Consider the following 72,089-nt stretch of genomic DNA (forward strand, 5'->3'; position numbering starts at 1 on the left):
GTTTGTTATTCAGCTCATCTCTGAGTGTGTGTGTGTGTGTGTGTGTGTGTTGGTCTCCAGGCAGCAGGAAGAATGGCCTCAGTGTTTTCTCTCTGTGTCTAATTCACTCTGATTAAACTCTGGCTCTCATGCGAGCCCCCCCCCCCCCCCCCCCCCCCTCTGTTAGCTCACCAGACCTCATTGATAAAACCCTCAGATTATTAGAGCACTTTGATGTACAGGGATTAACCCTGACACTGATAATCCAAACAGCTCTTCACACTGGAGTCTGAGCGAGCTTCATCACCTCCATCCTTCAGATGGTGTACGGCAGGATGACACCTGGCCGGTGTTAGGAGGCTCACGGCAGGATGACACCTGGCCGGTGTTAGGAGGCTCACGGCAGGATGACACCTGGCCGGTGTTAGGAGGCTCACGGCAGGATTAAGGAGATGACTGCCCCGACACCAGATTAGATCCCAGCTATTGTTTGCTTCTGTTCTTTGACAACAAAGACGAAATCTCCACATGTAAGCTAACATCAAGCTAACGTTAGCTTGTTAGCTTAAAGTTCAGTTCAGTTCTTATTCTGACCAGGAAGTGTTCCAGTGGGATGTTTTTGTCAGGCAGCTATTGTGGAGCAGAGTCTTTGTCCTGCCGACCCCCGAGGAGAGCCACCAGACTCCAGAGAGAAAACTGTTGTTATTCAGCCTCCAGCTCAGAGAGACTGTGGAGCACAGAAACAGCAGCTCATCCACCAGACTGGGATGTGGTGAAAAGCCAGAGAGTGGAGCTTTAGTTAAAGGAGCAATCCCCTGTTTCTACCCATGATCCTCTCTGTCCACATCCTGGTGTGTGAGTGACTGGTAGGTAGTAAAAGTGTTGGAACTGGTCCAGTAGATCACCTCAGCCAGCAGACACCAAACGGGCTGCAATGGCTGCAACGTGATCCTTTGGGACAACTGCACCTGATCACAGTAGGTCCACTAAAAGAGCTTGTTTGATCCACTGACAGGCTCAGAGTGTTATTCTAAGTGTGTGACAGCATCATGGAAAGGATCCCTACAGAGAGAGACCTGGAAGATCCTTTTGGTTTAACCACAAACAGCACACACACCAGACTACATTCACTAAAACAGGGATTTTAGAGAACAGGACACAGGAGCTGCTGCTCTGCTGCTGTGACTCTGATATTTTAAAGGGTTAAATCAGATCTGAACGAGCATATTAAAACACCAAAGTCACACAATAACACAAAGTTACTGGCCACTGGAGGCAGCAGCAGAGCAGCAGCTCCTGCTTACTGTGAGCTAAAATCCCTGTTTTAGTGAATGTAGTCTGGTGTGTGTGCTGCTCTCTGTAGGGATCCATAATGCTGTCAGTTATCTTCTAAACTCTTTGAGGCCTTTTTTCCAGTGCGTGGTGCGTTCATGTTGTTTTGTAAATCCTACAGTGTGATGAATTGAAGTCTGTCTGCCCAGACCTCATTGAGAAAACATGAAAATGTTCCCTAGCTGAGCTCTGAACCAGGACAGAGACGTGCTGTGAAATGCCGTCAGTGTCGCCCTCATTCATAGTCTAATGGACTCCGGGCGTCCCCGTCTCCCCCCTAGTCAGAGCTGTCAAAGGTCCGTCCTCTCTCCCTGCCCCCCCTCCACAGGGAAACAAAAAGCTGGAGGTTTGCATGATAATGTTGGCAGCTGCCCGAGGGCGACGCCTCCTGCCCCCCCCGGCCCGGCGCTCTTTCACAGGGTCAGATCCTCCATTCATCCCCCGGCCGCCTCAGAGCGACAGTGTTCAGAGAATAAAGACGTTTCCACCAAACCTCAGAGGGAAAAGTTGGGTTTTTACTGCGCTGCTCTGAGGAGACGTGTTAAAACACCTGCAGCCCCTCACAGGTGTTCCAGTCATGTGGCTGATTAGACCAATCAGGTGGAGGCTCTGTTGGACGTGTGATGTCACACAAGGTGGTGGTTTTAAATAGATGTTCGATCTTTTACAGAGCGAATATAAGGAACACATATTAACATGTAATTAACGTCACTTTGGCACCTTTTCAAATTAAAAGCCTGTTTTTATTTTTAAGATTATTTCAGGACGTGTGTGATATGAAACCATGAATAAACAGGAACATTAGCATACTGTCCTCACCGCCCCAAGGCTCCCTCCCCCTCCCTCCCTCCCTCCCTCCCCCTCCCTCTCTCTCTGTCTCTCCCTCTCTTTCTCCCTCCCCCTCTCTCTCTCTCTCTCTCTCTCTGTCTCTCTCTCCCCCCCTCTCTCCCCCCGTCGTGTCCATGGTGATCCTGGAATCAGACAGACAATAACGAGCATCTCCTCCCACCCCGAATGTGTCTCTGCTTTCATCTCTGTTGCCATGGCGACGGCAGCAGAGCAGCCATGAATTGAATTGAATGAATTGGTATGGATTTATGTTTTTTTGTCCCCCCCCCCCCCCCCCCCCCCCCCAGGCCGAGGCCACGAATCTGTGTGTGTGTCTACAAGATGGCCGCCGTCACCTTTGACCCGCTGAGCTTTATTTTAGGCTTCACTACGCCGAGCAGCCTGTTGCCATAGATACCACACACTCAGTGTGGATTCATCCGCCGGTTAAAATAGTCCCCAACCACAAACACCAGCCAGCAGCTGTTTGACTGATTGAAACATGAACCTCAACATCTAATAATAATCCTCAACATGTTCAATACTTTGATTTCTGATCAAACAGCTGCAGAACTGGGGGTCACTGCTAATTAGCTAGCGTTAGCATGCTAACGCTGAACTTTAGAGGGTTAAACATGAAGTCAGCTTACCTGTTCAATTTACCTGTTCACTCTGCGACTGTCCTCTCACTTCCTCGTGGGCCAGGAAATAGTTACAGTAAAGCCCCCCCCCCCCCCCGCCGCCGCCGCCTCGCATCACCTGTCAGCACCTGTTCATTAAAATACTGCAGCAAGGTCATTAGAGCGGCGTTCAGGTGCATTATGGGAATCAGCACCTCCAGACACGGACTGTAAAACAAGAAGAAAGGCCTGAGGTCATCATGGAGCTTTTTGAGATTTCCTGTGTTCCCCAGTGGCGTCCTCTTCCTCTTCCTCCTCCTCCTCCTCCTCTTCCTCCTCTTCCTCTTCCTCCTCTTCCTCTTCCTCTTCCTCCTCCTCCTCCTCCTCTTCCTCTTCCTCTTCCTCTTCCTCTTCCTCTTCCTCCTCCTCCTCTTCTTCCTCCAGAGCTGCTTCACCTGGAAACAGAAACATGTCATGTGACCTTCGCTGTAAAGGTGCAGGTTCCCTTTAAACAACCTACCAGTCACATCAAAACCCTCCAGTTTACGTCGCTCACCTGACGCTGCCCTTAGTTACTGTTGCTACGCAGCGTGCGTCACATTCAGGAACAGACGTGGAGTTAAAGTTCTAGTCCTTGTTGCCGTGGAAACGACAGCAGGACGAACGTCGTCTTATTTTGTAGTTTAAATGAACGATCGCTCCAACCTCGATGACAAATATGATGCTCCACAATAAAAGTGTTTCCTGTGACGGCTTCACAATAAAAGCCTCCCCTCAGGAGGAAATGTGTTAGCATTAGCGTTAGCGTTAGCGGCCGCTAAATCTGTGAGTCTGACGCTGTTGATCAATCAGATCAAATAACAATCAGCAACATGATGCATCACTTCCTGTCGGCCATGTTTAGGGGGGCAGTTTGAAGCCAGTGGGGGGATGGCGGACCCCGCCACTGACATTAGGCTACTACATGGAAAGATGTCAAACTATTGATCATGTTCTGAAGATCTAAAGGATTATAACTGGATCTGGTCTCTCTTCTCGTTTAGCGCTGATTGCTGATGCTAGCTGATGCTAGCTGATTAGCATTAGCGTTCAGAGCAGCAGGATGAAGCCGGTTTGCTGCTGACGAGTCTCTGATGAAGTATCTTTAATTTAAGAGGTTGAAATCAGCAGATCAATGATCTACACGATGGCTCAGTGGATTTACTGGAAATCACATCCTGCACTTTGATTCATATTTAGCAGAAATCACTTTAATCACTCCTGATCAATGGTCTCGTCCTCTGATGTCAGACTCATGTTTTCACCTCGCTCCCGTCGGACAGACGGCGCTCAGCGAGGACTCCGCTCTCCTGCTGACACACTTAATGAAACAACAGCTGACGGCGTCGGAGGCACCTGCCCGAGACGCACCTGAACCACAGGAAGTCAGATCAGCTGATACAGAGCTGCTGAAAATAACAACCAGCAATCAGATCACATCCACGTCTCCCACAGCCGCAGGGTTATTGATTCTGACCACCAGGAAATATGAAACCAATCAAACCAATATGACGTCCTCTGATCACCTGACGTCCTCTGATCACCTGACATCCTCTCAGAGAAGAAGAAGTGTTGGGTCTGGTGGTGCATTTCCAGGTTAGTTCAGGTGGTGTGGGAACATTGAGCATCACACCGAGCACCCACAGGAACACAGTGATGGAGCTGGTGGGTAGTTCAGGGTGCCTGGGATTAAGGAGCTCTCTCTGTATCTGAATAGAGGGACTGGATTGTGCGATAACTATTTTCAGCAGATACACAGAGCCTGTGGGTAGTTCAGGGCGCCTGGGAGAGCTCAGTTCTGGTTGTTTTCAGTAAACCCAGTAAAATATGTCGTCCTGCAAAGATTCTGTTTCTTTTATTTGCAGTTTGCTGTAAATAATATTGAGTTATCGTGGTTATTAATCAGAAGGTGTTCTGGTCAGTGTGAGTGTGAGGAAGAGGAGGAAGAGGAGTGAGCGGTGCTGCTGAAGCATCCTCAGGTGGTTTATTATTCACACGGTGACGATGAAGTCGACCTTTGTGTCTGTTTGAAGGATCTGAATGATTCATGAGGAGAATAAATTATAGACGTGATAAATATTCTTTAATATAAAATCATCATCATCAGTGATTCATCAATGGACTGGTTTGATAAGTGATCGGACGTTTGTCATCTGAAGCTGGTTAAAGATTCAGCAGCTGTTTGGGCTGTTATTTAGTCATTATTTAAAGGACTAAGTCTGGAATTTTAAATCTTTGTAAGTGTTGGAACTGGTCCAGTCGATCACCTCAGCCAGCACACGTGATCCTCCACCAGATTCCATTAACAAAACCAGTCGTTTTAGCTCACAGGACACAGGAGCTGCTGGTCAAGCTGGTCTGACTTTGCTGTTTTAACACATCGGCTCAGATGTGAACCAACTCTTTAAAACACTAAAGTCACACAACAACACAAACACACTAACAAACAGAAACAGCAGCAGAGCAGCAGCTCCTGTGTCCTGTTCTCTAAAATCCCTGTTTTAGTGAATGTAGTCTGGTGTGTGTGCTGTTTGTGGTTAAACCAAAAGGATCTTCCAGGTCTCTCTCTGTAGGGATCCTTTCCATGATGCTGTCACACACTTAGAATAACACTCTGAGCCTGTCAGTGGATCAAACAAGCTCTTTTAGTGGACCTACTGTGATCAGGTGCAGTTGTCCCAAAGGATCCTGAGGTGATCTACTGGATCTACCTGGAGGTTGGACTTGTGTGGACGACTTCATGGTAACGAGTCCTCGTGTCTCTTCCCGTCTCTTCATGTTTCAGGGCGTCTCGGCGTTCCAGGCGTTTGTGAATGACGACGGTTTGATCGTGGCGGCGCTGGAGCGCTCGGACCTGCAGGAGAACGTCACGGCGTACGCGGCTCAGATCTCCGGGGAACCCCGACCCCTCCTGGTCCAGTTTGCGAACAGCAGCGAGCCTCTGCTGGTCAACACGTCGTTCCACGGGCTCTGCTACACCGTGGGCCTGCTGCTGAAACGGGGCCAGAGCTGGTCCAGGCCCGTCCAAAGCGTGCCCGTCCTCACCAGTAAGAGGAGTCATGGTGGGGGGGCTCAGTCTGAGGCCCCTCACTGTTTAGGATCACTCATTCATTATCCACACTAATTAATGAACTTACTCTTAGGCAGCACTCTGTAGTACGTACTACATTAGATGATTAAATATGTAAATATTCTAAATTTGCTTCATGAAATTTAAATTCGCCTTTAAAATTGCCCAACAGCCAATTTATCACTGTCTTCAAATCCACCAAACTCCATTGACAAAAAGAGCAATTTTAGCCGGGAGCTGCTGCTGCATCTCGTAGTTAGTTTGTGTTTCTGTGTGACTTTGATGTTTTGGACGGTTTGTTCAGATCGATATCAGATTTGTGTAACACACAATAACACTAACAGACGATCTGATCGAGGCAGCAGTCGACCAAAAGCTCCTGTGTAAAATGACTGTTTTTGTCAGTGGAGTCTGGTGGTCCGAGGTTTAAGCATACTGGAGTTCTCCTTAGTTATAAATGAGACTCGTTGGTTCATCTGTTAATTGCCTCCTCAGAGCCTCTCCCCGTCCTCGGCGCTCACATATCAGACTACAGAGAGTCTCCAGAGACCGGCGTGGTGTTCGACATCGAGCCTCCGGCCGGAAACGTCTTCAGCAGAGTGAACATCAGCTACAGTGAAGGAGCAGAGCGCCGCTCCATGCTCTACAAAGGTGAAGGAGGAAGTCCATACTAACATGTGACACCGATGACGTACTGATGAGGCCAACTGTTCGCTGCTGTTAGTCGATCCAGCAGCAGCAGCAGCAGCAGCAGGGTCGCTGGAGCTTCAGAGCTGCTGTACATGTTTTTAGTGGTTTAGCTTTGATAAACATCAGCTGGAAAAAGTATTTCTTTATTATGTGAAGTGTTTTTAAAGAGTCAGACAGCAGCACCCTACTTTATACTCTCTCTTTATACTAATAGTACTGCTTTACTTTCTCTTTAATGTGCTGCTGCTCTCTGAGTTAAAGGGTTTAAATGTGTGTTTCTGTGTGTTTGCAGATTTCTACAAGGGGAAGACGGTGTTCAAGCACTGGTTACCGGGGACGTGTTACAGGAACATCACCTTCCAGCTCATCTCTGAGGTCACAGTGTACCAGACCGCTCTGGTCACACACAGTGACATCATACACACACCTCTGCACCACCGGACAGGTGAGAAATAGAGAAAAGGATCCCTACAGAGAGAGACCTGGAAGATCCTTTTGGTTTAACCACAAACAGCACACACACCAGACTACATTCACTTAAACAGGGATTTTAGAGCTGCTGCTCTGCTGCTGCACAGAGCTGAAAGCTAAACCCACAGGCCTTTCCAGCAAATACACAGAGCCAAACTGTAGATACTGAGTATAGTGAGTATATGCACCAGACTCCATTAAGAAAAATGGTAATTCTACCTCACAGGACACAGGACACAGCTCCTGTGTTCTGGCAGGTAAAATCACTGATTTTGTGAATGGAGTCTGGTGTGTTGGAGGAGAGTTTGTGGTTAAACTAAAAGGTTCCCCTTTAATCCCCAGAATTAATCTGCAGTTAAAATCATCTGTTTTCAAGAGTTTAACAGCTGATTAGTGGTTTTCTTAAATGTCGTCCTCTCAGCAGAGGATCATTATAATATCAGCAGCAGATTAATGAGCCTGCCCCCCCCGGGCCGCTGGATTATTGATTCGATATAAACAGCAGCAGGTGTTTAATTACTGTCATCAGTGTCGCTGATTAACGAGGAAGTGAAATCTGAGTTCTGTTAATCCACAAAGTTTCTCTTTAGAAACTGATCAGCTGCTAATTAAGACTTTTAAATGAGCGGAACACTTTCAGTCTGTTATCAGCCAGAGGAGGGATTACTCTGAGATTACTCTGAGATTACTCTGAGATTACTCTGAGATTACTCTGAGATTATTCTGAGATTATTCTGAGATTATTCTGAATTTAAAGCTGCAAATGTTTTTTTAAAAACTCACTAATTAACCAGATGAAAGCTCCAATATTCTCTGAGATTAAAGACCTGTTCTACCTGCTCTACCTGTTCTACCTGCTCTACCTGCTGTACCTGCTCTACCTGCTCTACCTGTTCTACCTGCTCTACCTGCTGTACCTGCTCTACCTGTTCTACCTGCTGTACCTGCTGTACCTGCTCTACCTGTTCTACGTGCTCTACCTGCTCTACCTGTTCTACCTGCTCTACCTGCTGTACCTGCTCTACCTGTTCTACCTGCCCTACCTGCTCTACCTGTTCTACCTGTTCTACCTGCTGTACCTGCTGTACCTGTTCTACCTGTTCTACCTGCCCTACCTGCTCTACCTGTTCTACCTGTTCTACCTGCTGTACCTGCTGTACCTGTTCTACCTGTTCTACCTGCTGTACCTGCTGTACCTGCTCTACCTGTTCTACCTGTTCTACCTGTTCTACCTGCTGTACCTGCTGTACCTGCTCTACCTGTTCTACCTGTTCTACCTGCTCTACCTGCTGTACCTGCTGTACCTGTTCTACCTGTTCTACCTGCTGTACCTGCTGTACCTGCTCTACCTGTTCTACCTGCTCTACCTGCTCTACCTGTTCTACCTGCTGTACCTGCTGTACCTGTTCTACCTGTTCTACCTGCTGTACCTGCTGTACCTGCTCTACCTGTTCTACCTGTTCTACCTGTTCTACCTGCTGTACCTGCTGTACCTGCTGTACCTGCTCTACCTGCTCTACCTGTTCTACCTGCTCTACCTGCTGTACCTGCTCTACCTGCTCTACCTGTTCTACCTGCTCTACCTGCTCTACCTGTTCTACCTGCTCTACCTGCTCTACCTGCTCTACCTGTTCTAAATGAACTTCCTGTCTCAGTGCCGTACCCCCCCCTCAACGTTTCCTGGAAGATCGTCCACCTGAGCCAGCGGGGGCCGCCCGGCGACGCCTCCAGCCCGGCGCCTCCTGAGGGCCTGCGAGGCTCCCGGAGAGCCCGGGACATCCCCCTGATGGAGGAGGAGCCGGAGGAGGAGGAGGAGCCTCCGTCCGCTCAGGTGACCTTCGGCCCGGAGAACAACCTGACGAGCACCAACGAGACGAGCCGCGGCTCCTGGTCGGACCCGACGGAGCCGAGCCCGGCCGACAGGGAGGACGAGTTCGTGAACGCCGTGGTGTCGGAGTACGAGGACTCCAACGAGCCGGGCTCGGCCATGGGCCTCCCCCCCGACCCCCCCGTCCTGCCCACCAGGCTGCCGCCCGTCCTGCTGGAGCTAAGATGGCTGCCGCCGAGAGCGCCGAGCAGCTACGACGGCTTCAGCGTGTACATCTACAGGGACGGTACGCAGTACTCACCCCTCTCACCTGTCTCACCTGTCTCACCTGTCCCCTCACCCCTCTCACCTGTCTCACCTGTCCTCTCACCCCTCTCCCCTCTCACCTGTCTCACCTGTGCTCTCACCCCTCTCACCTGTCTCACCTGTCCTCTCACCTGTGCTCTCACCCGTCCAGGTAACTCCACAGAAACGGCCACCGTGGACGAGAACACTCACGAGTTCTTCAGCGAGCTGACAGAACCGGGGACGTACCGGGTCCAGGTGACCACGCTCAGCTCGTCCGGAGACTGTGAGGCCAGAGAGAGCGCCGCCGACACCGGCTTCACCTTCTACCTGAGTACGGTCACCTGACCATCACCTGACCTGTTTAAAGGGAAAGAGCCTTAACGTAGTGATGAAACCTTTTCTAACGGGTCTCTGACCTTTGACATGAGCTGAAGTTTTAACCTAAGATGAGCAGACAGGTGTTTCCCTTCTGACTGGATACTTTATTGATCGATAGATATATATGTTATTATTATATATTGATAAGCTGTAAGGTGTTTCTGAGGGATCATTTTTAATGGGAATAGTCCTTTAGACAAACCTCCACATGCTAAAGTCCCGCGGTGGTTCCAGGTCCCGGTGGCGAGCTGCTGGAGGAGCTCCGGGAGCGTCCTCAGGCCGTCAGCGTCCGGCTGCTGGACTCCAGCACCGCCGCCGTCTCCTGGGCGCCGTCCTCCGAGAACCACAACGGCAGCCTGGTGTCCGTGGTGTCCACCACCTGCCTGAAGCCGAGTCTGAGCCAGAGGATGGAGAACACGTTCTGCAGCGAGGTGACAGAGCGCCACTGGAACTACTGTAAAATCACTTTAACTACTGTAAAATCACTTAAACTACAGTAAAATCACTGAAACTACAGTAAAATCACTTAAATTACAGTAAAATCACACTGAAACTACTGGAAGATCACTTAAACTACAGTAAAATCACTTAAACTACTGTATAATCACTTAAACTACAGTAAAATCACTGAAACTACAGTAAAATCACTTAAATTACAGTAAAATCACTGAAACTACAGTAAAATCACTTAAATTACAGTAAAACCACACTGAAACTACTGTAAAATCACTTAAACTACAGTAAAATCACTTAAATTACAGTAAAATCACACTGAAACTACTGTAAGATCACTTAAACTACAGTAAAATCACATAAACTACTGTATAATCACTTAAACTACAGTAAAATCACTGAAACTACAGTAAAATCACTTAAACTACAGTAAAATCACACTTAAACTACAGTAAAATCACTTAAACTACAGAAAATCACACTTAAACTACAGAAAATCACACTTAAACTACAGTACAATCACTGAAACTACAGTAAAATCACACTTAAACTACAGTAAAATCACTTAAACTACAGTAAAATCACTTAAATTACAGTAAAATCACTTAAACTACAGTAAAATCACTTAGATTACAGTAAAATCACTTAAACTACAGTAAAATCACTTAGATTACGAAGCTGACCAGGTTAATATAGTTCACACATCTAGAACTAGAACTAACTAGCTATAATCCAACACTTTTAGTTCCCACCGGTCGTTCAGCTTTAAAACCAGAGTCTGACCTCGTTCAGACGGCGAAGTGTGAAGTGACGCCGCTTATGTTCGAGTCTGAGGTGAGAAAACACACACGAGGTGTGAAACACTCCGGTTCAGCCGAGTGCTCCTCTCCGTCCGTTCACTGGTAAAGCCGAGTCACAGCCGGAGGAGGGAGATCAGCAGAATATAGTCCCAACATTTTCTGTCACAATAACTCAATAAACACGTCGACATGTATTGTTGAGCATGAAGCTGAACATGTCACTTGTCAGGAAAGTCAGGACCAGACTACATTCACAAAAACAGTGATTTTAGCTCACAGAACACAGGAGCTGCTGCTCTGCTGCTGCCTCCATCAGTCAGTGTGTTTGTGTTACTGGGTGACTTTGGTGTTTTAAACCAGGTCAGTTTGGCTCCAAAGTAAGTTTTTAAAACCCCAAAGTCACACAATAACACAAACACACTGACTGATGGAGGCAGCAGCAGAGCAGCAGCTCCTGTGTCCTGTTCTCTAAAATCCCTGTTTTAGTGAATGTAGTCTGGTGTGTGTACAGAAAGCGATAGAACGGCTGTTTGTGGTTAAACAAACAAACCAAAAAACTAACTGATTTATAATTTCACAGTTTTTGTCACTATATTCTGACTTTTTTCTTATAATTTAAAACTTGAAGTTCAGTTTTAGTATTTTGACTTTACTTTCAAAACATGGTGATTTTTTTTGTGAGATTAAAACTTAATTTCAACTTCTTAAATTACAGTTTAACTGATTACTTTTTACTAACGACTTTATTCTCACTCAGCGGCTCCAACACGAGCTGTTTTAGCAGATCTGAGAACTTTTCTTTATTTTTGCTGTTTTAGGAAAACTCGACGAGTGACATCATCACTAACCTGATGCCGGGGGCTCAGTACCGAGTGGTCGTTTACCACACCAACGGGCCGCTGGTGAGCCCGCCGTCCGAACCGGTCATCATCGACATAGGTGAGTGTGTCGTCTGCATACAGCTGGACTGTAGCAGTGTGTCAGTGTGTAGTGGAGGTCTATAGTGTGTGTGTGTGTGTGTGTGTGTGTGTGTGTGTGTGTGTCAGAGCCCACAGGTGTGCGTGAGCTGTCTGTTTACCCTCTGAGTCCGACGGCGGTGATCCTGAGCTGGCAGCGTCCGTACCACGTGGCCTTCAGGAAGTACGTCCTGCAGACCTTCTTCTTCAACCCCGTCACGCTGGCGTCAGAGTGGACCACCTACTACGAGATCGCCGCCACCGCCTCCGTCATCGCCTCCGTGGTGAGAACCATCGGACGCTCAGGAGACCCGACAGGAAATGATTGTTGGCGTTTCTTTTACAGGACGTGTGAATGTGTTTTTCCTCGTATGTTTCCTCAGAGAGTCACCGACCTGCTGCCGGCCTGGTATTATAATTTCCGTGTTTCCATGGTGACGTGGGGCGACCCGCTGCTCAGGTGCTGCGACAGCTCCACTGTCAGCTTCGTCACAGGTACCGACATGTCTGCCATCACACTGACGGTTGTCCTCTGTGTGTCGTCGTGTTTGTACAGTCCACATACCTGCCTGTACACATCCTGGAGTCTGAGTGACTGGAAGGTACTAAAAGTGTTGGAACTATGTCGCTCTCTTCAAAGACACCAAACCTCACTAACAAAAATAGTCATTTTTTATCACAGAACAAAGAAAAGACTGGACTATCGCTGCTTCCATCAGGTAGTGTGTTTGTGTTATTGTGTGACTTCAGTGTATTAAAGGGTCAGTTCAGATCAACACAACATCTGTGTGACACACAGTAAGACAGACACACTGACTGATGGAGGCAGCAGCAGACCAGCAGCTCCTGTGTCCTGTTCTCTAAAATCTCTGTTTTAGTGAATGTAGTCTGGTGTGTGTGCTGTTTGTGGTTAAACCAAAAGGATCTTCCAGGTCTCTCTCTGTAGGGATCCTTTCCATGATGCTGTCACACACTTAGAATAACACTCTGAGCCTGTCAGTGGATCAAACAAGCTCTTTTAGTGGACCTACTGTGATCAGGTGCAGTTGTCCCAAAGGATCACGTTGCAGCCATTACAGCCCGTTTGGTGTCTGCTGGCTGAGGTGATCTACTGGACCAGTTCCAACACTTTTACTACCTACCAGTCACTCACACACCAGGATGTGGACACAGAGGATCATGGGTAGAAACAGGGGAGTACCTGCCTTTGAGCTGAAGGTAAAAACATTCAGGAGCAGATCTGTATCATGATGAGTCAGCGTGCTAAATTCTACTTGGCTACTTTTTTTAAATTGCTGTTACGCCACCGTGAGTGAAACAACACTTCCTGCAGATATTTCACATAAAAACCACCATGTGTTGTTGCAGGAAGTCTTTCACAGACAGCAGCATAAACAACCATCAAACAAGAGCAACAGACTGAATTTGAATGAAGATATTTAGCAAATCTGTCTATTGCACATGATCACTGGTGTGTTAGAGATCTTTCTTAAATATAAACATCCAAACTAAGAGTAAATGTTAATACATGTCATTTGTACCCGTCTCAGCTCCTGAGGCTCCTCACATCTCCTCGGTGGATTATTCTCACGGCGTCCTGTACGTTCGCTGGACGTACGGAGAGCTCTTCATCGACCTGTCGCACTCCAGGATGCTGCACTGGCAGGTGATGGCCGTCGGCAAGAAAGGACCGGAGAGGAGCTACTCCATCGACGTGAGTCTTTCACTCCTCGTCCATTTGTGCTGTAGGAACAGTAATTTTACCTCGCAGAGCACACACACCAGACTCCATTCACAAAAACAGTGATTTTAGCTGACAGGACACAGGAGCTGCTGCCTCCATCAGTCAGTGTGTCTGTGTCCCTGTGTGTTTCACAGATATAGTAATGAATCCAAACTAAACCTTTAAAACACCAAAGTCACACATTAAACCAACAAACTAACTGATGGAGATGACTGTAAACCAGCAGCTCCTGTGTAAAATTACTGTTTTTCTCAGTGTAGTCTGGTGTCTTTGAAGCGAGTGATGTAATTACCGTTTCTGGACCAATTCCAACACTTTCAGTAGCTACCAGTCACTCAGACACCAGGATATTGACAGATAGGACCCAGGGTTAAAAATACCAAAGTTCTCCCTCAGGTGGACCCACCGACGTGTTTCTACCGACCTGATCACGACACCAGTTGGTCTCTGGTCGACTTTCTCTTCTGTCTGGTTCCATTCGGAGGGTTTTAGCGGCAGCAGCTTGTTATTTCGGGGTCGAGCTGAGCTGCTATTGATTTTCTCCTCTGGGTCCATCTGACGGTCCCATTAGCAGCAGCTTCTCCTCCCCAGACTGAGCTCAGATCAGCTGTTTGACCGAAGACTTCTGTCGGTTAAACCTGGCTGTTGCGGTTCTCCGGTGGTTCCTCAGTTGATTAACTAACGGGGGATCTTGTTTACACCCAGGAGTCTGTTAGAAGATATTTAGTGTTTAGTGTTCCTGTCTTTATTTATATTTATATTTATATTTGACCCTCATCTCCTCCTAAAACTAACCCAGCAGTTTTAGCGCCTGGTTTGGCTTTGTGCCCCTAAAATAAGCTAAGCTAACACAGGGTCGACAGCACAGGGGACTAGTTTAACACATGAGCATGTAGCCTTAGCATGTACTGTTAGCATGTAGTCTTAGCATGTAGTGTTAGCATGTAGCCTTAGCATGTAGCCTTAGCATGCAGCCTTAGCATGTAAGATAAGATAAGATAAGATAAACCTTTATTCGTCCCACATTGGGGACATTTGCAGCAGCAAAGAACAAGAACAACTGTTAGCATGTAGCCTTAGCATGTACTGTTAGCATGTAGCCTTAGCATGTACTGTTAGCATGTAGCGTCACAGCATCTGTTTTGCAGAGCGTTTGCAGCTCTGCAGACACTAACTTTCTTAATCTAATAAGTTATTTAATCACTTTTCTTGGTTATTTAAACAGAGTTCGTCAGACTGAAGCTAACCAGCTTTCTACCTGCTCACCACAGTTTATTAACTATCTGAAAACGTCCTCCGGAGCTTTTAGACGAGACAATGAAACAAACTCATGAGGGGATTTTAGGATTTACAGCTATTTTTAGTTTCTCTTCAAAAGAGATTAAGTCATATTTTGGGAAAATACCAACAGTGTCACGGCTTCACGTTGTCCTTTTTATCCTAAAATCACATTAAACTGCATCGTTTTCATCTTTTCAAACGGGACATAAAAGATTATGTGTAATTAAATCTGTGACATTAAAGGATAATAACTGTAGACAATATTAGTACCTCAGAATTACACCTGAAGGAGAACTCCTGTGTTTTCAATCCTGGGCCCTTTTTCTACATATTCTGGTGTCTGAATGAGTTTCACCACAAACGGCCGTTATATCGCTCTCTGCAAACACACCAGACTACATTCACAAAAACAGGGATTTTATATGAAAGTGCTGCTGCCTCCATTGGTTAGTCTGTTTGTGTTGTTGTGTGACTTTGGTGTTTTTAGTGTTTTAGTGTTTCAGTTTACAACATCTGTGTAACACACGATAACACAAACACACTAACTGATGGAGGCAGCAGACCAGCAGCTCCTGTGTTCTGGGAGCTAAAATGACTGGTTTTGTAAATGGAGTCTGGTGTGTGTGAAAAGAGCGATATACAGTACCTGGTATAGTTGAATGTAATTGGTGGACTAAAATAAAGCTTTTTAACAATGTGTGTGTGTGTGTGTGTGTGTGTGTCTGTGTCTGTGTGTCTGGTCAGGTGACTCGTAACGTGATGCGGGCCAGCCTCCCGCTGCCTCCAGGTGACATCTACAACCTGACAGTGACGGCCTGCACGGAGCGCAGCAGGAACACCTCCATGCCAAACATCATCAAACTGGGTCAGCACACACACACACACACACACACACACAACTACACACACACACACACGTATACTAACAGCTGTGGGAGAAACTAACCACCAGGCATCTGAATCCACTAAAGTTCACCCGTCTGATCATCACAGCAGCAGGAAAACACTGTTTGCATTATAGAAGCAAACTTGTAGAATCCATCTGCTTCTGTTAGTGTTGTCAGTATTGGTGTCAGTCAGGAACTCTGTGGGCTTCGGTAGTTTGTTAAAGGTTAAAGAGCTCCGTCACCAAAACCGACCAATCAGTGAGCGACCTGTGAGCCTGGACGGCTGCTTGGTCTGTTTTTATAAAAGTCCACGTGAACAAGAACTGAACCAGAACTAAAAGACAACAGCGAAGGATGAGGTGGCTTAAAATGGGCTTTTTAGAATGGGAGTCTGGTGCAGAGAAACACCTCCGTGTGTTCACTAGCTGCAGGTGTGACGGAGGCTGAGCTGTGTGCACTGAGCATGTGCAGTAACCGGGACGTGCTGCTGGTGTTAGCGTTCACCTTGAAGTGGATGAGGCGGCTGGTTCTTCAGTCCACAGCGACGGTCTGGCTGCGTCTTTCACCCTGAAACCGAATATGAAACTTAATTTTTCTCACTTCCTCTTCTGAGCGAGTATTTTTAACCCCCCGGTCGCTGTTCGCTGGGACGCTCTCACAGCTGCAGGTTTTACCCTCAGGACTCAGACGGAGGGTTTTGTTTGTGGGTGTGTTTGCAGAGCCGGCGCCCCCCAGGTCTCTGTTCGCCGTCAACGCCACGCACTCGTCTGTGACTCTGCTGTGGACCGAGGAGGGAGTGGTGGACTACTACCAGGTCCTCTGCAAACCCAGCAAACCCAGCAAGGAGCTGAAGGTAAAAACAGCCGCTTGTTCTCCATTAATGAGACACAAAGTCACAGGGAGGAGCAGTCGGGTGGTTAGAAAGGGGTAGGTAGTAAAAGTGTTGGAACTGGTCCAGTAGATCACCTCAGCCAGCAGCCACCAAACGGGCTGCAATGGCTGCAACGTGATCCTTTGGGACAACTGCACCTGATCACAGTAGGTCCACTAAAAGAGCTTGTTTGATCCACTGACAGGCTCAGAGTGTTATTCTAAGTGTGTGACAGCATCATGGAAAGGATCCCTACAGAGAGAGACCTGGAAGATCCTTTTGGTTTAACCACAAACAGCACACACACCAGACTACATTCACTAAAACAGGGATTTTAGAGAACAGGACACAGGAGCTGCTGCTCTGCTGCTGCCTCCATCAGTCAGTGTGGTGGTGTTGTTGTGTGTCACACAGATGTTGTGTTGGATCTGAATTAACCCTTTAACACACTAAAGTCACATAATAACACAAACACACTGACTGACTGAGGCAGCGATAGTCCAAAAACCTCACTGTAAAAACACTGTTTCTGTGAATGGAGTCTGGTGTGTTTGCAGAGAGTGACATAATGGCTGTTTGTGGTTAAACAGAGAGGACAGACAGGACCCAGGGTTAAAAACCCTTAAACCCTTAAAAATAGCGAGTTCCCCTTTAAAAAAAGGTGGAGCTGATGCAGCAGGTAGATGAATGTCAGGTCGTGTGTGAGAGCAGCTGTTTGAACTGTGTTTCATCTCCGTGATAATAAAAAGCAGGATGACTCACATCAGGGCGCCGTCTGCTCGCTGCCGTCATCGCCTTCGTCAGCACCTCTCAGGTTATTTAAAACTCCGGCCCCCCGCCGTCTCGTCTCTTTCAGGCCCGGGAGCCTCAGACGGCGAGCTCTCACGTGGTCACGGTGTCCGGTCTGATGCCCTCGTCCACCTACAACTGCACCGTCACCAGCTTCAGCTACAGCACCCCCAGCAAGCCGGCGCACATCGCCATCACCACCGTCGGTAGGTGGCCCCGCTTTCTCCCCCAGGAATCCCTTAATTTGTCCATAAGTGTGAAATGGTGAAAGTCAAAAACACCTTAATTACCCTTTAACTTACACACGATAATTACCAAGAGAAGGGTTCAGCTGAATGAGAGTAATTAATGGATCAATTAATGGATCAATTAATTAAACAGATTAAATATTTAAGGGAGATAAAATTCCCTTAAAAATCGACAAAATAACATCAGTTACTTTTTAAATTTGTGCCTGAAAAGGTTTTCATTTTCTGTTTGAGCTGCTCGGTTGTTTATGGATAAAGTCATTTCATTTAATTTAACTTAAGGGTTTTAATGGATCATCTGCAATTTTAAGAGATTTTTCGAGGCGTAAAAACATCTTCAGATTTACCAAATGGTTCACAGTCCATCCCGGAATTTCCACCTTAAATAAAAAATGGATGGCAGATTTCATCCTCTAAAAGTCTCTTAAACTAAGCAGGTATATTCAGTTGTTCTTAAATTAGCCCTTAAGTGTAATAAAGACTAGAACAATAAGGAATCCTGCTTCATAATGTTTCACAGTAAAAGTCTGCTGGGAAAGGCCGTCATTGTGTCGTTTGAGCCCCTTTGAATGCTTTTAATGTGAAATGTGTGTGCAGGAAGTGTTTTGTGTACAGTAGCTTAGCAGGTCGAGCTGTGGACACAGACTTTGCTCTGGATCGTGAGTCCGTATCACCAGGAAGTGAAGCCGTGTCTCATGCTGTCATCGGTGTGTCTGCAGCTAAAGAGATGAACCCCAGCGTGGCGGCGATCTCGGCGCTCACCGTCCTCAGCGTCCTGCTCATCATCCTGCTGGTTCTGTTTCTGCTCATCCTCCGTAAGAAGCATCTGCAGATGACCAGGTACAACAGAGCGCCGACAGAAGACAAGAATACAATAAATACAGGCTGGTTTTAACGATGAAGCTCAAGTACATAACTGCTGTTATAAACTAAAAGTGTTGGAACTGGTCCAGTAGATCACAGTAGGTCCACTAAAAGCATCATGGAAAGGATCCCTACAGAGAGAGACCTGGAAGATCCTTTTGGTTTAACCACAAACAGCACACACACCAGACTACATTCACTAAAACAGGGATTTTAGAGAACAGGACACAGGAGCTGCTGCTCTGCTGCTGCCTCCATCAGTCAGTGTGTTGGTGTTACTGTGTGATACACAGATGTGGTGCTGGATGTGAACTGACCCTTTAATACACTGAAGTCACACAATAACACAACCAAACTACCTGACTGAGGCAGTGACAGACCAAACACCTGTGTGTAAAAACAATGGTTTTGTGAATGGAGTCTGGTGTGTTTGCAGAGAGCGATATAACGAATGTTTGTGGTTAAACGTCTCAGTTTTGATTCCAGTCAAACTGTAATTGTAATTTTAACTTCATATCACACAGTTTTGTAAGTTATTGACTGATTAAGGTTCTGCTAATCTAATATTAGTTCTAATATTACAACAATTAACTTTAAGTAAAGTTCAATAAGCCCTTTGTGTCAAAATGATTTAGAAATTAGAATTAACTTTGATGACTCGTCTTCTAATTGTCATGAACATTTGTCATTTGGAACTTTTTATCTGTTTGTCAGGCAGCATGGGTCCTCCGTACGGTCTCCTGTCCCACTAGTGCTCACAGTGGACACACTTATTCCATCATCACATCATCACCCAGTTTAAAGTCTTGTTTTTGCTCTCATACATCTTCTGCCCACTTCCTCTATTTACTGACTGCTCATCAAATATTTCTGACTTCCCCAAACTCTTCTTCACCACGTTTTTCCACACGCATGATGTGTTTGTCGGTGCTTTCTGTTTCAGGGAGTGCGGCGCAGAGACTTTCGTCAACTTCGCTTCGTTTGAGAGAGACGGGAAGCTTCCCTATAACTGGTAGGATGCTCCTCACTCTTTTCTCCTCTCAATGAAAACAAGTGTTTAAACTCCTGAAGCCAAAGACTCTGAAGTGACAGAAGCTCCTCGCTGCCCTGAGACCTGACTTTGGACGCCGGGTTCGCTCACTAATCTCACATCGCCGCAAACGCCCAAGAAAGACCCAATCAGAGGCAGATTAGCGGCCCGGCGGGGGATTGAGGGCTCAGATTAGGGATTTGAACATGTAGCTACAGATTTTAGCTCGTCTGTGGCGCTTAAAGCAGCGCGAGGCGACAATGACGATGCTGATGCTGCTACTGATGATGATGATGATGATGAAGATGATGATGGTGAGCAGCTCAGCCCCCCCCCTCGCCCCGCCCACTTTGTTTGGACCAGCTGAAATGGGATGTTTGTCGAAGGGGAAAGCTCTGGATTTCCCTTAATCTCAGATTAAAGGCACAAAATGTTGCTTTTGGAGTAAAGTTAAAATCTACAAACACACAGAATGACGATTCGCCGTCATTCACTCTTTAAATTAAACCAAAAAATGTGTCTCCCATATCGTGGCTTCAGGCCTCCACTCGTTATTTATGACAAACACTCAGATTTGGAGATTTGTGATTAATATAACAGCTGAAAGACGGTCAGTTAAGGCAGAACGTCGGCTTCCATCTGCTGTTGTATTTGACCTCCCATCACTAAACGTCCATCAGAGTCTTTAAGTCGTTGTCTATGCTTTGACTGTGCATGTCGGCGGGCCGCCCCCCCCCCATGTGTTACATGCTGAGAAAAGGGTTCCGTCGCCACTGATGCAGATTTATTTTTACGGTTTTAAAGAATAAACAGAACGCGAATGTTCAGTACATTACGTTTACTCCAAAACCCTTCAGAATAAAAGCGCTCAAGCGTTCAGATACTCGCTGATTTGGTGAAAATCTGTTAGATGTCGTATAATTTTCCCGAAACAGAATAAAACTGAGCCGATTCTATTTGGCCCCAATATTTTTGTTTATTTTCAACAGACCTCGTGAAAAGGCCTATGTGGTGTTCCTCAGGGCTCGATTCTGAGTCCGATTCTTTCCCCATTTACGTTTCCACTTAAGCAGTCGACATGTTCTATACGTTCATTTCTATGCTGATGATCGTGCCAAAATAAAGTGTAAAACATACCCTGACTTTCAGATGCACTTAGCGTTGTTTTAATGATCCATAATCAACAATAAGATGAAGTTATTACTCAAGTTAAGGGAGATTTTAAGGGGTTGCCTTTAATATTCAGGTATTTAACAGTTTCACCAGATTTGGATAAATTAATGGACTCTAATATATGAAACGATTAAAAGAAAGAAGAAGAAAGAAACATAACATTACTGTGACTTTTATTTTGTATCTTAATTTTTACAGTTGAGGATTCACAGAGAACTTTAGGTTATCAGTGAATAAAGTAACATATCAGAGTTTTTAATGCAGTTTAAGGAGATTTTTCAAGGCATAAAAACATGTTCAGATTGGCAATCCATCCCTTAATCTTCGCCTCAAATAAAGAAAGGACGGCGTTCCTGTCTGCATCAGTGGGGTCGTGACCCGAGCAGCACGACTGTTACAGATCATCAGGTTAAGGTCACGTGATCCGACGTCACCACCGAGTGACAAAACGTGGACTGTTACTACATGACGAGGGTCCTGGCCGAGTGTTGCATTGTGGGCCGGGCCGGGAGGACGCAGTGATGTCACAGACTCGGGCTGGAGGTTGTTAAATGAGACAGAGCGGCCATTGACGTCCGGCAGCGAACAGACTCCTGTTGTCCTCCGGAGAGACAACGGGACACTTTCTGAACGGCTGCATGATGCATTAACTCTGTGTTCAGCACTAATGTGAAGCTCTCGACGCTCTGTGCCTCTTTACTAATGGAGCACCATGTTCTGTCCCCACCTATCGCCCCCTGGTGTCTGTTTTTCTTTATTTTTTCTTGTTTGTGTTTTTATTTTATTTTTTATTTGAACCCCCTTCAGGCGAAGAAGCCTCTTTGCCTTCCTTACCCTACTGCCATCCTGCCTTTGGACTGACTATCTTTTGGCTTTTTATATTAATCCTTGGTAAGTAAGCACTTGCTGGCCAAAATCACTGCACCTCAGGGGCATGTCTTAGCAGAGCCACAGCCCACAGTATTGATCAGAGACATTGTTTTACTCTCCATTTGACCCCAAGTGACCTCAGCGCAGAGCCACCAGATCATCTGGATCCAGATCTAAAGGACGAGTCTGGTGATAGTCTACGTTTTTCACACTGTCAACAAATCCCATGAAAAGACCCAAACCAACAATGTGTTTACAGGTGTGGTGTGCCTCAAGGCACGACTCTGGGTCCCGTTCTTTTCTCTATTTACATGCCTCCTGAGGATATTTATGCAGATGATACACAGTTGTATCTCCTTCGCCTTGTTGCCCTGACGCTGACGTGAGGAAAGGAAGCAGTTACTTATTGAACTCGTACCAACGCTGCATTAACCGACCAGAGTCTTTCCTCCTGTTACATTCTTCCACAGTGCCGTTACCGATGTGTTGTACCTCAAGGCTCCAGTCTGGTTGCTTTTCTTTATTTTCTGTATTTCTAGATTCATGCAGATGATACACATGTTGTCTGTGTGTTGCCCTGATATATTGATTTGAGGCAAAGACTTATTGGCAGAGAGTTTTTTTCTCTGTTTTAAACAGGATAAGATTGAGATAGTTGAGCAGCACAGCGTTTACTGATGTGGCTCAATTCTGAATCCTCTTTTTAATTCTTCCTCTTGGTCACATAATTTGTAGACACGCCACGTCCACATCTTTTTGTTAGAAGGTATATTAGAAGTAAAATTATATGTTAGGAGTCATTTTCTCTTCTTCTGTGAGCATCTGACTGGGCCCAAATATTTGGACTAGTGAAATAACTAGAAGAACGTTGACCTCTGCCGAGACCAGTAGTCCAGATCAGCTATTAACTCATGAGTCGGATCCAGATACACCACAAAATTTAAAGGGTTCTTCCTCGGCCCGTGCTACACCTTTCCACCAAGTATTATGATACGTTCTCATCTCATCGCTAAAGAACTGATGTGGGGTACTTCATGGTGCAGTTCTGGGCCTTATTGTTGTCTCCATCTACATGGTCCCCAGAGGACGATCCTGGATGATTCTTTTGTTAAAGTTTATGGAAGCGGCTGTGAGCTGCTCTTCATCAGAGGAGGTTTCAGTAATGAGGTTGAAGTAACTGGTTGGTTTTAGCTCCGTGCTAAAGTCCGACCCTGAACCTCTGAGGAGTTTCTGTCTCTAAAATGTCACCTGACTCGCTAGAGGGTGCTGTCACTTTAACAGAAACAGATGTTGCTTTGGGGTTTCTGCTGAAATGACTGATGTTGTCATTTTTCCAGGGAGGAAACTGTGAACTTAGTTGACAACATACGGCTGCTTTAACTACACAGTTTAAATGTGGCTGATGATGCCTTTGTTATTGTTCTCCAGCTTTCTTTATGCTTTTTTTCTCAAAGAAACCTAAATAACATAACTGCAATTTGATCACTGATTGGTAAGAAAACATTTTATTGCCTAAATTTAAAACGTAATATAATTGTTAAGTATGTATGAGTCCAAGATGTTTCTTATAGTTTCATGTAAGTTAAAGTAAATTATCCTTAACAGTTAAATCCATTGATCCAGGACTGCCACTTTAGAAGCATTACATTAATCGTTGTAAAAACCCTGTGGACCTCCAGATTTCTAGAGGAGTTGGTGTTCAGATACTGAACTTTTGGTGGCAGCAATGTCAGTACAATATGATTCACCTACCAGGAAATTAACTCAGCTTCTCTTAACATGAAACCTGGTGTTCCACAAGGATCGATTTTAGATCCCCTTTTGTTCCTAATTTACATAAATGACCTCTTGTGAGTGTTTGGGGCAGCAGGACGGTTTAGCACACAACACTTGTTGGTAGACGGTTGAATTGTTGGTTTGGCTCTTTGCTGGGATTCGAGACCATCACCAGACTTCTACTTTAACACCTGAAAGCTACATTTTGAAATGATAAACCCAAAACGTCCAGTTTGATTCACGGGGAAACGGGAAGTCAGCAGATGATTTTTCTGACATGTTGAACTTTGTCTTGCAATGCTGTGTCTGTGGGTGAACTCTCAAAGTCACACGAGTGTGTTTCTACTTGCATGTTGGGTGTAGCATGATGCTAACTGTTGATGCTAACTATGGCTTTGCTCCATGTTTGGTGTCTGCATGTCTTTCTCTCTCTGTCAGAAGTAGACCTTCAGTATGTAGTGCTGTTTTTAGTGTAGTTGAATCCTGTATATTCTGTCAGATGTAGATGTTTTAGTGCATGTTGCTGGTTAAAGATTCACTTTGCTGACGGTGATACAGAATCCACCAAATCTAGAAATAAGCCTCCAGCTCACAACATCAGCTGAGAGCTGAGAGGACACGTCTGGATTTGAGGAGCTGTGACGTCGTCAGAGAGTGAATCTTTAAAGATTTCACTCCAGATCACAAATCCAGGAGCATGAAGTGTAAAGGTGTGTTCAGACCAAATATGAGGCCAATTTTTGACTCATGTTTAGCGCTGCGACGATTAGTCAATCAATTAATTAAGTCTTTTTCAAGCAAAAATTCCAATAAGTTTGATTTCCAGGTTCTTGGGTATAAAAATCTGCTGCTTTTCTTGAACATTTTTAGGTTTTGGACGATTTTTTGTCTCAAACAGACATTTGATGAAGTCACTAATGTTTCTAATGTTTTATAGAATAAACGATTCATCAAGACGTTTACTGGTTATAAAAATAATCATCACAGGCAGCACGACTCATGTTACTGTGAGTAATCGCCTACAGCAGCCAATGGCGTCTCTCCTCTGATAAGAACCAGCCCTGAAGCCCCGCCCCCTCTTCCTGGTCTTTGTCTCGACTTTCTTTGGATTCCCGTCGTGTGAAAAACTAATTTTGCGTTTGGTCTGAACAAACCTTAAAAAGGTAAATGACTGTAAAAGTAAAGACGCTGCATGTTTGTTTGACCTGAATGATTTCAACCAATCACCGATGATGTTGCTCTGATGTCAGAGGATTAGTTTTCTGGAGTTCGACCGATGGACGGACACTTTTTTGGAAGTCTACAGCCCCAAAATCTGACTTTACATCTGTGTGCACGATGTTTGACAAAACTAAGCATTTAAATTAATTTACAGTTTTCAATTTTATGTCTGAAAATGCACAAATACGTCCCAAATTAAAAATAATTTACAGTATAATGTCTATATAATAATAATAAATAAGAGCTGAATGTTTTTTTTCAATTAGCAGATAATGTGCAACTTTAACTTGAAATTGAAAACTGGACAATTTAATTCGGGTTGCATTTAAATGTCCTGATTTAAGTCTAAGTTTAAATTAAAACGACCCTTTAGTGAGATTTTTGACCAAAATTAAACTGATTATTATAAAAGCTTTTATATTTTTATTATCATCATATTCATATTGATCATTAGAAACCAGATAAAATAAAAATCACATTACATCAAATTCACATGAAAAATAGATTTTAAAATATAATTTGAAATTAAATATAGTATATTTTTTCTATTTTGTCGTACATAAAGCACATAAGTGGAAACTTACATTTCACTTTCATTAAGTGAATACATTTTAATATTGGCAGCCGTAGACTTCCATACAAATAAAGTGTTAAAGGGCTTTTTACACTCATTTCATTTATATTTTTTGGGAAAATACTGAATATTTGTGGCTTTTTGAGCTGAATTGTCACATTTAAACATTTTAAATAACAAAACATGGCAATCGGCAACTTCAAGATAGAAATATTTACATTTAAATAATTCGCTATATGTATTTAACTTATTATCAAGAGTTTAACTATAACAGCATCAGTAAAGGATTGAAAAACCCACATCGGTCGAACCCTGATGTCTGCAGATGTGGAGGGTGTTTAGTGGGATTAGTAATGTTGTTCATGCTGCGAGCGGCCGTCATCAGGAACTTTACATGTTTGTATTTTATAGGAACAAGACAGCGTTAAAGAAACGGAAGCTAACAAGGTAACAAGACTAAACGACGGCATGTGGCCTTCGTCACTCTGTGCTTTCAGTTATTTATTAATCGTGTTTGTGCCGCCATCGAACTGATCACATCCAAACTGTTTAATCCAGCAGATTAAAGTGAAACTGAGCCGGTTTTAAACAGACTGACAAGACATGACATGAAAACACAATCCGACTAAGATCTGGTTTCCAGACCACAAGTTCTTTTTCTTTTCGTGATAAATAAGCAGCAGTGGTCGGGCTCCGTCTGTCTGAGTGACTGGTAGGTAGTAAAAGTGTTGGAACTGGTCCAGTAGATCACCTCAGCCAGCAGCCACCAAACGGGCTGCAATGGCTGCAACGTGATCCTTTGGGACAACTGCACCTGATCACAGTAGGTCCACTAAAAGAGCTTGTTTGATCCACTGACAGGCTCAGAGTGTTATTCTAAGTGTGTGACAGCATCATGGAAAGGATCCCTACAGAGAGAGACCTGGAAGATCCTTTTGGTTTAACCACAAACAGAGAGCGATATAACAGGAATATACATCACTTTTAGTACCTACCAGTCATTTAGACACCAGAATATATACAGATGGGACCCAAGGGTAGAAACACCAGACTTCTCCTTTAATAAGTTATGTGTGGATGTAAAGGGTGAAATAAGCAGGAAGTCTTTAAAATCAGTACATTTCATGGAAATCTGATATATTTTTGTGTTTCATCCACTCTGAAGTTACCTGTTGATGTGTTGACATGTTTTCACCTTCATCGTCATCATCACGTGTCGTTACAGTCCCGTGCAGCTGGACGACTTCGACGCCTACTTCAAGGAGATGAGCAAAGACTCGGCCTACAAGTTCTCCCTGCAGTTTGAGGTACGACCGGTGACACCTGCAACACACACACACACCTTCACTGACGCTGATCCTGAACAACCTCCAACAGGCCTCAGGTAGAAGATCTGAGCTAAAGAGCTTAACTAGTTTATTTAACTATGTCTGACCACGATTTAACATCGTCTCTTAAGATCCCTGCTGATCACGTGGTGTTCCTCTCTCTAAAATGACTGTTTTTATGAATGGAGTCTGGTGTGTGAAAACAGCTTCAACCATCTCTGCTGAATCAGAAATCATTCGTGTTCGTCCACGTGGAGTTTTACCCTCCTGAGACTCCTGAAGGATCTTTGTCCTGCTCGTGTCAGGAGGACTTCCTGGAACTTATAGTGATGTCACAGTGGGGGCGTGGCCAGCAGAGCAGTGAGGAAGCTCAGTGATGACATTTATGATGATAAATCAGGATGTTTTTATATTTATGGGTATGAATCACATTAGATTAAGATTTATTTCCAAAATTCAATAAATGAGGAAGAAATGAAAATCACATCAGTGTAAAAGATGGCTCAACGTCCTCCACAAGGGTCATGTCATAAAACATAAATATTAACATTACTGAGAATTGTAATCGTAATGTATTTTTCTTGCCTCCAAATGACTTAAATGCTGTAAAAACTATAAATATTGAACGTGTTTTTCTTGTGTCCATCAGGAGGTTTTATATGATGTCATGTGATCAATAACTACAGAAACACGTCAGTCACACGTGCTGCAGTAAAACGGGCCATTTTTCCTCTGGGGTTTGGTGGGGATCTGGACTTCCTGCGTTAGCTTAGCGGTCAACCTCGCGTTGAGTTTTGCTGAATGCTGATTGGCTGCCGTGCCGACGTCTGATTGGCTGTTGATGTTTCAGGAGCTGAAGAGCGTCGGTCTGGATCTTTCCCACGATGCAGCAGACCTGCCGATCAACAGGCCGAAGAACAGATACACCAACATCCTGCCCTGTGAGTCCCCACAGCAAAGCATCATGGGACACGCAGCGGTGACATGCGATGGCGTTTTATTTTGGCGGGGGGGCCTTTATCTTCCTCACTGACCTTTGAACCTTTGACTCTTCCTCCTCCAGACGACTTCAGCCGAGTGAAGCTCATCTCGATGCACAACGACGAAGGCTCCGACTACGTCAACGCCAACTACATCCCCGTGAGCCCCCCCCCCCCCGTGGTTTAGTGGTTTTTAGTGGTTTTGTATAAATTGTTTTAGTTCTTAAGGAGTTTTTATATTTATGTAAACGTATAAAATATATTTAACCGTATTAGATTAAGATTTATTTTATATTTTCAGTGTGCTTTAGTGTGTTTTGGCATGTTTTGGCGTGTTTTGGTGTGTCGGCCGACAGTAACGTGTCTCTGTGACCTTCAGGGCTACAAACACGCTAAGGAGTACATCGCCACCCAGGGACCGCTGCCTGAAACCCGGAACGACTTCTGGAAGATGGTCCTGCAGCAGAAATCTCCGATCATCGTCATGCTGACTCAGTGTAACGAGCGGCGGAGGGTCAGTACCCCAGTACTACAGTCTGAAGTACTTCTACTGTAGTACTTCTGTCTCCTCCACGTCTCAGAGTAACTCTTGTACTTTTACTGCACTACTTTTATCTGATTAATCAAGAATATAACAAACATTACTGTGAAACCAGCTGTTTAGCAGTACTTCTACCTCACAGTACTTCTACCTCACAGTACTTCTACCTCACAGTACTTCTACTTCACAGTACTTCTACCTCACAGTACTAGAAGTACTGTTTTGACTGTTATTAGTAACGGTGTATTTCTACAAAGTGCTCTCAGTACTTTTACTGTGTGTCTGCTGCCCCCAAGTGGACAAACAGGTGACTGCACCTGGTTTCTATGGAAACGTGAACAGTGTGTGTGTGTGTGTGTGTGTGTGTGTGTGTGTGTGTGTGTGTGTGTGTGTGTGTGTGTGTGTGTGTGTGCAGGTGAAGTGTGATCACTACTGGCCGTTCACAGACGAGCCGGTGATGTACGGTGAGATCAGCGTGGAGATGCTGTCGGAGAGCGAGTCCCTGGAGTGGACCATCAGGAAGTTCAGGCTGGGATACGTGAGAAAACCACTTCCTGCCCCCCCCCCCCTTCCTCAGAGTGACTGTTAAAGTGGAAAACAGTTCACCTGCCCCCCCCCTCACGCTGGTCTGTGTCTCCCCCCGCAGGCCGATGAGACTCAGGACGTCCTCCACCTGAACTACACCTCGTGGCCGGATCACGGCGTCCCCACGGTCAACGCCATCGAGAGCATCCTGCAGTTCGTCCACATCGTCCGTCAGCAGGCCCACAGGACCAAGGAGCCCATCGTGGTCCACTGCAGGTCAGCGTCCCGCCCGGGACTCACCGATGATCCATCTTTACTAATCATCATTAAAGGAGAACTCCACTGTTTTTACCACACAGACCACAAACAGCCGTCATATCGCTCTCTGCACACACACCAGACTCCATTCACAAAAACAGGGATTTTAGCTGACAGGACACAGGAGCTGCTGCTCTGCTGCTGTGACTTTGGTATTTTTAACACACTGGTTTGGATCTGAAACGACCCTGTAAAATACCAAAGTCTCACAATAACAGAATCTAACTACTGATCAATGAAACACTAGACCAGGAGCTCCTGTGTTCAGTCAGCTAAAATGATGTTTTTGTGAATGGAGTCTGGTGCTGCTGGACCAGTTCCAACACTTTTACTACCTCCCAGTCATTCAGACACCAGGATGTGGACAGAGAGGATCATGGGTAGAACAGTAGAGTTACTGAGTGGTAGGTAAGGCGGGACACCGGCGGTGGACGTGACCTTTTCTCTGCGCCTGTTGCAGCGCCGGCGTCGGCCGGACGGGGACCTTCATCGCTCTGGATCGGCTCATGCAGCACATCAGGGAGCACGAGTTCGCCGACATCCTGGGGATGGTGTCCGACATGCGGTCGCACCGGCTGTCCATGGTGCAGACGGAGGTGAGCGCTCGTCGGCATGGTAACAGCAGAGTGAAGGACGAGGCCTGATGACAGACTGAAAAAACTAAACCTCTTCTTCTTCTCCTCCTCCTCCTCCTCCTCCTCCTCCTCCTCTCCCTCCTCCTCTTCTCCCTCCTACTCCTCCTCCTCCTCCTCCTGCTCCTCCTCTTCTCCCTCCTACTCCTCCTCCTCCTCCTCCTGCTCCTCCTCTTCTCCCTCCTACTCCTCCTCCTCCTCCTCCTGCTCCTCCTCCTCTCCCTCCTCCTCTTCTCCCTCTCCCTCCTACTCCTCCTCTTCCTCCTCCTCCTCCTCAGGAGCAGTACGTCTTCATCCATCAGTGCGTCCTGCTGATGTGGCAGAAGAAGAAGCAGCAGTCCATCACCTCTGATGTCATCTACGAGAACGCCAGCAAGACATAAAGAGGGAGGAGCCTCCAGACGTGAGTCTGCAGCACACAGCCAATCAGAAGCAGACAGGAAGTGATGTAACATGAGGAAGTCAGTAAAAGTTAGAAAACTGTTGGAGTCTCCTCAGGTAGACCTGTTCTCCAGGTAGACCTGTTCTCCAGGTAGACCTGTTCTCCAGGTAGACTTCAGTGTTCTCCAGGTAGACCTGTTCTCCAGGTAGACTTCAGTGTTCTCCAGGTAGACTTCAGTGTTCTCCAGGTAGACCTCAGTGTTCTCCAGGTAGACCTCAGTGTTCTCCAGGTAGACCTCAGTGTTCTCCAGGTAGACTTCAGTGTTCTCCAGGTAGACCTGATCTCCAGGTAGACTTCAGTGTTCTCCAGGTAGACCTGTTCTCCAGGTAGACTTCAGTGTTCTCCAGGTAGACTTCAGTGTTCTCCAGGTAGACCTCAGTGTTCTCCAGGTAGACCTGTTCTCCAGGTAGACTTCAGTGTTCTCCAGGTAGACCTCAGTGTTCTCCAGGTAGACCTCAGTGTTCTCCAGGTAGACCTCAGTGTTCTCCAGGTAGACCTGTTCTCCAGGTAGACTTCAGTGTTCTCCAGGTAGACCTGTTCTCCAGGTAGACTTCAGTGTTCTCCAGGTAGACTTCAGTGTTCTCCAGGTAGACCTCAGTGTTCTCCAGGTAGACCTGTTCTCCAGGTAGACTTCAGTGTTCTCCAGGTAGACCTCAGTGTTCTCCAGGTAGACCTCAGTGTTCTCCAGGTAGACCTCAGTGTTCTCCAGGTAGACTTCAGTGTTCTCCAGGTAGACCTCAGTGTTCTCCAGGTAGACCTCAGTGTTCTCCAGGTAGACCTGATCTCCAGGTAGACCTCAGTGTTCTCCAGGTAGACCTGTTCTCCAGGTAGACCTGATCTCCAGGTAGACCTCAGTGTTCTCCAGGTAGACCTGTTCTCCAGGTAGACCTGATCTCCAGGTAGACCTCAGTGTTCTCCAGGTAGACCTCAGTGTTCTCCAGGTAGACTTCAGTGTTCTCCAGGTAGACCTGTTCTCCAGGTAGACCTGTTCTCCAGGTAGACCTCAGAAGAGAGCTGAAGGACTAAGGTGCTTCCCTTCTCCTCGTCTTGCAGGCTGCGAACACGCCCGACCTCCTGTGCTTCAGGCATCCATTCTCTGCAGACGAAGATCCGCTTCATCATCAGTATCTAAAACCAGAACCGCAGAACGTTTCGACGACGAGAGAAAAATTATCTGTCCAGTTTTTTGTTTGGGTCGGCGTTCGAGCCTGGACGGAGTTCTGCCTTACGGAGCCTTCACGTCGAACCACAACCCGCCCTCTGAACCGGAGGAGGAGCCTCAACGAGCTCCGTCCTGTGATTGGATGTCACCACCGCGTCCGTCCTGCGGGGACGCCGGCGTCGGTGGGACCGAGTCAGCGCTTTTTCATCCATTTGTTTCTTTAAACTCAGGAGTGGCTGAGAGCCCAGCGGCACGCCGGCCTCTTCCTGCGCTCCAACGTCCCTCGTTACTCCGTAGTTTTAGATTTTCTCTCGTGTTTTTTGCATCGTTGATCGTGGTCACCTCCCCGCGGCGTGCGGCTCTCCTGGTCGCCGGCGTCGGATAGAAACTCACTGCCAAACGCCCCAGACGGGATCCGAAGAACAGCGACGTGCTAACACGCTAACTAACACGCTAACTAACTGCCAGGGCGGCTGCACGGGCGCCGGACGACCCGGCAGGCATTCGGCGAAGAATCAGCGTCTGGAAAATGAGCACAAAAATTCAGGTTTCGGCCTTTTGACGCTGATTTTTTATCGACTGGTCGCATTTTTTTTTATCAAACACAAAAAACGTTGGTCGCACGTTGAGCAGGTTTCTGATCTGACGAGTTTCTGACGTCGAATGTTTCAGATTTCAGCTTCGGGAAAAAAGGATTCTGGTGCCGAAGTCTCGAAATGCTGCTCGAGTGCGTTTAGAAGTTTTTATTGCGTCCGAACGTCTGAATGTTTGCCGGGAGCCGACGGGCACAGGACCCGCCGCCGCCAGGGGCCGGTTTAGCCGCCGTAGAGCTGTAGTTTGTATTTGCACTGAGCCGCCTGGCGGAGCAGAAGAAGAAGAAGGAGAAGAAGAAGAAGAAGAAGGAGAGTTGGTGCTGCTGCTGAACGGGAGGACGACCCGGCAGCTGAGCCGCTCGTCCCGTCGCCGCGGGTTCTTTCCGACGGAGGATCTCGACCTGCAGACGTAGATTAACTGTAGACTAGCGGAGGTTCGCGGTCTGATCGGCTGCAACGCTCCTGTTGAGGTGGACTCACCTGATCTCCAGCTTCCCTTCACGCTGGGAGAGGAAACATATCTGCAGTTTGGATCCGATCTTCCATCGAATCACTAAAACATTTTACAACGTGAAACTTTTCGCAGTAATTCAGACGGTAAAACTGAAAACGCCCCAAAACAGCCGACTGAACGCAGATTACAGATTAGACGTTTCCTGTTTCTGTGACAACGCCACCATCCTCACCCTTTTATTGGGTCTTAATCCCAAACTGTAACTGTTGTAATCTGAGTATGGAGGCTTGAGAGTGCAAAAGACTTCACGTTAGAAACCTGAAATATAATATTGACACAGTTTGTGTCCAGAAAACACAACGATAATGAACATTAGAACATTATAATATAAACAATATTACAGGATGTAGATCTGATCTTTATCTTATTTTGGAAAATGATTTAAATCATCAAAACGTTAGAAAAACTGATTCTACTAAAATAAATAAAAATGAAAAAGATTTTTTCATTTTGAGAAAAAGTCAAAAAGATTAAAGTCAAACTTTTCAGAATAAATCAAACATTTACATTTTTTATAGAAGCTCTTTAACTCCAAACTGAAGGTTTAATAATATTATAAAAATAAAAATAATATTTTACTCCAATAATTAGTTAAATCAAACTAAAGTTTCTCAGATTTGAATGTTTTCATGTGTTTTTGTGATAAAACTGTTTATAAAATCTTGAACAACATCTAAAGTGGCGTTGGACCAGAATCAGTGAGCGTCAACGGTAAAACCTAAAGAATCCGTTTTGGGGCGTGAAGCCGTCGCTCTCTTTGATCTTTGTCTCCAAAACTCGACTTCTGTACAGAAAGTAGTTTCTGAAGCTCGTTAGACTTTTTACGATAACTTAGTTAGTTAGTTCATCTTCCGTCTTTCTACTGAACGTTCGACTTGAAGGGTAAAAAAAACTCCACGTTTCTCACTTGACTGTAGAGAATGTCTTCTGATCGGACGAGAGGCCGACCGCATTCAGGAAGCACAGGGTGACGCCGCCAAAATAAGAGCGCAGAGTCGAGCGACACGGTAAATTAAAGTTAATTAAATGAGACTTTTAGTGAACTGAACTGTTTAATCTTATAAACTACATTTGCCTGAATGAATGGATTAAAAACTGATTCAAATCAAACTAAGAATTAAACAGAACTGGATGTTTATGTGCACTTTAATTCAATTAAAGGTTCATAACGTGTTTTAAAATTGTCCTGATAAATAAAATAATTTGCGGCCTTTTTGCTTAAATTTATGACGACAGATTCAGTTTCTAATATTATAACATAAATATGATACTTCATCAAGTACTAAAGTTATCTGAAGAAAGTTGGTTTTTTTGTAATTTGAGACTTTTTAAGACTTTTTAAGACTTCTTATGGACCCACAAGTTGGAAAAGTCAAGAAAAAAGTCAAAAGTCAGACTTCAATCTTGAAATTTTGAGTTCATTTAAAGTTAGTTAAGTTTTTTCCTGAACCTAATTCACTTCCAAACTAAATATTGTTTCTGCCCCTAAAACTTTTTATAGAACTAATTAAAAAAAGAAGGACTTTACCTTTCAAAGTAAAGGTCCGTCTCCTCTGACTGCCGTCTCTGTTATTTTGGCCACCCCGTGTCCCGCTCGTGTTGAGACCTGTGAAACGATTCGTGGCCTTTGAGCTTCAAACACACCTGAAGTCTTCACCGTCAGAAGCTCTGTACATACTACTACTGCTTACTCCCGTTTCTACTCGTCTTCGTGTGCACATGTTGCTCTAGTTTGTTTTTGAAGACTCGTCGTGTTCGTGACTCGTCGTTACCTGAGCCGCGGGTCAGCGGACACGTGACCGGACGACCTGCAGACGAGGCCCAAAAGCTCCGGTACACTCTTTCTACGGTTCCTTCTCTTGCTTCGTGTGTCAGTCAGACGTGTTCGTTTTTGGTGCCATTCGTGTTCTTCGTGTCACTGAAAGTTTGAGGGTCCTCGAACGCATCGTCACAGAGTTTTACTGTGTGTGTGTGTGTGTGTGTGTGTGTGTGTGTGTGTGTGTGTTGGAACAAAATAAAGTGTTGTTGTTAAACACTCGTCTGTTTCACTGTCTGTCATCTATATTATAGAGGAGAGATCGATCGGTCCGATCAGGGTTATTATTAGTGTTAATATGATCTATATTATAGAGGAGAGATCGATCGGTCCGATCAGGGTTATTATTAGTGTTAATATGATCTATAGAGGAGAGATCGATCGGTCCGATCAGGGTTATTATTAGTGTTAATATGATCTATACTATAGAGGAGAGATCGATCGGTCCGATCAGGGTTATTATTAGTGTTAATATGATCTATATTATAGAGGAGAGATCGATCGGTCCGATCAGGGTTATTATTAGTGTTAATATGATCTATATTATAGAGGAGAGATCGATCGGTCCGATCAGGGTTATTATTAGTGTTAATATGATCTATATTATAGAGGAGAGATCGATCGGTCCGATCAGGGTTATTATTAGTGTTAATATGATCTATACTATAGAGGAGAGATCGATCGGTCCGATCAGGGTTATTATTAGTGTTAATATGATCTATATTATAGAGGAGAGATCGATCGGTCCGATCAGGGTTATTATTAGTGTTAATATGATCTATACTATAGAGGAGAGATCGATCGGTCCGATCAGGGTTATTATTAGTGTTAATATGATCTATACTATAGAGGAGAGATCGATCGGTCCGATCAGGGTTATTATTAGTGTTAATATGATCTATACTATAGAGGAGAGATCGATCGGTCCGATCAGGGTTATTATTAGTGTTAATATGATCTATACTATAGAGGAGAGATCAATCGGTCCGATCAGGGTTATTATTAGTGTTAATATGATCTATACTATAGAGGAGAGATCGATCGGTCCGATCAGGGTTATTATTAGTGTTAATATGATCTATAGAGGAGAGATCGATCGGTCCGATCAGGGTTATTATTAGTGTTAATATGATCTATACTATAGAGGAGAGATCAATCGGTCCGATCAGGGTTATTATTAGTGTTAATATGATCTATACTATAGAGGAGAGATCAATCGGTCCGATCAGGGTTATTATATATAATATTTATGGCACTAAATCTAAACTCGGACACTAAATGTGACTCTTTTGGTGAAAATGTTGATTAAATTAACATTTTTTCACTCTTTAACCTCAAATTGAATCGTGAAGTGACGTTTTAAACCACGTTAGCTAACGTGACGTTCTGTAAGCTAACGTGACGTCCTGTAAGCTAACGTGACGTCCTGTAAGCTAACGTGACGTCCTGAAAGCTAACGTGACGTCCTGTAAGCTAACGTGACGTCCTGAAAGCTAACGTGACGTCCTGTAAGCTAACGTGACGTCCTGAAAGCTAACGTGACGTTCTGTAAGCTAACGTGACGTCCTGTAAGCTAACGTGACGTCCTGTAAGCTAACGTGACGTCCTGAAAGCTAACGTGACGTCCTGTAAGCTAACGTGACGTCCTGAAAGCTAACGTGACGTTCTGTAAGCTAACGTGACGTTCTGTAAGCTAACGTGACGTCCTGAACGCTAACGTGACGTCCTGTAAGCTAACGTGACGTCCTGAAAGCTAACGTGACGTCCTGTAAGCTAACGTGACGTCCTGAAAGCTAACGTGACGTCCTGAAAGCTAACGTGACGTCCTGTAAGCTAACGTGACGTCCTGAATGCTAACGTGACGTCCTGAACGCTAACGTGACGTCCTGTAAGCTAACGTGACGTCCTGAAAGCTAACGTGACGTCCTGAAAGCTAACGTGACGTCCTGTAAGCTAACGTGACGTCCTGAAAGCTAACGTGACGTCCTGTAAGCTAACGTGACGTCCTGAATGCTAACGCGACGTCCTGAACGCTAACGTGACGTCCTGTAAGCTAACGTGACGTCCTGAAAGCTAACGTGACGTCCTGAAAGCTAACGTGACGTCCTGTAAGCTAACGTGACGTCCTGTAAGCTAACGTGACGTCTTGTAAGCTAACGTGACGTTAGCGTAACAGCATCCTGTCTCACTTCTGAACGTTTGTTAACGCCTTCAAATGAAGATTTAACTTAAAACTTTATTAACAACCATCGTTTACACTCCAGCTGAATTCTTCTACAAAAATGTTTACGGTTAAACAAAACTAGTAAAACTAACAAAGATCGAACGATTATTAACCAGATAACAGCCTTTAAATAAAGCTAACTTTTCTTCAAGCTAACTTTATGTTAGCTTGAAGAAAACGTTGACGTTTTAAGAAGCAAAAAAACTTTGAATATCAGACTCGTTCAAAAAGTTATTTCAGAATTAAAACAAACATTAAATATAATAATTAATTATATTATAATTATATAATAAAGTAATTAAATAATAAATCAGGATTCTTACCACACGTCCAGTTTTCAGTGACGTGGATCAAAGTGTGGACGTCAACAGGAAGCCAGGTTTTAAATAAGGAAAATAAAATAAAGTAAAATAAGTATAAAGTAATAAAAATTTAAATAAAAATTAAATAAGTATAAAATAAAATGAGACAAATAAAATAAGTATAAAATAAAATGAGACAAATAAAATAAAGTACAAACTGAGCGAAGTGATGTTTATAAATGTTTTATTGCAGAATGAGCAGATTTAAATGGAAAAGGCACCATGAAAACTCTACACGTACAAATGAACTCCCCGCCAGCGTCTGATTGGCTCTACAACCGTTTGTTCTCTAAATACAGAAACTCTCATTAACGACAGCGAACTAATCAGCTTTAATCAATAATTACATCGTCGTGCTACAGATCAACAACCTCACTGTTCACACCTTCGGCCCCACCGGACCGATCGGGACTCTGTAGTGGGACATAATCAATACAATCAATGCCACAGTGAGTAAACGTCCGTTCATATGCAAGCGTCTATACACATTTAGATTTATTATATTATATTATATTTATATTAATGTTCTTCAGCTACAGGATCAAAAAACTGTTGTGGCGTCAAAACTTTTTGTTGGTGTGAATTTTTTTTGTCTTTTTTTGGTACAAATGTTTTTTATTCATAAATAAAAGTTGGAACTCAAACAGCCGAGAACAATAAAAGTTTAACGGACGACTTTAGTACGTTAATAAAGACGGATTGTTTCCACTTTGACACAGACAGCTGATGTATTTACTTTAGTTATCATCGTTCCTGCGATCAGCTGATCAATAAATAACCTGCCAGGTAGAAACTAGTGGAAACGATGGACGAGGAAGTTTGAGTTTTACAGAGAATAAGGAAACTGAATGTTTATTATTTTGTCCCGTTGGTCAATTTCCTGAAGTGACGACGGCCCCAGTGTGTTTTCTATATAATCCAGATTATAGATTATAGATTATATTCTCTTATTGTAGCTTATTGTGCTTTAGACGTCGACAGAAGGCAGGTTGTGATTCTTCTGGAAACAAACATCATCTTTAGTGTTTTCACTTCACTTCTTCATAGTTTTAGTGTGACAGGATGATTTAAATCGTTCCTATTGATTATGAACTAAAGAACGTCGACACTCGTGGATCTAATGACGCCATGTTTGATCCTTCGGTCGTGAAGCTTCACAGTGAAACCAGCTTCAGCACCACAGAAGAAGTGTTCTGGGTCACTTTATCGCCAGGTGACCTCGTCAGGTGACCTCATCAGGTGACCTCGCCAGGTGACCTCGTCAGGTGACCTCATCAGGTGACCTCGTCAGGTGACCAACGGGACGTGAGGCTACCTGTTGCTGTGGGCGGAGCGTGAAGGAAACACACTGGCCCTGTTTAAACATTTAAAGATTACATTCATCTCAGTGTTTGGACGTTAGAACATTTTTAGGATCTTTTCTAACAGATTAAAGAAGCTCGAATGATTCTGGATCGTTTTGATTCTTCACTCTTATGTTTCTATTAGTTATTGTGCAAAACTGCTAATCTCCTAAATCTACTGGATCTAAACACACGATGGCCTTTTATCATCATCATCATCATCATCATAAAGATCTCTTAGTTATTTAAACGTTCCAAACAGAAATAAAAAGAGTCTCCGATCAATAATCTGAACGGAAAGTTGGATTCATCAATAAATTAATTTGTTTCCTGCGACAACACAGAAACCTTCACTTCCACTTTGGGCCTCTAGTTTTTAATCACATTCAAGGAAAAGAGTCGACCGTCTGATCTTCTGAAAGGTAAAACCGCCAAACACCCGTCTGAGCTTTTCAAAATAAAACGTCAGCAGTGACCAATGAGAAGAAGAAGAATACTGATTGTTTTATATCGTTCTGGTTGTCGTCACTTTGATGTTAGAGTTCAGACCAACACATTAACATATGATCCTAGTTCTAAATGAGACTCTGATCTACATGACTAAGGGTTTAATATCTCTAATATCCTGTGGGGTTCAAATATAAACTGAATAAATCTGTTCTGGTCATCGTCACCGTCAGAGGAGAGTTTGACGGTTTACTGTTTTAGTCTCTCAGAAAAACAAAAGGTGTTGAGGCCCAAACTGGAGCGTTAATACTGAGAGAACCAGCGTCCGGAGTCCAACCGTGTTCACAGGAGCTTCAGGCAAACGTGGAGAAATTCTCTCTGTTGAGCTTTGAACATGTCGGACGTCCAGACGGCAGCCGGTCGATTGTGGATTCTTTTAAATAGTTTTTCTCTCCTGTGTTTCCCTACGGAGACGAGCTGAGGAGCTCCTGCCTGCGACGCATGATCTCCACGAACTCAGCGTGGTCGGCCGCCGCCTGAGGAGCAAGAGCCAGAGACAACGGCAGGCAGCGGCGTGAAAACAAGAGAGTGAGAAGGTGAAGTAGGGAGGAGGAGGAGGAGGGGGAGGGGGAGGAGGAGGAGGAGGAGGAGGAGGAGGAGGAGGAGGAGGAGGAGGGGGAGGAAGAGGAGGAGGAGGAGGAGGAGGAGGAGGAAGAGGAGGAGGAGGAGGAGGAGGGGGAGGAAGAGGAGGAGGGGGAGGAGGAGGAAGAGGAGGGGGAGGAGGAGGAGGGGGAGGAGGAGGGAGAGGAAGAGGGGGAGGAGGAGGAGGAGGCCAGGTGGAGCTCAGTGGGCGCTGCCTTCGTCAAAAGACTCCACCCCTGAGTCGCAGGTGGTGGCTGCAAGTTTCTCCTGACGCCTCCTCATGATCTCCTGGAGCTCAGAGCCTGAACTCCTCTGGAGGCCAAAGACAGGGAGAGAGACAGACAGACAGGGAGAGAGACAGACAGACAGGGAGAGAGACAGACAGGCAGGGAGAGAGACAGACAGGCAGGGAGAGAGACAGACAGACAGACAGACAGACAGGCAGACAGGCAGACAGGCAGGGAGAGAGACAGACAGACAGGCAGGCAGACAGACAGACAGGCAGGCAGACAGACAGACAGACAGACAGACAGACAGACAGACAGACAGACAGACAGACAGGCAGTGTGGATCCAGAGAGGGGAGGAAGCAGAGTGAAGAAGATAAAAACAGTTTGTTAGTGGTGAAACTCAAACATGAAGCAGAACTTTAAATGTCTCGCTGCCTCTGAAGCCACTGAGCGTCTCTGATCATCTACTGAGCGTCTCTGAAGATTTTATCAGCAGAGGAGAGAAAATCTTCCCGTCGGTCAGAGACGTGAGCGACACCGCCGGCTGTGCTTAGATGGACTCCATGTAAACTCAGCCAGACGCCTGAACCAACCTCAGGACGCCGCCGCCGCGAGCTGCAGAGAGCATGTGGATGAAAATATCTACAGTACGAGTCAGGAGGCATGCTGGGTAACGGGAGCGTCTAAAACCGGTCGCACAAAGACGACCGCTGTCGTACGAGCACCAATCAGAGCACCAGAGAGGAAGACTAACAGGATCAGTATGGAGGACAAAAAATGACTCTTAAATAAAAAATATACACTTAAATAAAATAAATGAATTCAAAATAAGAAATGGAATATAAATAGATGCTGAAATAAAAATAAATAATTAAGCACAATATTTGTTGCTCACATTACCAATTTCTTTATTTCTACATTTTTACTTTTTTATTCATGCAGATACAGAAATAAAATTGAAATGTAGGGAAATTTAAAAATACAGACATGCAAAATTAAAAGTTTGAATCATAAAAATACATAAAAAAGTAGATATGTAGAAATAATTGTATATTTTTTCTGTTTATGTAATAATTTCTAATATGCTTGTAGATATATTTGTGATCATTTCATGTGTATTTATTGTTGAATAAGTCACCTTTTGTCCTCGTTGGATTACAAATGTTTTATTTTTTGAGTCGTCATCTTTGTGCCACCAGCTGTCGGAGCTCTAACAGATCTAACTGATCCAGAGATCCCAACTCGACTTTTACCGTCAGCGACACAAACTCACCGACACGTCACAGGAAGCTCAAATATTCTGTCCAGAATTAAATGGATGTTTCTTGTGATTAAAAACTGGAAAAACTGAGAACGTTTCCTTTAAATAAAAGTTGGTGACGTGTGCAGCCATTTGTACGATTAGCTGACTGCTAATCAAAGCTAAGCTAAGCTAGCACGCACAACGCAGGTTTGTCCCTGCAGATCTCAGTCCAGCCGAGAGAAGATCTACATCCTGGTCTCTACTGGGGGGAGGTCAGAGGGCAACAGGGCGGGGTCAGAGGGCAACAGGGCGGGGTCAGAGGGCAACGGGGCGGGGTCAGAGGGCAACGGGGCGGGGTCAGAGGGCAACAGGAAGTGGAACACTCTGGTTCATTCGGGGACTTTAAGGAGGACTTTTTAAAACAGCCACAGCAGGAGGACAAATACTGGCGCTACCTTAAAATGCTGCTACGCATGAGCTTCGTTCTGACGGCCAGAGTCATCAATTATTAAATAATATGAAAATATTTGTATTAATTACTAAAAATGATAATAATAATAACAATAATAATAATAATCATTATTATTATTATTATTATTATACATTTACTTTGATGGAGGAAATGAAAAACAGGAAACAGTCATAGTATCGTAGAGTTCAGGTCCCGACTGGGGAGTCCAAGTCCAGGCTAGCTAGTTTAAAGGCAAGTACGTCCCAAGTCAAACCCAATTAGACAAGTCATCAGTTTTAGGACCTGACTACAAAGTCCTGAGTCCAGACTGGATGGTCCCAAGTCAAGACCATAATTTAAAGTCAGGTAAGTCCCTCAGTCTAGATTCTGGATCGTCCCCGGTCAGAAACAACAAGGCACTGTTTTACAAGTCACAAGTTTCAGGTCCTGACTGGACTTGCATGTCTTGACTTAGGACCTGTTGGTCTTGACTCAGGACTTCCCAAAGTCCAGACTGGTTTTGACTCAGGACTTGACTTTGGATGATCCAAAGTCAACAACCAGCACCACCAAATTCCAAGTACAGACTGGATGGTCCCAAGTCAAGACCATAAGTTTAAAGTCAGGTAAGTCCCACAGTCCAGAATCTAGACTGTCAAGTCCAGACTGGATCGTCCCCGGTCAGAACCAATAAGGCACTGTTTTACAAGTCACAAGACTCAAGCCCTGACTATGAGATAAGTCCAAGTCCAGACTGGATCATCCGCTAAGTTCCAAGTGGGGACCTGAGTCAACACCACCAAATTCCAAGTCCAGAATGAACAGGTCCAAGTCACAGGTCAAAGGTCAAGACCAACAAATAACAGGCAAAGACAGGACTTGACTTAGAAAAGTCAAAACCAGAACATCTCAAGTCAAGACCAGAAAGTCCAGAGTCAAAAAAAGAGTCAGGTTCATGACTGGAGTCCACATCTTTTTACAGCTCCGTCCATTTTTCTCTTTATCCTCCATCAGTGGAAACATGTTCCGAGTTACCGTCGCTTCTGTTTACAGATCTGAAAAAACCCCCAAAACCATTAGTCCTGCATCTGATGGGGTCTCCTTAAAAATGCTGAATTGTTCCTTTAAATCTGGCCATCAGAACAAAGCGTCTGTTCGTGGACACGATACCTGAATGAACGTGGTAACAGATTCAGAAGATCAAAGGAGGGTCAGAAGAAAACCTGCAGGTGGAAACAGACACCAAACACCAGGCCGCGCCACAGTTGGGACAGAGAACACAGAGAAGACCCACAACAGACCCACAACAGACCCCCAGAAGACCCACAACAGACCCACAACAGACCCCCAGAAGACCCACAACAGACCCACAACAGACCCCCAGAAGACCCACAACAGACCCAGACCCTCAGAAGACCCACAACAGACCCACAACAAACCCAGACCCCCAGAAGACCCACAACAGACCCACAACAGACCCCCAGAAGACCCACAACAGACCCAGACCCTCAGAAGACCCACAACAGACCCACAACAAACCCAGACCCACAGAAGACCCACAACAGACCCAGACCCTCAGAAGACCCACAACAGACCCAGACCCTCAGAAGACCCACAACAGACCCTCAGAAGACCCTCAACAGATCCTCAACAGACCCTCAGAAGACCCTCAACAGACCCTCAGAAGACCCTCAACAGACCCTCAACAGACCCTCAACAGACCCTCAACAGACCCTCAACAGACCCTCAGAAGATCCTCAACAGATCCTCAACAGACCCTCAACAGACCCTCAACAGACCCTCAGAAGACCTACAGCAGAACTTCAGCTTCCAGACACAAACACACTGCAGCTGACAGGAACCGGACCAGACCAGACTGGACCTGGTCAAACCTAATCAGGCGAGACTGGACAAGACCGGACTGGACTGGTCTGGACCAAACCTGATCAGATCAGACCAAACCAAACCGGACTGAAGCAGACCGAACCGGACTGGACCAGACCAAACCTGATCAGACGAGACTGGACCTGACCGGACCAGACCAGACCAGACTAGACCAATAAGGACCAGACCAGACCAGACCAAACCAGACCAATAAGGACCAGACCAGACTAGACCAATAAGGACCAGACCAGACCAGACCAAACCAGACCAATAAGGACCAGACCAGAGCAGACCAAACCAGACCGGAATGAACCAGATCAGACCACAAAGACCTGGACTTGGATGCACCGGGTCATCGTGAATCCTTTGCTGATTTTAAAGTCTGTCGCTAGGAAACATCTGTAGCGTCGTCCAATCATGAGCAACTACGACTATGTAAACAGGAAGTATAAATCTGCAGCGTCACAAGCTGCAGCTCAAACTATAAAACAACACTTTTAAGAGGCCAAATTAAACATTAACCTTAACTGAGAAACCGTTTTATATTTATTAGGAATCTGAGTGAGCAGGAAATATCTGCTTAAGCTAAGCTAACCAGCAGCATTTAGTCAATTAGTCTTTATTATTAGCATCATGTGTAATTAGTGTTTTAGTGAGATGTAATTTAAAGTCTTTATTAGACATTTTTATCAACACTCAAGTCAGACGTGAACAAAATGACCAGTTTTACTCCAGTAAGATATTAGCATGCTAATGTTAGCTGTGTCAGTTAGCTAACTAGCGGTTACACCTGCAGTTAGCGGCTGTAAATATTCAGTAACAAATAAACTTGATGTGAACAACAAGCTGTTTACATTCACTGAAGATAACACTCCACTGAGTAAAAGCTGACTTTAGCATGAGGCTAAGTTAGCATGAGGCTAGGTTAGCATGAGGCTAGGTTAGCATGAGGCTAAGTTAGCATGTTTTCCTCCCAACACACCTGAAGTGTCAACGTGTTTTCTGTCTCCTGAAACCTTCATCGGTATCGTGGTTGAAAACGTTTCTTTGAGCTCGTTCCTGTTTGCTGCTGCTCGTGTTTGTCTGATGAACCAATCAGCTGCCTGGAAGCTCTGTGATCTACAGGACTCAGCTAACGTCCACTCTTCATCGTCATCTTCATCATGTAGTAATATCCAGTAACCAGGTCTCTGTGCTCTTTCTAAAAATGACCCTTAAATCCAGAACAGAGATGCTGACAGTAAACTGAACTGTAGCTTCATCATCTCACAGCTGTTATTAACAATCATCCATCTTTTGTTTGTGTTTGGACGCTGATTCTGATTTTTCTTAAAGGGGCACTCCGCTGTTTCTACCCATGATCCTCTGTGTCCACATTCTGGTGTCTAATGACTGGTAGGTAGTGTTGGAACTGGTCCAGTAGATTACCTCAGAGTGTTATTCTAAGTGTGTGACAGCATCATGGAAAGGATCCCTACAGAGAGAGACCTGGAAGATCCTTTTGGTTTAACCACAAACAGCACACACACCAGACTACATTCACTAAAACAGGGATTTTAGAGAACAGGACACAGGAGCTGCTGCTCTGCTGCTGCCTCCATCAGTCAGAGTGTTTGGTGTTTTAAAGGGTCAGTTTGGATCGACACAATATTTGTGTAACACACAATAACACAAAGTCACACAATAACTTGAACAAACTGAGGCAGAAGTAAACCAGCAGCTCCTGTGTTCTGTGGAGGAAAATGACTGTTTTTGTCAGTAGAGTCTGGTGGTGATATAAAATGTTTCTGGACCAGTTCCAACACTTTTAGTACCTACCAGTCATTCAGACACCAGGATGTGGACAGAGGTCAGAAACAGTGGAGTTCTCCTTTAATTCCCAAAAGCTTGTTCAGATTAAAGCAGCTCCTCTGAGATGTCAGCAGCAGAGTTAAGGTTTAATCTGTTTGGTGTCAGTGACATCACGTGTGACCTTTGACCTACCTCCAGCGCCGCCTTCTGGACCGCGACCTGGCTGAAGACTCGAGCGCCGTCGTCGGGACAAACCGTCTTCAGCTCCTCCTTGTTGAGGGAGAACAGCTGAGCGCCGGTCAGGACGCCGAGGCTGGTGATGGTGCTGCAGAGAGGAGACAGGTCTGACATACCTGGACACACCTGGACACACACCTGGACACACACCTGGATACACACCACACACCTGGACACACACCTGGATACACACCTGGACACACACCTGAACACACACCTGGACACACACCTGGACACACACCTACACACACCTGGACACACACCTGGACACACACACCTGTTCACACCTTAAACAGAGACTCACACTGGGCTGAAGCCTTTGGCCTCTAACCAGCCTTTGACGTCGTCCGGCGACGAGTCGTAGGTGATGTTGACCGACGGCACGCCGCCGCTGCCGCCGCCGCGAGACGGAGCCTGAAACTTCTTCTGGGCGCTGCGGCCCAACGTCAGCCTGTGCACCAGCTCGTCCTGGACCTCCTCCATGTTGGACTTCCTGCCTGTTCACAGAAGATTATTGATTATCAGATAAATGTGATCGTTAGGATCGAGTCAACACGGTGTGAACAAACACAACTATTATATTTAATATTAAATGTAAAAGTTATTGTGACTTTGAGTAAAAATAAAACCTGGAAAACTAAAACCGACAAACAGTCTTGGTGTTTAGATCACGTCGTTTCTTTCTTGTGACTCACGGTGGACGGCGGTCGCCCTCTGGTGGCTGTGCTCCCTCATGGCGACGCTGCCGTTGTCGCTGGACGTCGCGCTGTTCTTCCGGCTCACCGAGCCGCCGCCTGCCGGCTTGGGAGGCTCGGCGGCCGGAGGGGGCAGCGGCGGCGTGGGGAGCCTGGCGGGGGCCGGAGGGGGCGGCGTGGGAGCCGGGGGCATCGGAGTGACCACCGGCTTACTGGGGATGTAGTCCGTCCGGGGAGTCTGCTTCTGAAAGGGACATTCTCTGTTGGTGTTTTAAACACTTTTGCAGCCAAACGACAGAAAAAGTTTCACCGTCTAAATATTCAAACGGCGCTGAAGAGAGTTTTGATGTCAGAAGTCGTGATGTCTGTTGGGTGTTTACCTCATTTAACTCCCCCAGTAATTGCTGGCAAAGTGAAATGAAACATGAAACATAAAACATGGTAATGAAACGGTGAAACAAAATGTTCACAGCAGCAAACTCACGGCAAACCTACCGAGCTAACAGGCTAAATCTGGTTCAGCTACCAAACTAAACTAAAAACACTTGAAGGAACAGTCTGACACTTGGCTAAATACCCAGTGAGAGGTCCAGCACATCATTAGCCTAGCTTAGCACAAACACTGAGAGCAGAGGGAAACTGCTAGCAAGTGTAGCTACAAACCAGCTAGCGTAATCATGGTTACGTTAGGCTTTAACATGTATAATAGTTAGTACCAAAACATTAGCATGCTGAGTGTTAATAGCTCATTGATGCTAACGTTAGTAACAAGCAGTAGCTGTTGTTATGCTAGTTGTTAGAAGCTAACTGTTGTTATTGCTTAGCTTAGGGGGAAACTGCCAGAGAGTGTAGCCACAAATAGCTAACATATCCGACGTGATGCCGGCAGCTGTTTGTTCGTATGTTATAGTAGGATGTGTTTAGCGTAGCTTAGCTTAGCAGAAAGACCGGAAGAGGAGATACAGGTAAATTAATCAATGCTATGTTAGCGGTTTATAGCCTGATTTTTAGCTAATCAGTGTTGTACCAGAGCACGCTTAGCCTAGCTTAAAACAAAGACAGGAGGCAGGGGGGAACTAGCCTTAGCCTAGCATTATGCTAGCTGTTTATGGCTTGTTGCTGTTAATGTGGCTACATTCAGAATATCTAACATTATAAGAGCAGGTTGTAGCTCACTGCTGGTAGCAACAAATAGATGTCAAAGCTAATGCTATGGTAGTTGTTTTAGGTAACAATTGTTACAATAGGACATAGCCTAGCTTAGCACAACGACTGAAACAGCGGAGATGCAGACAGCTAACATGATCAATGTCATGCTAGGGGTTTATATGGCTAGCTTATTTGGAGCTAAGCGGTGTTATATGAGGGCAGGTTTAGCCTAGCTTAAGACAAAACAGGAAGCAGGGGAAACAGCTGGTACATCTCACATTATGCTAGTTGTTATGCTACATACAGCATATCCAGTGTTATAATAGAGGTTTGTAGCTCACTGCTGGTGGGTACAAACAGAAACACACAGCTAATTTTATGGTAGTTGTTAGCTAACAAGTGTTACACCAGGACATGTTTAGCCTAGCTTAGCACAAACACTGGAAGCAGAGGGAAACTGCTAGCCTAGCTGCATCAAAAGAGAAAAAAAAAAAACCCAAATCTGATTTACATGTTGAATGTTGTTAATTTACCAAATGTAGAAAAATAAATGTGAGACTGTTCCTTTAAAAAGCTCCACAGCAAAGCAAAAACAAGTGAGAACAGTGTCACAGCTGCTCGTACCTTGAACAACTCAAACTCCTTCTTTGGCATCATAAGCTTTAATATTTAAGATAAAGCACATGAGGGAGATGAGACAGCGACGTGAGCAGACTGATGAAGTAAAGGGTGTGGTGTTCAGGTGTGGTCCTACCTGGATGGTGTGGCTGTAGATGGGCTCTCCTCTGCCCGTCATGTCCACCGCTCGGCTGTTCTCCAGGATGTTGTTTGGCACGTAGCCGGACGCCCCGCAGCCGTTACGGACCTTCCACCACTGCTTCCTGTCGTCCAGAACCTGCCGGCGGAAAAGACGACTTCTTTAAAGGTGAAAATGAAAATAAAGAGTCAGAATGAGACTCAAAGATCAGTGATCTGGTGATCTGGTGATCTGGTGCATCAACACGATCACCCGACACGTAAAAAGGTGTGTGTGTGCATTTATTTATATTATATTTACTTATTTTTTCTCCTTATGTCGTGTTTTTATTTCACCTGTTGGGAGTTTTTGCTGTATGAGAATATTAAATAATAATATTAATAAAAAAAGAACCCAGACAACTAAAGCAAACGTAACTTAAAAAACTTAAACTTTAAGTTTTATTAGCTGATTTTTCTTGATTCTTTTAACTCATTTACAGGTATTGTTTTATTATTTCCTTATTATTATTATCTTATGATCTTTGTCTCTCTAATAAATAAGAAGTTAAACAAGTAGTCAGTAAACAAGTAAATCAGTGATCAATATCAGCCCTGAACAGCCAAATTAGTGGTGATAGGAAAGCTGAGGGGTTGATTTACCTGAGCAGGTGTTTCTGTAAATGAAGTGTGGGATGAATAAAGTGAGAAACTTCATGATGTATTTTTTTAAATCTCCAGAAAAATGAACAGAGTTTGGTTGGAGGCTCGTCAGCCAATGAAAATCCAGTAAATGCGAATTTCAGGTGAACTGATGTGAAACAACAGAAGAATTAAACACAAACCTCGACCACCTCGTCTTTGAGCACCGACAGCTCCGTGTTGTTCCTCGCCACAAAGTCGTACTTAGATTTGGCAAACAGCGGCTGGCCTCTGCCGTCGGCTTCAAACCCTCTGAAACACATCAACCAATCGGCATCAGCGATCAATACTGATCAGCAGACAGACAGCTGATGTGGGAGGAGACGCTTTAAAACAGTGATGTGGTGAAAAACTGCACATTTGGATCAGAACTGATATTTAACGACATCACAGCCGAGGAGAAACGTCCCAACGTTCAGAGCTTCAGAGGAAACAGATCAGTTTTTAGAGCTTCAGAGGAAACAGATCACTTTTTAGAGCTTCAGGGGAAACAGATCAGTTTTTAGAGCTTCAGAGGGAACAGATCACTTTTTAGAGCTTCAGAGGAAACAGATCACTTTTTAGAGCTTCAGGGGAAACAGATCAGTTTTTAGAGCTTCAGAGGGAACAGATCACTTTTTAGAGCTTCAGGGGAAACAGATCAGTTTTTAGAGCTTCAGAGGGAACAGATCACTTTTTAGAGCTTCAGGGGAAACAGATCAGTTTTTAGAGCTTCAGAGGAAACAGATCACTTTTTAGAGCTTCAGGGGAAACAGATCAGTTTTTAGAGCTTCAGAGGAAACAGATCAGTGTTTAGAGCTTCAGAGGAAACAGATCACTTTTTAGAGCTTCAGAGGGAACAGATCACTTTTTAGAGCTTCAGGGGAAACAGATCAGTTTTTAGAGCTTCAGAGGAAACAGATCACTTTTTAGAGCTTCAGGGGAAACAGATCAGTTTTTAGAGCTTCAGAGGAAACAGATCACTTTTTAGAGCTTCAGAGGAAACTGATCAGTGTTTAGAGCTTCAGGGGAAACAGATCACTTTTTAGAGCTTCAGAGGAAACAGATCAGTGTTTAGAGCTTCAGGGGAAACAGATCACTTTTTAGAGCTTCAGAGGAAACAGATCAGTGTTTAGAGCTTCAGAGGAAACAGATCAGTGTTTAGAGCTTCAGAGGAAACAGATCAGTGTTTAGAGCTTCAGGGGAAACAGATCACTTTTTAGAGCTTCAGGGGAAACAGATCACTTTTTAGAGCTTCAGGGGAAACAGATCAGTTTTTAGAGCTTCAGGGGAAACAGATCAGTGTTTAGAGCTTCAGGGGAAACAGATCAGTTTTTAGAGCTTCAGGGGAAACAGATCAGTGTTTAGAGCTTCAGGGGAAACAGATCAGTTTTTAGAGCTTCAGGGGAAACAGATCAGTTTTTAGAGCTTCAGGGGAAACAGATCAGTTTTTAGAGCTTCAGGGGAAACAGATCAGTGTTTAGAGCTTCAGGGGAAACAGATCAGTTTTTAGAGCTTCAGGGGAAACAGATCAGTTTTTAGAGCTTCAGGGGAAACAGAGACTGAAAGAAGGAAGTTTGTCCAGTTTGGATCAATCTTCTCTGATTTTCATGTTGAGCAGCAGAATAAAGAAAGTGAGTCAGAAGGTTTGAGGACGGAAGAGAAACAGCTCATTAATGATCAATAAGTAATAATTACTCTAATGATCAATGATATGAACACTGAAATAAATCATTTGTTTCCAGATTTTTCTGGATCGATGAAACAAATACAGAAATGTATTTATGGATCGTTCACTCCTCTGTGTATTTATTGATCAATAATTGGTATTTCGGCCTCCACAGATCAAAAGTTCAGATCGGGGATCGGTTCTCCAGGGCGTCACGTGACCTCTGGGTTACCCATCTACGCGGCGGCTGACGGCCTGTTTAAAAGCGGCCACGGCGGCGCTCTGATCCAGGATCTGCATGCGTTTGCAGGTGTTGGCGAAGGCGTACCCGTCTGCCGGAGGGAACCTCTGCACCGCCGACGGCTGCACAAACACAGGAAGTAGAGACACACACATCACGTGACATCATCACTCGTGGGCTCGCCGGCCGCCATCTTACCCGGATACCGAACAGATAAACTCGCCGTCACGGTAACAAAGCAGCTGAATTATTTTAGGAACTAAAACTGGAAACAGACAAACAGGAAGTCGCTCCACCGTCGGTTCTGTTCCTGAACGTCCGGTTGTCATGACGCCACCCAGGTGTTGGGGTGGCTGCAGGTATAACAGGACGTTTGAACCCCCCTCATGCGCTCACCTCCTCGTGTCGGTGGACGTCGGCGTTGGCGAGACTCTCGGCCAGCTGAGCGAGCTCCTGCTCTCTGGACAGAGGCGACGCGGGCGGCTCCCAGCCGTCACGAAACCTCAGCGCACAGGAGGGGAAGTAGTGATCCTTCGGCCACTCCAACCTGCACACGGCACGGGTCATCAGCTCACACCTGCTCGGTGGTCACCGTACGGAGGGTCAACACCGCATGACGTAATATATGTAGACTTAAATAAAGGGCTCCGTACGAGGACTAATACCAAAACATTACTGATCAATAAGTATAGACGGTCATTGATTTATGAATGTGACAGAATATGTTTTTATTTGTGTCAATTTCAGTTTATTCATTTTTAAAGACAAATACATTTATGTATAAAATGTCTTTAATCATTAAATATAATAAGAATAAATTATTCACTAATTAAATAGGAAAGTAAATAAATCCAGGAATTAACACAAGAGGTAATAAATATCTTTTTATGTCACGAATATGAAATTAATCAGCTGCTTTTTTCATTTGTTTAGTTACTTATTAGTTTTTGGTTTTGGCAGCTTCGGTCCTCCATACTCCAACCAGGTCCAAATGCAGCTGGTCGTTATGTTAGTGCCCGTCAATGTTACAATAATGTGATGTTTAGCGTGTTAGCATGCTAAGGTAGGTGTGCAAAATGCTTGTTAACTTGCTATTAAACTGTTAGCATGGTAAAGGCTATTTTGCTAAGCTAGCATGTAGCGTTAGCAAGAAGTTCTGTGTGGTTAATTTAGGTTTTAGAATAAAATGAACACGGCAGAACAAAGTGTGAGCGAAGGTGAGCTGTGACCCACAGCAGAGTGTCGGACCCCGCCACCGGCTCACCTGCATTTGGTCCAGCCCTCTCCCAGGGCGACCCACAGGTGTCGCTCCTCCGCCGTCCCCGAGCCGTGCAGGAACTCGATGGACTCTCTGGTGAGCAGAGGAACCACGACGCTCCGAGCCAGATCCACGCCGCCGGCCTGGATCACCTGGTGGTGGTGGTGGGGGGGGGGGGAGTTTTTATGAGATTCTAGTTTTTTAAAAACGTCCAAACTGATTTTATTTATTTACGTTCACTGACCATCCTGAGAGGAGAGAACAGGAAGTGGAGCAGCTCCACGGCGCTCGGGTTCTGGATCTGGTCCTTCAGCTTCGCCTGCAGAGCACACACACACACACACACACACACAGTTAACACACACACACACACACACACACACACACACACACACACACACACACACAGTAAACACACACACACACACACAGTAAACACACACACACACACACACAGTAAACACACACAGTAAACACACACACACACACACACACACAGTAAGCACACACACACACACACACACACACAGTAAGCACACACACACACACACACACAGTAAGCACACACACACACACACACAGTAAGCACACACACACACACACACACCGTAAACACACACACGCACACACACACCGTAAACACACACACACACACACACACCGTAAACACACACACACCGTAAACAAACACACACACACACACAGTAAGCACACACACACACACACACACACGCACACACACACGCACACACACACCGTAAACACACACACACACACACACACACACACACACACACACACACACACCGTAAACACACACACGCACACACACACACCGTAAACACACACACGCACACACACACCGTAAACACACACACACACACACACACACACACACACACGCACACACACACACCGTAAACAAACACACACACACACAGTAAACACACAACCACACACACACACACACACACACACACACACACACACACACACACTCCTACCAGCTGGTTGAAGGCGTGTTTGAACTTCTGCAGACAGTCGACAAACTCGTCCTCAGTAGGAGGTTTGGAGCGCAGAGTCAGGACGCCCTCTGGGGGGGAATCAGACACAACTTCCTGTTCAGATCAGTTCAGTGAAAAGAATCAATAAAGAACTAGAACCTAAATATGAGCATGTTTGAACAATCACAGCTGTTTATCTGGTATGAGGGGGTTTTATATGAAACACACTGATCCAAGATGGCTGCTGCTGATGTCGAACACACTGGATGCTACATTTTCTCTAAAAGAAACAAGCAGCTGCACTGAAACTATTAACCTGCTTGTTCATGTGGCATCATTCTGGTTTAACCACAAACAGCACACACACCAGACTACATTCACTAAAACAGGGATTTTAGAGAACAGGACACAGGAGCTGCTGCTCTGCTGCTGCCTCCATCAGTCAGTGTGTCTGAGTTATTGTGTGAGTTTGGTGTTTTTAACGGTCGGATCAGATCCAACACAATATTTGTGTAACACAAAATAACACAAACACACGAACCAATGGAGGCAGCAGAAGACCAACAACTCCTGTGTAAAATGACTGTTTTCGTCAATGAGGACTGGTGTGTTTAAAAACTGATACAACTAGACATATTTGGGGTTTTCTCACCAGACTCCACTGACAAAAACAGTCATTTATAGTTATAGTTTTTAGTGAGTTGGGAGGTGAATCCCTTCATCATCCCAAGAAAGAAAAAAACATGACAGAAAGCCTCCTCCTCACCTCCTGGACCTTTCTTTTTCCCCTTCTTGGTCTTCTTCCTCTTGGAGAGCTCGGTGAAGGCCTCCGCCGCCTTCTGAAGTTTGGTGATGAAGAACTCGATGTCGTCCAGGATGTGGTTCAGGATTTGCTGTTTCAGAGAACACGTCCACATGATCACTGATTGAACGAGCAGAGAGCCGCCTCCTCACGGCGCCGCCATCTTTCTTTTATGTAACCAGATTTTCCCTCAAAGCTTCCAAACTCTGATTACATGTCAACCAAACTACATCCTCCAATCAGCTTAAACCCCGTATGTATTGTCCCGTGAACCGGAGCGACCTCGGATTTAAACCGCCGCAGGTCGACCAGCTGGACCTCACTCACCACGTCTCGGTCCACTCCGGCGGCCGTCACCTCCACCGGCGCCTCGTCCTCCGACAGTCTCTGCCTCTCGTCTGCTGACGGACAAACCACCAATCAGTCACCAGTAACAATAACAACCAGTCCCATCTGTAGATTAAAAACTGACCAACTGTCCACAAATATGATGGAGACGTTCAAATAATGTTTCTACCCATGATCCTCTCTGTCCACATCCTGGTGTGTGAGTGACTGGTAGGTAGTCAAAGTGTTGGAACTGGTCCAGTAGATCACCTCAGCCAGCAGACACCAAACGGGCTGCAATGGCTGCAACGTGATCCTTTGGGACAACTGCACCTGATCACAGTAGGTCCACTAAAAGAGCTTGTTTGATCCACTGACAGGCTCAGAGTGTTATTCTAAGTGTGTGACAGCATCATGGAAAGGATCCCTACAGAGAGAGACCTGGAAGATCCTTTTGGTTTAACCACAAACAGCACACACACCAGACTACATTCACTAAAACAGGGATTTTAGAGAACAGGACACAGGAGCTGCTGCTCTGCTGCTGCCTCCATCAGTCAGTGTGGTGTTATTGTGTGACTTTGGTCATTTAAAGAGTTCGTTCACATCTGAACTTGTGTGTTAAAACACTAAAATCCCAGCAGCTCCTGTGTTCTGTGAGCTAAAATGACTGATTTTGTGAATGGAGTCTGGTGTGTTTGAAGAGAGCGATAATAGTTAAGAGTTACGTCAGTTATTGAGTAGATGTCATGATTTTTATATTTTAACTTATATTGCCCTACTGCTGCCTCCATCGGTTAGTTTGTTTCTATTAATGTGTAACTTTGGTCTTGTAAAGGGCTTGTTTATGTAACTGTGTGTTAAACAAATATTGTGTTGGATCGAAACACACTGACTGATGGAGCAGCAGCTCTAAAATAATAATTTTTTAATAATCGATAACTAACTGAATAACTAATCTAAACCAGTTTTACGTCTTCCTGCTGCGATGTGACATCACTCACAGTCTTGCTGCTCATTGGTCCAGGCTGACCAGGCGGCCGCTCGAGTCTTCACGTCCATCTGACTGGACGACGGCGGCGGTTCGGGGGCGGGAGCGGCGGGGGGAGGGGGGATGATCCCGTCGCTCTTCAGGATCATCCTGCAGACAGACGGACACATCAGCCAATCAGCTGTCAGCGGGATGATAAACGGGGTTAAACGCGACCTCTGATTGGCTCGTACTTCAGCGCCTCAGGTCTCTTCTTCACTTTGCCTCCTTTGGCGTCGATCACGGCGCTTTCCACGTCGGCCTGGATCAGATTCGCCTGAGAAGAAAAACATTAAATCCAGTTTATATTGAAACAACGTCTGAACATTTCTGCCTGGAAAAGTCTGAAGTCAGCGACTGAGGGAGGTTTGAGTCCTTGAACAGGCTGTGCAGGGTCTTCACGGGGTTATGGAGGCGTAAGCGTAACTAAGCCTAACTAAGCGGTAACTAAGCGTAACTAAGCGGTAACTGAGCGGTAACTAAGCGGTAACTAAGCGGTAACTGAGCGGTAACTAAGCGTAACTAAGCGGTAACTGAGCGGTAACTAAGCGGTAACTAAGCGTAACTAAGCATAACTAAGCGTAACTAAGCGGTAACTGAGCGGTAACTGAGCGGTAACTAAGCGGTAACTAAGCGTAACTAAGCGGTAACTAAGCGTAACTAAGCCTAACTAAGCGGTAACTAAGCGTAACTAAGCGGTAACTGAGCGGTAACTAAGCGGTAACTAAGCGGTAACTGAGCGGTAACTAAGCGTAACTAAGCGGTAACTGAGCGGTAACTAAGCGGTAACTAAGCGTAACTAAGCATAACTAAGCGTAACTAAGCGGTAACTGAGCGGTAACTGAGCGGTAACTAAGCGGTAACTAAGCGTAACTAAGCGGTAACTAAGCCTAACTAAGCCTAACTAAGCGGTAACTAAGCGTAACTAAGCCTAACTAAGCGGTAACTAAGTGTAACTAAGCGGTAACTAAGCAGTAACTAAGTGGTAACTAAGCGTAACTAAGCGGTAACTAAGCGGTAACTAAGCGTAACTAAGCGTAACTAAGCGGTAACTAAGCGGTAACTAAGCGTAACTAAGCGGTAACTAAGCGGTAACTAAGCGTAACTAAGCATCACTGCTGTTGCTATGGTAACCTGCAGCTTAAAGCACTGATGAACTGGGTCAACAGGGTGTCAGAGGACGTGGCAGCGGACTGGAAGAGGACCAATCACAGGCCGGCCTACCTTGATGTTGTCACACTGGAACAGGTGGAGGTCGGCTTTGGTCTGACCGGAGTCTTTACACACCAGCGCCAAGATGGAGTCGTAGCTGCAGGCGTTCATCACGGCCTGACAGTGCTGCACCGTCCCGATGGGGAAGTTCTCCAGCTCGTTCTGAAACGACCGCGTTAGAAGGCGTTCAGGAGCGCTCGCCAACGTGGCCGCCGCCGCTATGACCACGTCCTGTTTCTCACCTTGGTCTCCAGGTCGATGAGGCTGACCGTCTTCTCCTCCACCTGCAGCAGCATCTCCTGCGTCCAAACCTTCCCTTTGGCGTCCAGCAGGCGGAGACGTCTGACGCCGTCGTCCACGGTGATCATCCCGTCTTTACGGTCCAACACGAACGTGGTCAGGTGCTGAGGTCACATGGGAGGAACCCGTTTATTCAGGTCGTTTCCAGTCTCTGATTCTCTCACCATTAACAGCCATTAAACACTTTCCTCAAACACACCAGACTCCAGTGATCAATCACTGATCAATCATTGCATATCAGGCGTTAACACAAAGGACCCGATGGAGGCGGCAGCTGACCAGAAACTGGTTTTCTGTGAGTTAAAATTACTGCTTTTGTCAATGGACTCTGGTGTCCTTGAAGACACCCACCAGACTCTAGTGACAAAAACTGTCATTTTAAAACAGGAGCTGCTGCTTCAATCAGCTGTTTGTTTGTCTTGTTGTGTGACTTTGACATTTTAAGGGATTTGTGTGTGTTATTGTGTCATACACAAACACTGCGTTGACCCAAACTAACCAACCTGTGAGGGCAGCAGCAGAGCAGCAGCTCCTGTGTCCTGTTCTCTAAAATCCCTGTTTTAGTGAATGTAGTCTGGTGTGTGTGCTGTTTGTGGTTAAACCAAAAGGATCTTCCAGGTCTCTCTCTGTAGGGATCCTTTCCATGATGCTGTCACACACTTAGAATAACACTCTGAGCCTGTCAAAGGCTAAAACTTAACATTTACAAAGATTAAATAATTTTAATATATTACTTGTCTCTATTTTCGGAGAAGTGGACCTCTCCTTGTTTTGTTTTTAAAACATATTTCACAAGTATTTAAATTATTCATCATAAAATCTGAATGCTTCTTGTTCTAAATTATCCTCCAACACGTCTGTAATTTGTCTTTATTTTAAAAATCAAAAATAAAGAAAACTAAATGCCCCGGCCAATCAGGACCTTACTTCGGCTGGTAACCGGGTAAAAAACTTGTCAGGGAGCTCTGTGATTGGTCGTTCTGTAGAGGCGCTAAAACTATATTTCGGCTGTTTAAACGTTGTGTGACGTGTGGATGTTACAGCAGCTCGTTGCCAACTCTGCTTCCTCGACATGTGATGGTTGTTTCCGTGGAAACCGCCATGAGCGTGTGATGCGGCAGCAGGCGTCCTGGTCTCACCTCCACGTGGTACTGCGACGTGTCCGTCAGGCTGTTGATGCTGGTTTTGGTGAAGTGTTTTCTTTGTTCTGGAGGAGACAGCAGAGCGGATGATCAACTCTTCATCTTTATTTCACTCAATAATCAGCTGATCATCATCATCATCATCATCATGTAGTCGCCCCCTGAGATAACGCTGCTCTGTTCAGACTGGGACCTGCTGAAATTATTCAAATCATCCAAAATACACAAAATATAAAATAAAAACGACCTGAAAAGTCGGATGTTGTAACGTTATATTCACACACACACACACACACTGGACCAACACTGGAGTTAATGCTGATTGTAATTAAACTTCAGCACATTTGTGGCCAAAAAAAAAAAAGAAATGATTAGTTTTCTTCAAAATTCTCTCAAACGAACTCTCAGTAGTTTCACAACAATAATACTGATCGTTGGAAGAGTTATGAAACACAAAAAGTCTGATTTCAAAGGAGAACTCCTGTAATTTTACATATTTTGATGTCTGAATGACACCACCAGACTCCATTGGCAAAAACAGTAATTTTACACAGGAGCTGCTGCTCTGCTGCTGCCTCCATCAGGTACTTATTTTGTGTTATTGTGTGACTTTGGTGTTTTAAAGGATCAGTTCAGATCAATACAATATCTGTGCAACACTCAATAACACAAACAAACCAACTGGTGGAGGCAGCAGAAGACCAGAGGCTCCTGTGTAAAATGACTGTTTTTGTCAATGGAGGCTGGTGAAGTAGCACCAAAGGGAACTGGGTACTAAAAGTATTAGAACTTGTCCGGTTGATAGGACCCAGGGTTAAAAACAGCAGAATACCCTTTAACAGCATTCCCACATGTTGGTCTGACCTCAAAGACAAACCAGGAACTTTATAACAAGGCTCTTATTTTGTAGTTCTGGAGAATTTTCCTGTATGTTGTAAAACATTTAGAGCTGAAGACTCTTAATGTGGAGACGAGCTGACTAATGGATTTATTGTCCCTGAAATAATTAATTCACTGACAGACTGAGGAAAGGAAACGACCAAAATAAGAGCCTGGTTATTTAATAACATGACTAACACACACACACACACACACACACACACACACACACACACACACACACACACACACTCTTCAGGCGGCTCACTTTGACTTCTCTTTTTATGTTTGGAGGAGGAGCGAAGGAAATAGATCTCATCTGATCCTGTTAACGAAGATAAACGAGATAAAAGACGATGATTCACAAACACGTTTCTGCCGTACGGAAACACGACAGGGTCAAAACTCCCTCAGAGCCACGGCGGGTTTAAACGCCCTCTGATGATGTCAGAGGAGCGTCACTGGGGGAGACCGGGTTCAGACGGCACACAGCTGTTAGCTGTTAGCCGTTAGCTGTTAGCCGTTAGCTGACCCGGGGTCCTGACCCTGTTTTGTTTCCATAGCCATTCCTCTAAAGACTCAGACCGGGTCCAGGTCCAGGTCCCAGACCGGATCCAGGTCCAGGTCCCAGACTGGCTCCAGGTTTCAGCCCTGAGGAGGTTCTGAAGGAGACTGAAGATTAACTCACCGTAGGGAGATTTGGCACCGGACTTGGCTTTACTGCTGGGGGGCTCAGGAGAGCCATGGCCACTGTGGGGGGGAGACAGACATGGGGGGGAGATATAGGGGGAGACGGGGGGGGGACAGATTGTTAGTATCTGATGACCTGCTTCTTGTTTCTGATTGGCCGGCAGCTCATTTATTTCTGGACACCTCCTACACGGCGGTAACCGTGGCAACAACACGGGCACAACGCCATCACTTCCCGTCTACTGGACAGGAAGTGATGTCACCTACAGCCGCAGACAGTCACTTCAGGCCGGCACAGATCCAACCAACCGTCCCACTGATCAATCAGGTGATTAATTAGTGACCTCAATCTGAACATCGTTACGTTGCTCAAACCACCAGACTCCATTCAAAAAAACACTGATTTAACACTTTTATTTTCACTTTAACTGAACTTGAACGTACGTCTTTATCATTAAGAACAATCTGGAAAATATTAAATTTAAGTGTTCGAGCATTTTGGGAAACAAAACTTTAAGGTAGTCTGAGTGTGTTTATTATGGGATGTATGAAGCTTTTCCTTATGTTTAAAGCTGTATGGGCCACTGACTGGTTTCTGGATCAGGGACCTGGATCAGGGACCTAGATCAGGGTCCTGGATCAGGGTCCTGGATCAGGGTCCTGGATCAGGGACCTAGATCAGGGACCTGGATCAGGGACCTGGATCAGGGTCCTGCTCTGGTTCTCTGACCTGGTTGTCTGCAGCCTGCGGCCACATTAGCTTTGGGAATCAGCACGGTCGGTTAAATATGTGGATCAATTAGTGTGACAGAGTCCAGTTCAGGACGCTGAGACCCTCTCAGACCACTTCACCCAAAGTTAATGTGTTTAGTTTTACTTGTTCTCTTCCATGAAGCCAGTTTATTGTTTATTTTACATGTTTATTGTCACTTAAACTCAGTTTTATTATATTTCTTTTGACTAACCACTTCAGTTTTAATGTATTTATCTTCCAGGCGTGTGAAGCTGCTGGTTTCAGGCTTTAACTGAAGACCTGCAGCCGCCAACATGAAGCATCTTCAGTTACACTTTTCATTAAGTATTTATTTAAGGTTTTCTTGGGCAGACGGAGCTTTTCACACTCTCAGACACAAAGATCTCACTGAGGAGCCTTAAATACCTTTAATTAATCCTTCATTCACACCTGACAACACAAAACACTCCAGGATTCAGGTGTTTATCCGCTTTGACACATTAGGATTCATTTAAAGGAAACATTAATGTGATTTTAAATGGCCTTTATCTTTCCTCACTGGCTATGATGCTGTTTAACACCTTAAAAACCCTTAAACCAGGCAGATAATCCATTAAAACGCCTTCACTGCGTAATTAATGACAAACTATTTAAACTTTTAAGGTCAAATATTCAGTTTCATATCGAATATTTAGGTAGTTCACTTTAGTAACATTAGCACATTAGCTGGTGTTAGCATGTTACCATGACAACATGCTGACATTTAGCATGGACTTTAGCATGTTAGCATGCTAACTTACGCTGACTGTGTAATAATGGTGACGTTAGCGTCCGGTGGCTAAAGTCTAAACTACAGCATCAGCACGGCTACATCGGCTTTTATCTTTTCATGCTCACAGACACAAACATCTCACTGAGCCTGATATCAGGAAGGTTTGCTAACAGACATGCTAACAGAAAAGCTAACAGACATGCTAACGAGGTGATGAAACACTGACTTGATCTGTGAGCTGTATGAGCCGAAGACGCCGGAGGCGAGAGCTGGAGTTTCATATCCGTTCATCCTGCTTCACTGTGGACCGTCAGCTGCAACCAAACACACACACAAGCATTATTATTATTAGCATTAGCATTATTATTATTAGCATTATTAGCATTAGCATCAGCCGCTGCCTCACATACAGCATACAGAGAGGCAAAGTTCTGCCCCCCAGTGGACCACCACAGTCAGGCAGACCTCTGAGCTCCAGATCCTCAGTGTGTCGCTCTCTGCTCCTAAAAATGAGCCTCACTCAGAAAGTAGAACCTGAAACAGTTCAGATCTCCTCTGGAGGTTCACAGATCTTTAGATCCACTGTTGTTCTGGATCAACATGTTCTCTGTCTTTCTTTAGTCTCCTCTGATGAACAACATGTCTGAAGTCTTTTCTCACTCATTCTGCTTCACTGACTTCTGGAACCTTCTAGCTGAGGTTGGACACATTTTAGGGACATGAAGAAGAAGAAGGTCCTCCAAGAGACGACGTCACCAGAAGAAGAAGCAGCAGTGAGGTGAAGCAGCTCAACAACCAGTCTGACACCAACATCTCCACTTTTCAGCCTCAAACAGCTTCATGACTCTGCGTGTGAAACGTGTCATCAGACGGGGACGCTGTGTTCCTCTAAAAACAGGAACAAAGAGCCCCCCCCCACCGCCACCGCCATCTCATTAACAAATCATTAAACCTTCCAGCAGTGAAATGTCACATCCAGGCTGAAATTAACAGACCTCCATTCAAAAGAGTCCCCGAGGTGATTTATGGGTGAGTGTGTGTGTGTGTGTGTGTGTGTGTGTGTGTGTGTGTGTGTGTGTGTGGATAACAGCAGTAACACACTGCTGTATGTACAGTGTGATTACTTTTCCCAGGACTCCATGTTTTATTCAGCCGGGACTCAGACTCCATTTTGGACTCAGTAACCATGACAACAGGGAGGAGGTGGAGGAGGTCAAAGAGGGGGAGGAGGTGAGGAAGAGGAAGAGGAGGAGGAGGAGACTTCAGTGAGTTCTGCTCCTGTGTGAGGAGGCCTGCAGCCTGTGAGGCGGCGCTGAGGGAGAGACAGCTCAGTCTGGGGAAAACGATCCTGTCGTTTCCACGGCAACCGCACTGGTCAAAGGTGAGCGCCTGCCGGATGAGTCGCTGTGATTGGCTCGTTATCTCTGGGAGGAGACCCCGAGCTGAAGTCCACTTCCTGTTTTTAAAAGGAAATCAGGATCCTTCTTGGTGGCTGAGCAGAGAGCACGTCCTCCATGTTTGGATCTGCTGCCACAGATCTGATCTACAGCCACAGATCTGATCTACTGCCACAGGTCTGATCTACTGCCACAGGTCTGATCTACTGCCACAGATCTGATCTACTGCCACAGATCTGATCTACAGCCACAGATCTGATCTGCTGCCACAGATCTGATCTACAGCCACAGATCTGATCTACTGCCACAGATCTGATCTACTGCCACAGGTCTGATCTACTGCCACAGATCTGATCTACTGCCACAGATCTGATCTACAGCCACAGATCTGATCTACAGCCACAGATCTGATCTGCACACGTTTAAAATTACAAAACAAGGTTTCCCATAGAGACGGCGTCAGTGAACGCATCCTGGAGGGGAATCTGAGCTCTGATTGGCCGTCCTGACGTCCTGACAGCGAATCAAACATGGAGCTCAATGATCATGGAGCTCAAACGCTAGCCCCAGTTAGCACAAACGTTAGCCCCAGTTAGCACAAACGCTAGCCCCAGTTAGCACAAACGCTAGCCCCAGTTAGCCCCGGCTCTCTGTTTCCGTTTTAATTGTGTAATTAATGTGAATCACCAAAGAAAAATAGTCCGTCGATGAAACTCGAGCGAGAAACACGACGTTAACGTTCACTTTGAGGGACACGAAGCTAAAAGCGCTGCTGAATAATCGATTCTGGTCAGTTACAGCATTTGATGCTCTGTTGTTTCTGTAACAGACCGTTGCTATGGACACCATCTGATCAATCAATCATACCAGCTGATTGATCTCCTGGGGAAGAAGCTGTGCTGGGCAGAGTTTAAGGTTCTTTAAGGAACGTCTCGTTCTCCTCCAGCTGAACTTCCTTCAGATCAGTCCATCACACTCGTGTGTGGAGTTGTGATGGACGTCTGTGTGTCCCTCTCTGCCGTCCTGACGGACCCACTGCAGTGTTCGCCACGTTTCCACGGCAACCCTCTGACACCATACCGACACGTCAGTTGCCGTGACGACACCAAACAGCTGCGGCGCCAACTCTGTGCGTGTGTGAGGATGTCACGTGAACACACACAGAGGCGGGCTGTGAGGCGTTTCCACGGTAACGCAGGCCTCCACCATCTGTGGCGAGGAGACGGGTGGGTGTGGTGGTGTGTGTGTGTGTGTGTGTGGGGGGGGGGGTCAGTCGGACCTTCACCTGTGTTTACCGAGCCGAGCTGCGGCCTCATATCTCACCTGATAAGGAGTCATGTGACCTGGCTCACCTGTGATGTCACTCAGAGCAAACAGAGCAGAGGACAAAGTCGGGGGGGCAGAGAAACATTTAAAGGTCACACACACAAACACCATCAGGTGAGCAGGTAAAGGGACATTACGTAACAAAAGGTTCCCACAAGAGCCAAATTTAACCTAGAACACAAGGTGAAGGTTCCAGGTTCATGTGAACTACGAGGTGGTGAGCAGAGAGCACTTCCTTATTATTATTATTATTGATTATTGATTATTATTATTATTTACTATTTCACGCTCTGTCCTGTGACATGTTGTGACAGAGGTCTGTGCAGGTCGGACACCTGGAGGGTAACAGACTGAGGTTAGCATGCTAACAGCTAGCTGCCCACACACCGCCTCATCCAATCACCTGTCAATCGTGACCCCGCCCCCTTTTATAGGGTCAATTAACCAATTAAAAAGCAAACAATTAGGAAACGATTAATTAAGCTAATAAACATTTTACAGAGACACCGGGAACGGCCGTGACGACCCTGAATGCATCGCGGCGAGCAGCAGTTCATTCGTTTCAGATCATCACAACTTTAGCGAGCGTCAACAGGAAGTAGAAAACACTCCACATCCCTTCAGTTTAAAGGTCCAAAGTATCTGGTTAATGAATTCTGACGGTCTCTGAGGAGTCAGCGTTTGTGTTTGTTCCGTTTCCAGCTGTGAGCTCGATAAGAAGCTTCCTGCTCCGTTCATCTTCCTCTTTCCAGACCAGCTGAGACTAAAAGCAAACACAGACCAACTTGTCAATGAGTCACCACAGAAGAAGAGCTGCGGAGCCTTCATCCTCCTCGTCGTTAAAACCAAACCGGAGCTTTAACGTTAGTTTCTTAAATAAATCAGTAGCTGCTTCCTGTCACATGACCTCTGGCACCGATTGACTTTGTCTTTTCTGATAATTCAGCTCTTCTTATCAAACAGGAACAAACACAAACGCCATCATTTATTCACCCGCTGATAAATATTTAAACCAGAATCAACAAACCTTTATTCAAACAACGACAACTCACAGCGAGACGCTTCTCACTCAGAGCAGCTCAGACCAAAGACACAACCAGTCAGGAGCAGGAAGTAACTCCCTTTAACGGGAAGAAAGTCCCTTTTAACAAGAAAAAGTCCCCTTTAACAAGAAAAACTCTCCTTTAACAAGAAAAAGTCCCCTTTAACAGGAAGTAACTAGACACTGAGTTCTCACTTTGGTGGATGTTCTGAAGGTTAAACATGTAAAACCTGTGGCATGTCCCTTTAACTCCTCTCAGCTGACACGATCTTAATAAAAACATTAAATTCACTCCCATGCAGCCGATCTGAGCCTCTAACGGTACTCTAGGGCGAAGTTTGCGCTTTTATTTTGAAAGGACGTTTGATCGTCTTCAGCATCAAACAAAGCAGCAGAGGAAAGTAAAGAGGATTGAAAGAAGATTTACATCCATGTGGTCAGCGCGCACACACACACACACACACACACACACACTCACACACTCACACACTCACACACTCACACACTCACACACACACACACTCACACACTCACACACTCACACACTCACACACACACTCCTAATCCCCCTCGTGTTGAATAAAGGATGCTGGGATAAACCCACGACAGCAGGAACACTGAACATTTGTGTTTTTATATTTTAACTTCACGAGTAAAAGAATAAAAACCTGCAGCTTCAACTTTAACATGATGATGATTATTATTTTATTCTGAATTATTTCCCACAATTCTTTATTGTCTCCGTCCCGACTTTAATCCCAAAATAATCCGGACACCAAGTTTGAAAGTGTGACTTTATCCGGTAAAATCTGAGTTGTGGCTTCAAGTCTGTGAATAAAGAGGAACGTCTGACCTTTTGACATGATTGGTATTTTACAGTAATGTCTCCAAACAGCCCCACCACATGTTAAACGGTCCTAATGATAAACAGAATGAGAGCAGTATCATTAAACCGTCCAGCAGCAGACCAGCAGCTCCTGTGTCCTGTCAGCTAAAATCACTGTTTTTGTGAATGTAGTCTGGTGAGAAACGTACTTCAAAGCCATCAGACTATATTGGCAGAAACAACATCACCTTGCAGAATATGGAACTGTCTGTGTTACTTCTGTGTTTTACAGGGTTAGTTGATCCTTTAAAACAGCAAAGTCACACAAGAACATGATCAAACAACACAATCGAGGCAGCAGCAGAGCAGCAGCTCCTGTGTCCTGTTCTCTAAAATCCCTGTTTTAGTGAATGTAGTCTGGTGTGTGTGCTGTTTGTGGTTAAACCAAAAAGATCATGATGCTGTCACACACTTCTGGTGATCTACTGGACCAGTTCCAACACTTTTACTACCTACCAGTCATTCACACACCAGGATGTGGACAGAGAGGATCATGGGTAGAAACAGTGGAGGGACCACATCACATCGAACCCCCCCACAGGCTCCTCCACAGCTGCTGAGAGTTTGATTTCCTCAGATTACCGTCAGAGCTTCATCACCTCTGGCTGTGTCTAATCCATATCCATCCACACTGACTCCAGTATCGACTTTAATCCTGCAGCTCTGACACTGGACTCAGCAGCACATGTTCACAATCTGACCTGGAAACAGTTAACAGCCCCCCCCCCCAAACATCCTCCTCATGAATATTAGTAAAGAACTAAAGATGAAGTCCAGACTTTTAGATTCATGACTCATGTTTTTGCTCATTAGCTTCGTTCAGGTCCAGCTACAGTCAGACCGGATCACCAGACCAGGGTCTACTGTGGTTCATCTGTGGGCCTTTATGCTAAGCTAGGCTAGGCTAGGCTAGGCTAAGGCGCTGCAGCTGCATATTTCCCGTGCAGACATGATGGTGGCATAGCAGAACATCAGTTTATCTTCAGTCTGTTTTAGAAAAGATGAACTCCGTTTTCACTTTAACTGGTGTCAATAAAGTTTAACTGGTGTCAATAAAGTTTAACTGGTGTCACAGTTTTACTCTGTAAAGGCTGTTTATCAATAAAGTTTTATTTGAATCAGAGTTTTATTTCTCGTCAAAAAAATCATTCGTTTCCTAAAAAAGTGACATTTTCACTTCCTGTTTGTTAAAAGCACAGAAACAGGAAGTGGATCCAAAAGGTTCTCATGAGGAACACAGAACCTGAATCAGCTGATTCTAGAGAACGTCTACACACACACACACACACACACACACACACACACACACACACACACACACACACACACACACACACACACACACCTGATAATCTGGTTCACAAAGACGTCACGTATCCGTCCGCATGTTTCTGATCACTTCACACATCGATCAGTGGATCCCAGCACCCCCGATACAAACACACCGATCGATCAATCGATCGATCGATCAGTCTCTACATCTAAAGCACCACCTCATCAGGGCCAAACTCTCGTTAAATAAGAGATAATTAGTCATGTGACCTCCTCCAGCCAATCAGCAGGCCGACTGTCCCCGCCCACTAAACCCTGCTGACGTGTGTGAGCGTCGCTTCGACAGCTAACGAAGCTCAGAATGAACTAACTGGACTCTGATGAAGGACCTGAGGTCCAGGGGGGTCCAGGGGGGTCCAGGGGGGGTCCAGGGGGGGTCCTACCTGCGTCCACCTGTCCGTCCGTCCACAGGTGAGCAGCAGCAGCAGCGTCAGACGAACCTCCTCCGTCTCTCTGCTCATGTGTGACGGATTACCGAGGATCTCTGCAGGTCCTGGATTTGTCGACGAGTCTAAGCCTCTAATTAACGAGTCATTATGGGAGGGGGGGGGGGGGGGGCGGGGCCTGTGGGTCAGCTGACAGGTGGCTGAGACACCCCCACAGAACGAAAAGCTCCTCCGTTTAACGCCTCACAGCCTCACCTGTATCTTATCTTATCATCACAGACAGACAGGCAGGCAGGCAGACAGACAGACAGACAGGCAGACAGACAGGCAGACAGACAGACAGGCAGACCTGATCATAACGAGGACGTTCATCATAATTATTGATCGTTTTGTCTGTAAAACATCCAGCTGGTCACCATGACGACGGCTCGGCTCTTTGAACCCGTTTGACTTTCAGTCGGACTTTGATTCCTTTGTGACCTTTTCTTTCATCTGACATCACAGCGCCGCCTCACCTGCTGTCATGTGACCAGGTGAGGGTCACAGGAGGTACGGAGGCCCACCTGAGCCAAACACATCTGTGTGGTGTTTCTTCTTAGTGTAACTAGTATTTATTTATGTACCAATGGGTTTATTACTTTTATTTATTTATTATTACTTTATTTTATTAGATGTAGGAATATTTTGATCTGTTATCATCTTTGTCAATATTAATATCATCATCATCATCATCATCATCAGTAGTAACTGAATCTCTTTACTCATCATCGTTGTATAATTGCTGCCAGTGACAGTGTGATGACGATCAATATTATTGATTTGCTGCTTCAGTGAATCAGTGAACATTCAGATCAGAGATCAACTTTATTGATCCCTGATCACACACACACTCCTGCCTGATCTGAGGTCTCCGCGGTCGTCATGGAAACGGGGCGCCGCTGTGAAACTCGACTCTCGTCAATCTGCTGAAAAACTGATCGGCTCCAGTTTCCAGTTTCACTCCCATAATCCCACGGGGCAACAGCATCACCTGGCAGCACCTGGCAGGTACGGCCACGTCACCCCGTCGTCATGGTGACCGCCCGCCCACACACACACACAAACAAGGGAACTCCCAGAAGACGCCTGGCAACAGTCAGTGACATCATCAGGTGACATCATCAGGTGACAGACGGACGTTTGTAGTAAAAAATAACTAAAAGTAATAAAATAATCAGACTGTTTGTAAAAACGGTTTAAAAAGGTGCCACGAACAGAAACTGTTATAAAAACTATAAAAACACCACAAACAACAAACTAAAACATGATTGATGAGGATCAATAATAGTATCAGTGGTTTTAACTGTAGGATACTATGACTGAGCAGCAGCACAAGTATTAGTAGTATTATTATTAGTAGTAGTATTATTATCGTCATAATTAGTAGTATTATCATTAGTAGTAGTATAATTAGTATCAGTGGTTTTATTATCAGTAGTTTTAGTATCAGTAGTTTTAGTATCAGTAGTTTTATTATCAGTAGTTTTAGTATCAATAGTTTTATTATCAGTAGTTTTAGTATCAGTAGTTTTAGTATCAGTAGTTTATTTATCGCCGTTAAATTATCGTTTTAATGGTTTTTATTATAGCGCTCTTGTTTTATTTTATTTTAGAACCTGACGTTAGAACCCGACGTTAGAACCTGACATTAGAACCTGACATTAGAACCTGACGTTAGAACCCGACGTTAGAACCTGACATTAGAACCTGACATTAGAACCTCATGTTAGAACCCGACGTTAGAACCTGACGTTAGAACCTGACGTTAGAACCTGACCTTATGAGCTCAGTTTTGGACGTTCTCATGTGTAAATGTTTGCTGGAACAATAAAGATCCTTTAGTTCAGTTCAACTTTGAGTTTATTTATATTTTATTGTCCATCTGTTGTTTATGTTTGTTTCCTCTTTTCCTTTTGTTTTCTTTGTTCTGTGGCTCTGAGCACATCGTTATATTATTATTATATTATATTATTAATTCTTATATTAAATTATTATTATTATTATATTATATTATTATAATATATTATATTATTAATTCTTATATTAAATTATTATTATTCTGCTCTTCGTCTTTAAGAGGGACAATATATTTACAGCCGTAACAGTAGAAGAAGAAGAAGAAGAAAATGTTCCTCTTCAGTTGGACACTGATCTCAGAGCAGAGGATGTTTTTAGTCCAGTGAACTCCGTCTGTTCTCAGGAGGACGACTTTCCCACGAACACCAGAGTCCCAACAGAAAACAGCAGCTGGACTTTAATCCGTCGCTATCAGACTCAAACAGGAAGCTGAAAACGGGACAAACCGCAGAAACGGCTCCGGTTACACAACTCAGAGCTCAAAGGTCCTCAGAGAGCTCAGCATCAGCTCCTTAAAGGGCCCGGAGACCCCTGACCTCCAGGAGAGACAGCCAGCAGCTAGCTAGCAGTGAGCTAACAGTAGAGCTAACATTAGAGCCAACAGTGAGCTAACAGTAGAGCTAACATTAGAGCCTACAGTGAGCTAACAGTAGAGCTAACATTAGAGCCAACACTGAGCTAACATTAGAGCTAACATTAGAGCCAACACTGAGCTAACATTAGAGCTAACATTAGAGCCAACATTGAGCTAACACTGAGCTAACATTAGAGCTAACATTAGAGCCAACATTAGAGCTAACATTAGAGCTAACATTAGAGCCAATGTTGAGCTAACACTGAGCTAACATTAGAGCTAACATTAGAGCCAACATTAGAGCTAACATTAGAGCCAACGCTGAGCTAACATTAGAGCCAACACTGAGCTAACATTAGAGCTAACATTAGAGCCAACATTAGAGCCAACATTAGAGCTAACATTAGAGCTAACATTAGAGCTAACATTAGAGCCAACACTGAGCTAACATTAGAGCCAACATTGAGCTAACACTGAGCTAACATTAGAGCTAACAGTAGAGCTAACATTAGAGCCAACATTAGAGCTAACATTAGAGCCAACATTAGAGCTAACAGTAGAGCCAACATTAGAGCTAACAGTAGAGCTAACATTAGAGCCAACACTGAGCTAACATTAGAGCCAACATTGAGCTAACACTGAGCTAACATTAGAGCTAACATTAGAGCCAACACTGAGCTAACATTAGAGCTAACATTAGAGCCAACATTGAGCTAACACTGAGCTAACATTAGAGCTAACATTAGAGCCAACATTAGAGCTAACATTAGAGCTAACATTAGAGCCAATGTTGAGCTAACACTGAGCTAACATTAGAGCTAACATTAGAGCCAACATTAGAGCTAACATTAGAGCTAACATTAGAGCCAACACTGAGCTAACATTAGAGCTAACATTAGAGCCAACACTGAGCTAACACTGAGCTAACATTAGAGCCAACATTAGAGCCAACATTAGAGCTAACATTAGAGCTAACATTAGAGCTAACATTAGAGCCAACACTGAGCTAACACCGAGCTAACACCGAGCAGGCTAACTGCTGCTAATATTAAATTCATTAAAGTTAGACTGGTTTGGATTTGGCCCCTAAAACAAGCTAAGCTAACACAGAGTCAACAAACACAGGGGACTCATTTCACACACAAGCATGTAGCATTAGCATGCAGCATTAGCATGTAGCTTGTAGCCATAAAACTCTTGTATGAGGATCTTTTTCAGGAGCTGGTGTGAACAGATCAGAGATCAGAGATGTGGGATTTAATCTGGAGACACAGAGTCTGTTTAGCAGAGCGTTTTAGTTTAAACTGGTCCAGGTGACGTCGTCCAGGTGACGTCGTCCAGGTGACGTCGTGGCTCGTTCTGCTGAAGGAAGTCGTGTTGTTTCACGCTGTATAAATCAGTCGGTGGTTATAAGAAGCGTTTAACATCACGCTGGAAAAAACAGACTTCCTGACAGTTTAAACGAGGCTTTTTACAGAATTATCAAGTGAACAGAGTGAAGAGTGACGATAACCATCATCATCATCATCATCATCATCATCATCATCATCCTCATCATCATCCTCATCATCATCCTCATCATCATCCTCCTCCTGTAGAGATGAAAAGGTCCTATGATGCTTCTTCTTCTTCACCTGGACAGTTTTCAGGACCATCATCGCTTCGATTGAACAAAGAATGAAAAGTGATGACATTTGGTTCTTCCTGCTCGTCCACGAGGTCACAGACCAGATCCTGTGGAACCTTCCACCTGACCAGGTGCTCTCTCCTGAGGCTGCACCACCTGGACAGGTGCTCTCCCCTGAGGCTGCACCACCTGATCAGGTGCTCTCTCCTGAGGCTGCACCACCTGATCAGGTGCTCTCCCCTGAGGCTGCACCACCTGGACAGGTCACAGGACAGAAGCCTGGATCAGACCCGGTCTAAAGGACTAAATCAGAGAGACCAGCAGCTTGTCTGAACGGACAGAAGAGATTACGTGACCCCGCGGAGACCTTCCGGTAACCCCGGCAGGAACAATGAGCTCCGTGATATCTCAGCCGTCCTGGCAGCCAAACAAAAGGGCTCCGGCTCTCCGGCTCTCCGGCTCTCCGGCTCTCCCTCTGCCGGGGACGGAGCGCCTGTTGCCGGGCTGCAGCACACACCTGTGCGGCCATCGGCTGCTTCTTTGTTGGACGTAAATTCAGGTATTTTTCGCTCAGTGACAAACTGCGGGTCACTGAGCGGCGCGTGGAGCTGCCTTTCCCCTTCATGTGTCTCACAAAAACACACACTGAACCAAACCCCATTCAAAATTCTGACGATTTAAGGTAAACTAGAGCGTGTTGGGAGTACAATCGTTGGCTTGGACCTCACATTGGCTGCTGGGAGCTGTTTTGGTTACTGGTGGTGATTTCGGCACAAACGTGATTCCCTATTAGGACCCATTTTAAATCCAGTTCTGGGTAAACCTGGTTTTGGCTCACACTGCTCTCTATCACCCACCGCTCATCTTCCCCGGAGCAGACAGCAGAAATAACGGGAGAAGTGGGAATAAAAGTTCAAGTTAAATTAAAATAACACATTTCTGTGCGCTGGATTTCAGCCGAACTGAAGATGTCATCGTGACAGTTCGTTAAACTTGGTAAATTCTCCTTTAGTTGCCTGTAAACATCTACGGGATCATTTATTCTAAGTTTTTCCAATGCAGTCTGGTGCGGTAGCTCTCCGCTTACCAGACCGAAGGGCCACCTTTCCTCCTCGGAGCAGATCAAGTTGCTTCGGTTTGCATCCACATTGACTGTTCAGGCTGATCGCCACGAGCGACACAATCCAATATATTGATTATTCAGTTAAAGAGGAAATATTAGAAAACGGTGTGTGTGTGTGTGTGTGTGCGGGTGGAGCTGGGCAGGAATGTGCAGGTCATTAAAAGCAGCTTACCTGCAGGTGTGGGCTTCACCAAATAATCCGAGCAGCGTCACAAAAACATGGCACAATGTGAGAAAAAGGCTGCAGCCCGGCTGCTGTCACACTTTGTGTCCGACACACTGAACTCCTGTTCGGCTCTCCGGAGATGTGACTCCTGCAAAAACTCCACTTGACTTTGAATTAATGTGAAAAACCTGCAGCAGCAGTGAACCTGCACGGAGCGCGCGGGGCTCAGAGCTCCCTCAGTGCGGACTGGC

At 45.1% G+C, this 72,089-nt stretch overlaps 2 protein-coding genes across 2 annotated transcripts; one reads left to right on the forward strand and one right to left on the reverse strand.

Annotated features, from left to right (window-relative positions):
* Positions 1-5,538: 5,538 nt before the first annotated feature.
* Positions 5,539-32,365, forward strand: ptpro (protein tyrosine phosphatase receptor type O). Its single transcript, XM_070854029.1, has 26 exons — positions 5,539-5,845; positions 6,364-6,519; positions 6,851-7,003; positions 8,685-9,143; positions 9,315-9,476; positions 9,758-9,954; positions 11,595-11,715; positions 11,823-12,016; positions 12,116-12,227; positions 13,283-13,446; positions 15,502-15,622; positions 16,364-16,497; positions 17,372-17,510; positions 18,272-18,392; positions 19,360-19,428; positions 21,427-21,510; positions 25,472-25,507; positions 26,286-26,367; positions 27,239-27,329; positions 27,452-27,528; positions 27,748-27,882; positions 28,325-28,447; positions 28,556-28,710; positions 29,213-29,348; positions 29,663-29,787; positions 30,880-32,365. The coding sequence occupies exons 1-25, from the start codon at positions 5,539-5,541 to the stop codon at positions 29,765-29,767; spliced, it is 3,633 nt and encodes a 1,210-aa protein (XP_070710130.1). The 3' UTR covers positions 29,768-29,787; positions 30,880-32,365.
* A 6,738-nt stretch (positions 32,366-39,103) lies between these two features.
* Positions 39,104-60,396, reverse strand: eps8a (EGFR pathway substrate 8a, signaling adaptor). Its single transcript, XM_070853623.1, is given in 20 exon segments — positions 39,104-39,241; positions 44,720-44,852; positions 45,069-45,261; positions 45,460-45,703; positions 47,363-47,503; positions 48,189-48,276; positions 49,926-50,056; positions 50,301-50,481; positions 51,199-51,344; positions 51,437-51,511; positions 52,197-52,285; positions 52,963-53,089; positions 53,326-53,396; positions 54,330-54,466; positions 54,550-54,632; positions 55,580-55,729; positions 55,810-55,971; positions 57,007-57,074; positions 58,577-58,638; positions 60,310-60,396. Coding segments are annotated over 20 exon segments (2,457 nt in total). The 5' UTR covers positions 60,375-60,396; the 3' UTR covers positions 39,104-39,130.
* Between the last annotated feature and the right edge of the window lie 11,693 nt (positions 60,397-72,089).

The sequence above is a fragment of the Pempheris klunzingeri genome, chromosome 22 (genome assembly GCF_042242105.1).
Source record: "Pempheris klunzingeri isolate RE-2024b chromosome 22, fPemKlu1.hap1, whole genome shotgun sequence".
NCBI classification, from domain to species: Eukaryota; Metazoa; Chordata; class Actinopteri; order Acropomatiformes; family Pempheridae; genus Pempheris; species Pempheris klunzingeri.

Bases quoted from the DNA above. Each gene is read 5' to 3' on its own strand.
- ptpro (XM_070854029.1), top strand. From the start codon at position 5,539: ATGGTAACGAGTCCTCGTGTCTCTTCCCGTCTCTTCATGTTTCAGGGC. The intron at 6,520-6,850 runs GTGAAGGAGGAA...GTGTGTTTGCAG, and splicing joins CCGCTCCATGCTCTACAAAG to ATTTCTACAAGGGGAAGACG. The intron at 18,393-19,359 runs GTACAACAGAGC...TTTCTGTTTCAG, and splicing joins AAGCATCTGCAGATGACCAG to GGAGTGCGGCGCAGAGACTT.